General features: G+C 38.2%; 1 protein-coding gene and 1 long non-coding RNA gene across 2 annotated transcripts; one reads left to right on the forward strand and one right to left on the reverse strand.

The window, feature by feature from the left end:
- Positions 1–1,723: 1,723 nt before the first annotated feature.
- On the reverse strand, positions 1,724–26,079 carry TMEM64 (transmembrane protein 64). The gene is made up of 3 exons (XM_008001048.3): positions 25,174–26,079; positions 11,285–11,440; positions 1,724–5,640 (listed from the first exon to the last, which is right to left on the reverse strand). Exons 1-3 carry the CDS (start codon positions 25,963–25,965, stop codon positions 5,449–5,451), a joined length of 1,140 nt encoding a protein of 379 aa, XP_007999239.2. The 5' UTR covers positions 25,966–26,079; the 3' UTR covers positions 1,724–5,448.
- A 189-nt stretch (positions 26,080–26,268) lies between these two features.
- On the forward strand, positions 26,269–36,821 carry LOC140712224 (uncharacterized). Its single transcript, XR_012093723.1, has 3 exons — positions 26,269–26,544; positions 34,312–34,640; positions 35,335–36,821. It is a non-coding gene; the product is annotated as an uncharacterized lncRNA (long non-coding RNA).
- Positions 36,822–72,089: the final 35,268 nt, after the last annotated feature.

The following is a 72,089-nucleotide window of genomic DNA, read 5'->3' on the forward strand; positions in this document are numbered from 1 at the left end:
TTGGAGGAAGCTTCTCTGTCTCTGGTCTTCCTGAATTCTCTTCTCAGGCAGCAGGGAACACTCCCTCCTTCTCAGCCATTTGTTGGGGGTCAGGAAGGGAGAAGTGACATATTTTGGTGCGGACAATATCAAACTTCTTTTCAGAAGTTCAAATTTGAAAGTCAAAGAGATCTTCAAGATCTGCTCTCCAGTCTTTTCCCCTGGCACTTGCCAGCCCATGTATGAGAAAATCCTGTCCTGGTTTTCTCTGCCAAGACCCCCACCAAAGAGCAAGGCCTTATATGCACTCAGCACCAAGTGGAGGGAAGGAAAAACCCAGGTTCTATGTTCCCAGAACCTATTCCAAATCCATCTAATAATTTAATGCTCTGCTATGAAAACTACTTGAAATGCTCATTCCAAACGAAGCTGTTCTATTGTATAAAGTAGAAATGTGATGATACAAAACCAGCTAATTTACTTAAAATCAGAGTAATTACTGGAAAAAAAAAAAAAAAAAACTAGTGGAAAATAACTGAGTTCCTGCCTTGCCTGCCAAGGTCAACTTAGGACAGGACTATAAGAGCCAGAGCATGAAACAGGCCAAAATCACTTTACTGAAAATGGAAATGGCTTGACAATCAACAAAGACAGAACCAAAGAGTTCCCTCTTAGCTTCTCCTACTTTGTGGTGGTCATGAATTTTATGTCTCCTAGGATAAATGTACTTACATTGAAGCATACCACTCAAATTGCACTCTAAAATTTTTGTAATTTTGGAATTATTATTTTTTTGTTCAATACATACTCTATTCACTCTCTTACTGATCTTCACTGAATATTTTAAGATTTTCGAGTCTTTCATCTAGCAGGTGACCTTATAGAACACTAAGTCACATTTAAGACAGTGATATTAGTTAGTAATTTGGATAATCAACTTGGTTGAAACTTGGCAGAGTGCTTAAATGTAAATTTACTATATACATATGTCTTGTTTAATATCACCATGCATATAATGCTACCCCATAAATGTTAAATATTTAACTTATAGTACAGTATACCACTAATATATACTTTCCCCACACTCCTGATGCTAATAGGCACTGTCAACCAAGAAGAGCAAGCATGGCAGACAGTATCGTACAACCTTGGATAACAAGCACACCACAATGTCAAAATGCTTATCTGACGAATGCTCCTCTACATCACCTGGGTGAAAGTAGTCTGCAACATGTAGCTACACCTTGTGGCCCATTTTATAAACTAGCAAATAATTTTGGTCCAAAATGGCTAACAAAAGGTATACAACGGTATTGAAGCTTCTACAAATAGACAAGGACAAATATTGTTCTTGGTGCTAAGATGAAAATGTTATGGCAAATGGAATGCGGCTTTTAGGGAACAGTCATGGAAATAGGGTAGAGATCAACATAAAATTAGATTGGTAAAGTCCTTTGACATTATGAAAAGCATCGTAAATATTGCTACTAGCTGGGATGAACGAATAACAATTGTTTGGCAGGTGGCATTTCATGACTTAAAGATGTAGAAAAAAACTGGAGTGAGTGCCAATTTAAGATGTCAGAATCATTTCTCCTTAGAGCTTCTTCCAGAATCATAACCGTCAATTATCAACATTCTCATTTTTAGGAGCACATCCTCCCTATCCCCTGAAACACTCCTTCTCATGGGTCATGTCTCTACATCCATTAAAATATAAAGACAAAGAAAGAAAAGCGAGAAGTAAAATATTACCTTTTATTTTCTCAGGCACACAAGTGATTTGGATACCAATTATCAAGACATTTTACTGATTTCCCTTTAGAATGATCTATTTTAAATCTTCAGCCACCTTAGAAAACAGTTTGCAGCAATCACTTTGCAATTCATAAGTATCAGGTTAGAATTAAGTTGTGGAGTAAGTTAACAGTTTATGTTCAATATGTGAGGTTATTTGAACTCCTGAGTTTTAAATATCCTGTAGAACAGTGATTCCTCTCCCTTCTAATGGCTTTTCAGATTAAAGCAATGACTTTAAAAATTATATACTAAATACTTGATTACAACAGAAATTGGCCAACCTAAAAATCAGATGGTGTTATACTGAACATCATTCCAATATAGTGAGTAGCCTCTGGCTGAAACAAAATTCCACCACCAAGGCCATCAACTAGGTTAGTACTGTTTTTCCTGGGGTCTATGTAAAACTCTCCTTTTCTCTGCAAATGCTGCTTGGCTATGAACAGCATGGGTTTACCTGCACCAACCTGGCACACACCTAGTGACTTTCTCAAGCATTCTAAAGATATCTCTAGAGACAATAAATATTGACATATGTAAGTCACAGCACCTTTCTCAAGAACAGTCCAAATCAGCAGTGCACATTCACACACAGTGGGGATATGCTTGTACCTGCACCACTTAATTATAACAAGGGGAAATAAGAGTAACTAATGAACTTAATAGCTTCATAAGAAGAAAAATGTTTTATAGTAATACACCTGACCCTATCAGGCAAAAGCCACCTAAAAGGATTTGTAACTGGTTACAAAGTGCATCAAGGGAGAGAATGGCTGGCTCTGAATAAACCCACAGTCACTTCTGAACATAAAATACACATTCTAATGACAGAGAGTTGGTAATATTATTTTCACAAACCAAACAGTACAAATTTCAAGTTATTTCACAAATCAGATGATCAAATAAAAATGGACATGAATATACTTAGTAAATTAGTATATACACTTTTAAAAGGTGCTATTGTAAAATAACCTACATGACAAAATTTGGCAAAGAGTAAACAAAATCATTAACAGTAAACCAAAAACTATGTAAAACTTAAGAAAACGCCCAAAGAATTAAAAAAGAACACATCTTTCATAAGATTCAGAAATTATATACCATTTTTAAGTGTGCATTAAGCAACTTTATACTGCACTTTAACAGTCTGAGAAATTTGACATTTCTATAAATATACATGACTGGAGACATTTTATAAGTATATATGACTGACAGCAATATTTGGACAACATAAAAGTACCCTATAGATGTGTGTTGCTGCCATAAATCCGGGATACAGGATTAAAAATGGAGTAAATAAGGCATGGCAATGCTTTGCACGATTTATTGTGAATGCAACCTAAAAACCCAGCAACCAAATTCACCCATCAAGTAGCAGGACTGTAAGGGACTACTGTTTACTTGGATGCTGGAAATGCTGAAGAAAAGAAAAACCACAGCCATAGATTGGTATTTTAGAAACAGTCAATCCATACTATTTTAAGAAAAAAATGGATGATTTATTATATAAAATTAAGATTGGCAGAATACAGAAAAATTATTTCTTTTACCTTTACATATCTATTATAAGTACCAAGCAAAGTGTAACAATTAGAACTCATTACAAACTATCAAAAAGTATTCATTTGGTGAAATTATTCAAGTCACAAATGCTAAGTAAATAAATGCACTTCCAAATACGTGAAGTGTAAAACAAGTATGAAAATAGTGATCTTAAATAATGATTCTTTTCACAAAAACTAACCAACAAACCAGAAGCACACGAAAAAGACTGTCAGGTTAGACAGAAAAAAATAAATCAAATGTATTGTTGGTTGGGATTGTTAAACTAAAATCATTAAAAACCAGCAACTAGGATTCAAAAGAAAGAAAAAAGAAAAAGAAATGAGTAATTAGGACTCAAAAAAGAATAAGGGTATTACAATACTATATCTATTTTCCTACTATTAACAAGAAAGGAGGATTTGGAGGCCAATTATGTCCTGTAGACCCAGGTGCTCTCAAAGTATTTGCACTGAAGTCTTCTTGGTATGGACATATAAATGAACTTTACTGTTAGTCAAAGGTGAGAAAACTTACACATTATAAAGGAAAGGAAAGCAATTACACCTGATAGAGAAAAAAGATCACCCATTAAAATGAACAAATTCATTTCTAGCATAAGACTAAAATAATCTGCTTCCAAAGAATTCCTTTGTACTTTAGTAGATGAGGGCAAAGCTTTTACCATGATGAAAAGGCAAATGGGAGGTCTCTGATAAGTTGGAATCGTCATAGCAATAAAAGAGATACCTACCAGAAAATTTGCATTAATATCTATAATCTCATTTGTTAAAAAAAACTCATTAAGTTTATAATTAAACTATTTTAAAAATAAAATAAATGAATAATACATATGTACTATGAATCATATGCCAAATTATATTCTATAGTCATAAGTGCTATTAATAAATACATTTGATTCATGCTACAAGAGAAAGAATTGAGACAATTTCACATTTCAGAATTCCTGAGTCTTATCAGAGAAAAACAAGTACCAAAAAAACAAAGAAAATAAACTTACTTAAAGTAGGGCAAATAACACAAATTTGGGCATTAACTTAATATCATATTTATAGTTTTAAAGCTGAAGACTATGGGAACAATATATATGTACTTCATGAAATTATAAACATGTTTTTAAAGCTTGGTTTTTAAAAAAGGCGTTTTGATCAAACAAGGCCACCTGAGTGACATCTTCAATGATGGTAAGCCCACCATTTTAAACGAATAATATTTTTATTTAAAAGCCTAATTATTAATATAAAAAGGAAAAAAGTTTATTTTAACAAAATGTTTTAGTAAGATTGCAATGGGACAGCCCTTTGATGAAAAATCTAAGGAGGGTAAAGCCAATGTAAATGAATTAGAACAAGAGTTCTAATTTTGAGTCACTACCCACTAAATAATTTCCCTTTTGCTTTGCATATTACACAGTGAAAATAAACAGTTATTTTAAGAGCACTTCAGTCCCACAAGGTAGGATTTAAGCTTTGTGAATAGGTGTAAATGGCCCTGTAACAACATGATGCCTGCAAAAATACATTCCACTGAAAATTAATGTCTGTTCTCTAACTAGTAAGGAAATGGGAAGGTAAGTGGTCCCACTTAAACAATAAAACAAAACAAAACAATCCTTTCTGGAAAGGATTTTATCCTTTCTGGAAAGACTGTTTATCTGTTTATCCTTTCTGGAAAGACTACCAAAGCAAAGAACATCCAATAATATTACACATTTAAAACTGCATACTTTTACTCATCTTTACAAGTAGGAAATATGCATACAAACAACTCATGGGCTGTATAAATAAAGACACTAATCAGAAATAATATTTGGGTTATTTCTCTGTTCGTAAATACCCAGAAATAAAACAATTAAAAAACACTAAAGTGCAGACCTATAGGCCAATACAGGCATGATAAAGAGGTGCAGCCAAATTTGCATCTACATTTACACTTACATATCCAGAAAATGATTCTTGCTTTAAAAAAAAAAATTGTGCAATTTAAAAACGAGTCAGTTTTGTTTGTGCCGTAATACAATTAGTACTTGTCTCTGCCCACTAATGAAGTGACTGCTAGACCTTAGACAGCACACTAGGCTCTTGACAATCACATATCTCATTAGAATCATACAACATTGATTCCACCTCCAGAAAATGTTAGGGTCCTCTTGTTGTAGAATGAAGAGCCACTGGTATTTGGTTGATTGCCTTTAACCAGAGAGGACTTCAGTTCCATTTCACAAGCTACAATAGCTGCATTCAATTCCACTTGAGCTCGATGAACTACATAAAACATGAGGCCTATACTTATAATAATCTGTGAATAAAAATAAAACATTACAGTTATCAATATTTTATACAGAAAAAAAGAGATAAATAAATCCAATAAATATTTGGCTTAGAAATGCTTCAAACTGGGTGCTTCTCAAAGATGGTAGGTAAAAGGCTATACATTTTTAAATAATTTACATACAGTTATTGTTTATTCTTTCCTTTGCTGCTTCTCCTGGGAGTGGAGGACCGAAGTCTACAGATAACCATGACACGGTATTAGGAAAACACACATTCCTTTTGGTTCACTTGATACAAGCCAAACCTGTCTCTTTGTACCAAAAAGCTTTCTTCAAGGAATAAAAAATGTCTATAACAGAGGTAACAGCTGGCTAAACTTTGTTGGTATAATTAATGTATTATACCTTTGCATGACTATAAATGTCCATAGGTATTTCTAAGCCAACTTAGTGAGAAGCACTACCATTTACGATGAACTATCTGGTGCAGACAAAATTAAAAGTATTATGGACCACTTAAAAAAATGAAATGCCAATAAACTTCCAAAGAAATTAACAAGAGATTGTGAACAAGAAACTGCCTATACTTAGGAAAAAACAAAATCAGAGGAAAATACAATGATTATTTTAAAATGTTAGTCAAAGGGATACTAGAAAAAATAATCACACCGATCAAATTGAAAGTTAGGTTTCTAGTCTTAGCTTAGCTACTCACTAGTGATGTGATTTAGGGAAGCTTCAGTTTCTCATTGTCTAATAGGAAGCTATGGTCCCTCTGTACATTTTTCCTTTTTCCTCTTTTTTTTTTTTTTTTTTTTTGAGATGGAGTCTCACTCTGTCGCCCAGGCCGGAGTGCAGTGGCACAATCTCAACTCACTGCAACCTCCACCTCATGGGTTCAAGCAATTCTCCTGTCTCAGCCTCCTGAGTAGCTGGGATTACATGCATGCTTCCCATGCCCAGTTAATTTTTGTATTCTCAGTAGAGACGGGGTTTTACCATGTTGGCCAGGCTGGTCTCGAACGCCTGACCTCGTGATCTGCCCGCCTCGGCCTCCCAAAGTGCTGGGATTACAGGGGTAAGCCACAGCACCTAGCCCACTTTAACATTCTATGTACAATTCCTCAGAATGTCTAAGCAGTGTACATTTTCTAAATGAGTTTTATTCCAAAGTTCATTTATAAATCAGTTGTTTAGGACTTGGAGCAAATACAGCAGGTGTTATTTAATGTCCCAGCAAGTTTACAAAGGCTGCTGTAACCAAAAGTGATACTGAACTATAACACAATTTCAATGAAATCTACCCATAATTATAACATAAGCTTTATGGGGAAAGTATTTTAAATCCAAGTGCTGAGGGTGGTTGGGGAGGAGAAAATAGAAGCAGAGCATACTTGGGGTATGGTAAATGTGAGAGGGGAGGAACTTGGAACTTGCGCTAGGGGGTGCCATTAAATGAGTACCCATCACTCAGTAAAACTGTAAATAAGTTAGGCATCTTAAAGCTGGGTCTTTAAATTCTGTAATTGCTTTCTGTTAATTCTCTTAAAAGAAACAAGATATATTTACTGAAAACTCCTACGTTTGCTACATATCAATAAATGGAAACACCATTTAAAGAGATGAAGAAAATATTGGGGGGGAGTGCGTTGTGAATTAAATGCTACGTTCTGTTTTAGACATGCTGAATTCGAGGTGCCTGTTAGATATCCAAAAAAGTTCACAGATGTCAGGGAATGGGTCTGAAGCTATAGAAAGAGGACTGAGCTAAAGACAGTGCTGGGGAGTAGGATGAGGGTGGGGGGAGGATCTTTACCCAAATGCACATCTCAGCAACCATCAGAGTAATTGGATTTGCTGTTAAAGAAAAAAGTTTTCAGAGTAGGACTAGAAAACTTTTTGAAGCTAGAATCTTCAAAAACACATATAAGGGGTGAAAGGAAGAAGTTAAGCATAAGCCAGGCAAGTGGGAAAAAAAGTTAAGACACTGGTATCAAAGAAACTAAGGGAAGAGTGTTTTAATAATGAAGACACTGTCAAGAGTCTTAGACTGCTAACAGGTCAAGCTAGATGAGAACTGGAAAGTGCATCTCATTTAGAAAAGGTTACTGACAGCTTTAAAAAGAGCAGTTTGAGGGAAGGAAGTGGCAGGGCCACAGATAGCAAGGGTGAAATGGTTGTATCTTTAAGTGGGACTTTCCCAGCTGCACTTCTGATCCCAGGGCCTGATGATTTTGGACTGTCCCCCAACAAGCCCTCCCCATCTTCCTTAGCCAAGCGAAGTGTTAAAAGGATTTAGAAAATGGAAACAGAAAGTATGTTTCTTTTTAAACTTTTTAAAGTTTCCTTATTAAAATGAAATCAAAGAATCAAACACAGGCAGAAGGTCATGCGTCACACAGAAGACAGGCATCGCTTAATGCTAACTGGAAAGCAGGCTAAGCAGGAGCAGGAACATAAGAAGTTAACAGATTTCTTATATGAAAATTCAGGGTTTCTCAGTTGAAGGCTTCTGATTTTTCTGTTAAGCAAGAGAGGTAATCTGTTGACAATAAAGAAGGAAGCAGGTGAAGGAGTCAAAATTGTGAGAAGTGAAGATAGTTTAAAATAATTAACTATTTCAAGACAACAGCAGGGGAGTGAGAAGACAAAGGAGAGAGCTGGGATGTGGGGTAGTGTTGAGAAACTAGGTGAAGATTTGCAACCATGAGTTAAATATCAATCCGTTTGGTTACATGACTTCCCCAAAAGAATAGGGGCAAAGCAGATAAAACTTGGATTGTTTCAGTTGGTAGGTACATAGAAAAATAACAGGCATAGAAGAGTAACTAAATAGACCACAGAATCTAAGCTGGATTTCAGTACAGGTTGAGAATCCCTAATCCAGAAATTCCAAATCTCAAAGGCTCCAACCAAAAGTTTTTGAGCACTAACAAGATACTCAAAGAAAATGCTCATTCGAACACTTTAGATTCCAGACATTTGGATTAGGGATACTCAACAGGTAAGCATAATGTAAATATACTAAAATCTGAGGAATTTCAAAATCTAAAACATTTCTGGCCCCAAGCATTTCGGATAAGGGATAATCAAACTATACAAGAAATGGTTGTGGCTTCCTATGAACATTTATTTTGTACTGCTTTATTTTAGGCTGGCAGCCATAAAACTCAGAGGCAAATTTGTGGCTCATTTCTAGAAAATATGAGGAATCTCATGAATACACTTATTCTGCTAGCTTTAACCTAAGCTATCTTCTTATTCTTTTGTATATATTTTGTAAGCTGCATTAAATGCCCCCTGATACAAATTAAGCTGTAACTAATATCAATTAAATCAAGCAAGCGTAAACATGTCTTCACTTCTTTTCATAAATCCCTAGGCTAAGAAATATGTGATTTCCCCACTGTTTTGTACTCTAAGCTTAAATCTGCCAGCTGAATAAAAGAAGATTCTATAGTTTAAAAAGTACCATGAACTTCATTGACTATGGTTGAGTAATTTACTAAGACGCATAGAAAGTTTTAAATAGTAAAAGTTCTCTCCAAGCTATTAACAATGAGGGATTCTAATTACTCAAATGTAAAGTCACAGGGAAAAAATGTTTCAAATAGATTACTTATTTTCAGAAAACTAAAAAAAAAAATGCTTAATTTCATACTAAAAAAGTCTGAGAACGTGATACACATTAGATAATTTTACAGTACTGTAGGATGATCATAAATGTTAATTTATATACTGTGCTATAGATATAATGCATAGAAAGTTTAACTTTGTATGATTAGCGTGCTGTATTAATATAAATAAACCAACTGTAACATAAACATTTAACTTAGATTCAGATTATCTAAAGAAAATATAGCTCTGGGGAAAAAAGTAAAGAAAAAAACAGACTCTACATATCAAACATATTACAAAATTTTTCTTAAAGCAAGTACTCTTATTGATAAGTTTTATTTGGGCAATATTTCAATGTAAATATTCATGGTTTTACTTTATGTACTAAACTTGTACCTCGTAAGCACAAAGAAAATTAACTCTGGCTTTATTTTATCATAGTATTTTAAACACAATAGAGTCTCAAAAACTTGAGAATAATGCCACCAAAATTAAATCTGTAATATGATACCATATACTCAGTGACAGTTAAAACTAATAAGTTAAAAGACCAGTAAGTCTGGAGGACCATCTCATTAGTATTATTTGCTTAGAGGAGTATAGTGTTGTCCCATGTATCTGTGGGGTATCGGTTCCTGGATCCCCCCAGATTTCAAAATCTGCATATACTCAAATTCCTTACATAAAATGGCATGGTAGTTGCATATAACTTTTGCATATCCGTCCATATGCTTTAAATGATTTCTACATTACTTATAATACCTAATATGATGTAAATGCTATGTAGTTATTGCAATACATTGCTTTTTTGTGCTATTTTTTATTGTTATATTGTTATTTTTAATTTTTTTCCCAAATATTTTTAATCTGTAGTTGGCTGAATCCATGAATGTGGAACCAATGGATACAGAGGTCTGACTATATTCTACTGGTTTTGAGCATGAGCTCTAGAACCAACCACCTTGGTTCAAATCCTGGCTCTACCACTTATTAGTGGAGACTTTACAAGTTACTATCTAATGGTGTCTTTGTGAACCAGTTCTTGTGGATCAGAGACAGGAGGCTTGATTTACAGCACTTGCCATTTCCCATGGTGTAAATATTCCCATCATGGGCAATTTCAAGCTATCAATGTGATGTCACTGAATGCAGATTTGGGAAGAGATGCATAATAAATAACCAGCTCAAGATAATAAACATCTGTACCTCCTAGGGTTTTCGTAGGGACTAAATGGGCTTAAATATTTGGCATATAAAGCATGGAATAAAGGTTAACTATCATCATCATCTCACTAGTTCATGAAAAATTACGATTTTCTATTTTGTTAAATCTCAGGAATAAAATCAATTACAAATAAATTTTTAACTATTTCTGCATGCAAATTTAAAGGCTCTAAAGAAATTTGCCTACATGGCAGTATTTTCCTCTTTCATCAACCTCTTATGTAAAATTTTATGTGCCCCAAACTATATTACAATTTGCATGGTAATAATAATCCATTACACAAGTCTTATTTGGACTTGTAATAGAAAACCTTAGACATTTTTATGAGGTAATACTTTTTAAAACAAATCTTTTGTTTCACATCAAATTGTACTAGAAAGAAATTTACATTGTCAACATAATACTTTAAAAAATGCAAACAGGTGAGTTTCAATAATTTGAATATAAAGTAACAAGATAAACACTCAACTCTGCCCAATCTTACTAAAATTATTTTCTGGCACATTTCACACAAAGTCAAAATACAGTATTTGATTTGTGATGACTCTGAAAATAATCACTACAAAAATAATCTTACTTTTGTCATTCTTTTTTGCCTCTTTAAGAGGATTTTTCTGTATCAATTCAGTTCTGCACACTTGCATATATCCACACAATTAAAAAATTTTAATGTTGTCAAAATATGAGGTAGTACCAAAAGAACCAAGAAAAAAAAATCTAAAATGGAAAAACCCTCCTATTACTTTCAATGAAATCTCTCAAATCAGCAATGCCATACCAAAAGAAAAAGAGAGAAAAAAAGAGACAACCCTTGGCCTTAAACTCACCTGTAAACAAAAAACAAAATATCCACTAACACTCTGTTCTGCAATGACATCTTCCATTGTCCGCAGGGTGGTACCCAAGTAAGAATTCAGAAGCTGGGTAGGAAGCAGTCCAACCGAAGATGCCATCAGATAGTTGGGTAATGAGAGATCAGTAATCTAGAAGAGTAGATTAAAGGGAATGATTCATTACCAAGTAAAATCTCAATTCAACATAAAAAAATGTGTGTATAAGTCTAACTAGTGGTATTTCCTTGGGAAGGAGCTGACATCTTTACAACAGTATCCTGAATTTATAAAATGATTATAAAGAGAATACATGCAGAATATAGAATATTTAGAATGAAATAAAAGTAAATTTTAATATTCTATTATACTACCATCAAAAGATAATATTTGTGACTTTTTCTTTCATGTAAATAAAATCCACACGTAGATAACTTTGTAAAAACAGTTTTGTAAGTCTTCCTCATATCATTAAATATTCTTCAAAAGCATTCTTAAATAGCAGTGTGGTCGCTGGGCTTTGAAGCCAGACAACCCTAGAATGGCATTCTGGTGCTGAGAATTCAGTAAGCTACTCTGTTTCTAAATACTTGTTTTGTTTTGTTTGGAGACAGAATCTCGCTCTGTCGCCCGGGGTTGAGTGTAGTGGTGCGACCTGGGTTCGCTGGAACCTCCGCCACCTGGGTTCAAGAAATTTTTCTGCCTCAGCCTCCCAAGTAGCTGGGCCTACAGGCGCACGGCGCCACACCACTACTTCTTTTATTTTTTTTTGAGACACAGTCTTGCTCTGTCGCCCAGGCTGGAGTGCGGTGGCAGGATTTCAGCTCACTGCAAGCTCTGCCTCCCCAGTTCATGCCATTCTCCTGCCTCAGTCTCCTGAATAGCTGGGACTACAGGCGCCCGCCACCACGCCCGGCTAATTTTTTGTATTTTTAGTAGACATGCGGTTTCACCGTGTTAGCTGGCGTGGTCTCAATCTCCTGACATCGTGATCCCCCTGCCTCGGCCTCCTAAAGTACTGGGATTACAGGCGTTACGTCACCGCGCCCGGCCCTACTTTTTTGTATTTTCGTAGAGACAGGGTTTCACCGTGTTGCCCAGGCTGGTCTTGAATTCCTGAGCTCAGGCAATTCGCCCACCTCAGTTTCCCAAAGTGCTAACTATCAGTTTTTTCATTTGTAAAATGAAAATCATCACCAGCTTAGATGGCTGCTGTTAGGATCAGAAATATTTCTAAAGTATCTAGGAAATACCTGGCATATGACTGACACTCAAAAAAGGTGAAAATTATCATTATTATGCAATTATACTACCATTGTCTGAATGTAGCACGATTTAACCGCTCCTACTGTAGAATATTTACATTGCTTCATTTTTTGTATATATGTAATTACATTTATTTTTGGCTATTATTAAAAAATTCTAAAATTATGATGACATCTTTTGGATATTAACCTCTGTGTTAGGCAACATCTAAAATATTCCTAATGACCTGATCTCCTGGTATTCATGTCCTTGTGTGATCCCTTCGGGCTGGACCTCGTGCTTACTTCTAGCAAACAGGCAAGAGCAGAAGTGAGGAGATGTCACTTCCAAAATTAGGTTACAAAAAGAATAGGACTTCCACTTTTTCCTCAAGCAAGTAAGCTGCCATGCTCTAAGTAGTTCCCATGGAGAGACCCACGTGGCAAGGAACTGATGTGTTCAGTCAATAGCTAGCAAAAATAGCCTGGAAAAATAGCCAGTCAATAGTCCGGAAGTGAATCCTGCCCCAGTCAAGCCTTAAGATGACTGCAGCCCTGGCCAAAACCTTGACTGCAGCGTTGTGAGGGATCCTGAGTCATAGGCACCCAGTTAGTTGCAGAGGAATCCCTGACCCAGAGAAATTGTGAGACAATAAATGATTGTTTTAAGCTACTAAGTTTTGATCTGATATACAGCAATACATGACATATGTATCTTAACTCTGGTAGGATAGATCACTAGAATTATTGGTTCAAATAGTAAAAAACTTAATTTTCCAAAATGTTCACAATGATTCAACACACCTGTCAGTATGTGATACATGAACGCATCCATTGTCATACTGTTACCAACTGTAAATATTAAATTTTAATCTTTCTTATTTCGATAGGAGTAAAAATGATGTTTCATCATTATTTAATCTGTACTATTTTAAAATTTATAGTGGCACATTTTCTATATACATTTTTTATTCACATTTCCTTATGGTTTATTTGTTCACATTTGCTCTTTTTTATTGGGATGTTAAGTGTTTTTCTTATTTGTAAGAACTATTTATATAGTGAGGGCAACCTGTTGTCTATTATATGTGGCATATAGGTTTTGCTAAAGTGTCCTTTATCTCTTAATTTTATGTTTTGACATACAAATGTTTTTAAATTTTTACATAATAAAATATTATCTATTTTGTCCTCTTATTTTTCCATTGTATTTAGCTTTAGAAAGTGTTTTAAGAGTCTATTGTTGATTTCTACCTATATATTTCTTCTGATTATGTTTTTCTTTTTAGCATTCACCACTTATTCCTTCCAGAATTTATTCAAATTCAAGGTGAGGATATAACCTGATCCCTCCCCTTTCCCAATAGCCAATTTTCCCAGCATTAGATACTAAATAATCAATAACTTCTCCATTGACTTATTATGTTTACTTTAGTAGAAATAAAAGTTATTTTATATAAAAAGGGCTTATTTGGAGCTCTAAAACTGTCCATTTATATTTAAAATCTGGTATAGAACTAAAACATTGGTGTCTCAAATCTTGTACTGAAACTAAATTGTAATAAAGACTACCAGTTAATACCTGGCAAGGAATTTCCCATTCTATTCAAACTTCTTCATTGTGTTTCTTTTAAAAATGGCCATAACTGTTCTCAGCCATATTTATTCTTGCAGATCATTCTATCACTCAAAAAAAATGAGTTAATTTTATACTGGGATTAAGGCAAATCTACAAATTAATCTGGATAGACCTGAAATCTCTATAATATTAGGTTTTCTTATCCAGAAATTTTTCTATAATTACTCAAAATCTTCTTTTATACCTCTTACTAAAGTTTGGTCACTTTATTCACGTATCCCATGCATTTCTTATTAGTTTATTTCTAAGCATTTCATGTTGTTATTGTTACCACTACTATTGATTTTCAAAGTAACTTTTCCACACCCCCATCTGAGTATTACTGGTATGTAAGAAAGCTACTGGCCACTTTATTAAACCTTTTTACTAACTTTAAAATCTGATATTTTAAACAGCTATAGGTGACTCTACAACTATTAATACAACCTAATCTAAAAATCATTTCATATTTTCAATAAAACTACATTCAACTCTATTAATAGATAATGAACTGGAGATGCATTACTGCTGATTTGGAAAGAATATTACAGTGACTGGTTGTTAACAATCCACCTTATCGATCACTGACTCAATAACTGCTAATGCAAGATGCTCCAAGAGGTGCTTGGAAGAGATAAAAAGACACAGTGCCTACCACTGATGGATTTACACACTGACAAGTAAACATAAACTACCTGAGAAACAGGCAGAATGGGGAGCACTGAGAAGGACTACATGCTGAGCATTAAAGAATAAAGGATGAAAATTAATTGTAGAAGTGGAAGCCAAAGGGTAACTTTTTGGGAAAAGAGGGATTCAAGGCAGACACTGAAAGCCTAGTATGAGTTCGGCAAGCAAAGATAGATAGGATGAGGAAGGCAGGTGTTCCAAGAAGAGAACGAACAAAAGATGAACAGCTTCTTCCAAATTATTTTATTTATGTATTTATTTATTTATTTATTTTTGAGACGGAATCTCGCTCTGTCGCCCACGCTAGAGTGCAATGGCAGGGAAAGTACAGAATGTATTCATAAAGTTGGCAGCACAGCTAGGATTGTCTATAGGGCACACACAAAGAAATCGTGTAAAATAAAGACAGGAAAACTAGATGGGGTGATACATGTTGGGACCTTAGATAAAAGAGGAAGGAGCCTATACTCAGAGGAAAGGTACCAGGGAGTCTAGTCAAAGAATGATGTGAATGGAGCTAAGCTGAGCAAGGTTCCTTCTTCAATTTAGAGCACTTATAGGAGCAGAGAACTTTCTTTAGAATAAACATGTCAGATATAGAAAGTAAGAACATAAGACAAAAATGAATGTTATAAAAATTACATTGCAGTTAATAACAAAACATTACATATTATGGAAGTTATCTTTAAAATAAATATTTCAGTTCAGAAATTTCAGAATGCAACACTTCTGGCCACAACCTTTACTTTTAAATGTAATGAAGTTTCTCTAAATAGAACACATAATTGACATTCACAGATGACATCAATAATATTCAAATGGGTAATTTAAGAACAGATTTCATAAATCTGAAACAACTCTATCACTCAACAAGACCGTCACCCATGCATAAACTGCATAAATTGAAGTTTATCAAATCTTTCATAACCAAACCTTACCCTTGGGAAAAAGTGTTATTATACATACATATAATTTTAGTTAATAATCGTAAATATTTTTGCTGGAGTGTTCAATGCTTTAACCAATGGAGCAACACAGTAACATACATGTACACAGGTTTTAAACTATTAATAACTTTATTAAAGATGAACAGCTTCTTCCAAATTATTTTATTTTATTAATTTATTTTGAGGTAGAGTCTCGCTCTGTCACCCAGGCTGGAGTGCAATGGCACGATCTTGTTCTCACTGCAACCTCCGCCTCCCAGGTTCAAGCAATTCTCCTGCCTCAGCCTCCTGAGTAGCTGGATTACAAGCGTGCACCACCACACCTGGCTAATTTTTGTATTTTTAGTAGAGACAGGGTTTCACCATGTTGGTCAGGCTGGTCTTGAACTCCTGCCCTTGTGATCCGCCCACCTCAGCCTCCCAAAGTGCTGGGATTACAGGCGTGAGCCACTGCGCCTGGCCTATTTTAATACGGTATTTCCTATAAGCAAAAATTTTACTCAGAATTTCCATCTAGCTCAGTCTTTGACAAACATATTTGGAATACTTGTTTCCACAAGGAGATGCATCCAGCCTTCTCTCCGCAGTCTTCAAGTACCAAAGTTCTAAAATTTTGTCTCCTTGTTTTACTTTGTAGAAAGACATTAAACATGAGCCTAGATCAATACCACTGGAATTCTTGCCTGCAAGTACCCCGGCATTTTAGCTCAGGATTTGTATTCCAAATCAAAGAACCCCTAGATTTCTCTACCTAGGATATCAATGCTATCTTGCTAGTTAGTGTCCGTGATGAGATACCACAGCGAGAGTTTAAGGGATGGCAAACACCACCTGACTGCTATCTTCTCATGTTTTAAAAACTCTAGAAGCACTATAAAAGTATATATCCTTTATTCCCAGAGGTACATGATATACTTGAAGATGTGATTCACTTAACATGGGGTTAACATGTAGAACATCATTTCACCACTATACCAAATAGATCCTGAAAACAAAGAAGTATTCCATCTGGGAGGGAAAAAATAAATGAGAGAAAAAAAAAAAACCTGTAATTCTGAAGAGCAAGAGCTGATTCACCTCTGAACATGGCATTTTTGGAGCTGACAACAGAGAACCTCCGTCTTTAGATCTATCACTAGGACATTCACTGAAGCTGGGGCTGTGGTCGGTCCTCTTAGGCAAAGCACCAAGCACAGCTCTCAGGAAACCTGACCCAACTCTTTTGCTTTCTAAGATTATAGCTGTTTACACAATGTTTTTACCACTTTAATTTAACCCACCAAGAAACTTTGTTTTTACATAGACTATCCTGGCATGGATGTAATAAAGTATATAAAGGTGACCTGTATTGAGAAGACCTCAAATTTTATGTGCAGCTCTGTGAATCTAGCATTCATTTTGGCAAATTATACCTTCCTGTACAGACGTGTTGCTTGGTATTTGGGATGCTGCTTATTAACAAAATTACTGTTAAAATATTATAAATTCCAATTAAAATATATTAAATTACATTATATAGGAAAAAATCATGAATCACTATAGAAAAAAATCATGAATCCCTAAGACTGTTAAGAAAGGATTGGTCAAGAGAAATTAAAATGACCAGTTTGGTCTTTTCATCTAATTAATATTTACTGATAAAGTATTTTACTGTATATATCCCCAAAATACTTCCTACTAATATTTCAGAAAAATTGGGGAAGAGATGGCCGGGCACAGTAGCTCCGCCTGTAATCCAAGCACTTTGGGAGGCCAAGGCGGGCGGATCACGAGGTCAGGAGATCGAGCCCATCTTAGTTAACACAGTGAAACACCGTCTCTACTAAAAAATAAAAAAAATTAGCCAGGCGTGGTGGCGGGCGCCTGTAGTCCCACCTACTCGGGAGGCTGAGGCAGGAGAATGGCGTGAACGCGAGAGGCGGAGCTTGCAGTGAGCTGAGATCTCGCCACTGCACTCCAGCCTGGGCGACAGAGCCAGACTCCGTCTCAAAAAAAAAAAAAAAAAAAAAAAAAGAAAGAAAGAAAGAAAATGGGGAAGAGAGAAACAGAATTCATAAATGGCAACTATTTTTCACTCTCAGAAAATCAAAACTTTAAAAATCAGTTTAAAGAAAAACGTTAACTGCATATTCTCTTTCCTTTGCTCCTCAAAATACCTCTTCATCTTTTCTGTGTTCCCAAACTCAGCAGCCGTAGCTGGAAACCTTGTCAGTCAGGCACACAGCGAATTCCTCATTTCCCTCATCCAATATCTACTATCTCTTGTCAACCGCACCTTCTCTGGGGAAATCTATCCACCGTCTGGGCCTATTCCTAATTCAGTCTCCTCTCCGGTCCTGACACACAGACTACCCCACTCACTACCTATGCTAACTCCTGCAGAAATCTTTTTAAAAAGTGAGCCTAATCCTGCTTAAACTCCCTCCTACTGCCATGAGGTTCTTCACAGCACAAAGTGCTTCATGATCTGGCCTCTGAGCATTTCACACATCCTGTCACACTATGTCCCAGTCACATCAAAATTGTCTCAGTTCCTAGAACACTACTCGCTCCCCTTTCCCTCTGGGCCTTTCTACATTGTTCCTTCTGGGGAGTACAACAAGCACATCCTTCTTTCCACTCCATTTACTCCGAAAACTCCTACACTGTCTTTCACTACTCAGTCATCAATTACTCTAGGAAACCTTCCCAGATGCCACAAGCCTTTTAAGTGCTTTCAAGTGCTCTGACAGAAACTATACTTCCCTGTCCCCTTTGCACTGGAGAACAACTGAAGGTTTCGCCATTTGTTTGCCCCTCAGTCCTTTCCCAAACTATAAATTCTGTGAGGAAAGGGATCTGCCTGTCTTGGTCCTCATTGTGTCCCTAGATCTTAACAAATGCCTACTATATATTAGGTGCTAAATATATGTTTATTGGAGGTTGGATGTATCAACACCAACAATGTTTTATTTATAAATATGGAAACCTAGAGTAGTTGCCAGTTTATAAACAAGTTGGAATGCAAAGTCCATTTTTAATTGGATTTTCAGAAATTAAGAACACTCTACCAAGCACACAGAAAAAATGTTATAAATGAAAATTAACTTATTTTCAGCAAAACTTACACCATGATTTACCTAGAATGCTATTTCTCCATTGGAATGCTACCACCTCAAGGGAGAGACTTTATTTTATTCACGGCTACACCTCCAGCATTTAAAACAGCAGCAGGCACATACTAGGCACCTACCAATTATTTACTGAATGAATACTAAAAATATTTCCAGAAACCTCCAAGGTGAACCTAACGTCAAGGCTAAGACCCTCTCGTTAGGGTCTCTCAAGCAACCCTGAGAGTACTGAAAAAAGTCTTGCTACTGGAGGAAAAAAAAAAAAAGAACGAGGCCATAGCAGTGCTAAGACCCTACCCTAACAGCTAGAGAGGGCTTCAGAGTAAAGAGATTTCTACTGACAGAAATGGTTAGGTCAATGTCTGTCTATGACACAGAAGCATCTTCATATATGCAAGCTTTTTCAAGAGTTCACTGTCCCTAAATTAGGAACTGCTTTTAATGGCTCCCAAATATCTTAGGGAGGGGTCACCAATTTATCTGACAATTTGGTTTAACCACCCTTCCACCCTCCCACACGCATACACACAGAGGTCTTGAATCTTCCCCCAAGGGGGGAAAAATGTGTATCTTATTGTACACAATTTCTGGAACACAAGTTGAAAAGATTTTCTTCATACAATCTGACATACTATAGGTTTATTATTTGTACTAAAAAAATGTATCATATGCCTTCTATATATATCTAAGGCCCAGTTCTAAGCAGGAATAAAAAAGATACAAAGATAGAAAACTACAGCTGACTATGCAATCATTAAAAGTCATGTTGCAATACATGTAATGACAAGATGTTCATTACATCAAGTAAAAGAAGGTCACAAAAATCATTAACTCAATATTATATTAAAAATACATATCAATAAAATGCAAAAGAGAAAAATAAACACTAAAATGCTAAGGACTTTTTTCTTTGTACTTGCTATACTTTTCAAAGTTTTTACAATGAATACATATAGACAGAAAAAACAAATATTGTTAAAATACGTTTTAATAACCTCTTTGCTTTTAAACACATTTTTTTAAATCTAGAAAGGGTTAATAAAACATACTGTATATACATTAATATAACAGGCTAGAGATATAGAATAGTGAATTATAAGCCTACATATGACACAAAAAAACGCAGAAGCTGATGAGATAACTAAAGACACACAAAGAGGGGAAAACAGTTTCAAGGAAATAAAGGTCAGCTGCATTCAGTGGTATTCTGAGGTCTCAGGATGTGTACTGAGATGACATTACACAACTTGGTCATCCTATCTGACCCTTAAGGGCCAGACTCCAACTCTTTCAAAACACAGACTGCATCTGCCTTTCTATTTTGCCTGAACTGTACCACTGGCAGCAAATCATTACACTTTACTAGTAAGAAGAAATCATCATTACATACACTGATACAGTGACAAGTATTACAACTATCATATCTTTATCTGAATCTATGGCTATATCTACAGCACAGAATAAGAATTTAAGAAAATAAGAAAACATTACAGAATAAGAACTTAAGAAAATGAGAAAATGTGTATTTTTATAACACACACTATCACTAAACTGTTAAAAAATAAAATGTAATGTTACATTGTTGCTCAGAACACTTGTCTTTTTAAAAGCAAACTCTGACCTAATCTATACCCTCTCATTTTGCAAATAAGGAAAACTGGAGGCCAGAATCATTAAATGACTTCACCAGGGCTACAAAGGAGCTAAGACAGAACCAGAAGACCCCACAGCATAAGCTAAGATACTACACTGTATTTGTGGTCTCAGAGTCATTTGCCAAAAACTTTTCTTTAGTTGTAATAAATTTCAGTTCAAATACAAACTAAATTACTAAAAGTAATTTATCTTCTTGATAACTCAATGCAAACTCTAGGAAACCTTGAAAAACAGTTATATCTGCTTAAAGTTATAATGACATCCTTCACTATTATTATTTCAGTCAGTACCAGTTTCACAGCTCCCTGGCTCCCTCCAAAACAAAGAATCTATTTGTTGCTTCAAACCTATGGTGGGCTCACATAAATAACCAAGTAATTGGTGGTTTGGTAACAAACAATTCTATAAAGCAGTTCACTAAGAAGTGAGCCACAGTGATGGGTAAGGTCTTACACTTTTAAATTTACTAATTTCTATTTTGTTTGCATTTTACACACAATACCCATTGATTGCTTTTGTTTAAAAATTTTTTCTGTTAAATAAAAATATAAGATATATGTGAGAAATTAAGGGCCTCTTCCTACAGTTGCAGGGGCTCAGGCTTGGTAGCTGTTTTGTTGCTGTGACTCTAAGGCAGAAAAAGTTGGCAAACTTTTTCCATGAAGCACCAGGTAGTACACAGTTCAGGCTCTGTAGGTAGTAGGGTCTGTAGTAACTAGTCAATTTGCCATTTTGGATTAAAAGGAGACACACATAGCACACACATAAGTGAGCACAGCTGTATTCCAATAACACCATTTACAGATGCTGAAATTTGAATTTCATATAATTCTCATGTACATGAAATATTCTTGTGCTATTTTTTCCAACCATTTAAAAATGGAAGAATCATTCTTAGCTTGTATGCCATACAAAATTGGGCTGTGGTTTTCTGACCCCTGCTCTAACATCTGGGATGACACCTAAGTCAACTGTATAGAACCTTACCCAGTCCTCCATAATGTCCGATATTCAAGGTGCGCTAGGACAAGTATTCTACAACTGGAATCAGGATGTGTCTGGGAAATCCAGCTCTTCTTGGACCAACACTAGTACCCTGGGTAAGTTAATGACTCTAAACATTTACTAACTGTGTAATCTTAGGCAAGTTATTTCACCACTGTGCCTCAACTGCCTCAGCTATATGATGAGGATCATGGCTGAAATGAACAGTAAATAAGTTATGAGTGCATGATTAAAGAGTGCCTGGCAATTAGTTAAGTACAATATATGTATTTGTTAAATTTTTTAAAAAAGTAGCTCAGTTTCAGTATCCTCATTTTGGAATGCAGAGGATGGTGAGAAAGAAATAGCAAATAATGAGCAAATTATATATTTTATCACAGCTCTGCAGCATGTATTATTAAACACATCTCACAACAGAAAGTATGGCTCAAAAGAGTAACTATAACTACTTCAAGATGACACTGTAAATGTTGGAACCAATCTGATTTCAAGTTTCTAGTATGTATGGGAGAAGGGGAAAAAAAATGGTTCAGAGGAGATAAGTAAGGGAAAGCGCCTTTCCTTCTTCCATATGTTATCCTTTACAATCAGCTCCTGCTTCTAAAATGTGAATACAACTACCTCCACCACTACAAATAATAATAACACTTAACAATTACTGGGAAGTGACTATGAGCCAGACAAAATACTTAATGCCTTCACAGTATCAGCTTTTTTAAGCCTCATAACTCTACTTCATTTTACAGATGAGGAAATGGAGAAGGCCAGATGGCACGGACTAATTCAGGATCATCTATTTCCAAAGCCTGGGCCTCTCATGACCACTACACCTAGCTTCTTTGAGGTAAGCCCAGATGAATTTCTCTAATTATGGGCACAAAAAAAAAAAAAAAAATGAGTTTTAACTGGAATTTGTGTTTTTTTTTTAAAAAAAGGATGATTTCAAAGATAGGGAGGGATGTAGCAAACACAAGAAATATGCCTAGAAAGGGGGCAGCTATGGTCAGCAGGAGGGGTATGAGGTGGAGAGGGTATATGAGGAGGCAGAATGGAGTTCTAGAAGGCAGAAAGGAAAGTCAGACTAAAACTAACATCAGCCTTAAGTAAGCTTTCTTTTCTTTCACATATCCTGGGTGAATTCAGTAAACTGTTTTAGTTGAAAGGACTACTTCTGTAAGCAGGCAGTTCAGGACAATAGGTATAAACAGGACATAACAGACCATATCCAGTGGCTTCACAGCCCACCCTGCTATGGCTATAAGTAAAAACTTTACAGTGAGATGCACCATATCAGCTGATCCTGGGTTCAAACCCTAGCTCAGCCACTTGGTAGGTGGGTGACTGAAGAAGTTCCTGGATGGTTGAGCTTCTGTTTCTTTCTCAGTGAAATGGTGACAATAATACCTATTGCAAGAGGCCATTTTTTTTTCCCCCTTCTTTTTTATGGACCACAAAACGTTAAATTCAGAGTTGTCCTTTGTCAAGCTCGGTTTCAACTACATGATTACCTTAAATTATTACCAAGTACAAAATACAACTTCTTAGTCACATACTTAATATGTAACAGACATAATCAAAAGAAAAGCCTACCTTATTGTCAATCAGTAAATACATAATGAGCCCTTACTATTTACCCATGACTATACCCGGCATTAAATATATATTGAAGAAATGAAGAGGTGGTGGGTTGAGACCCTACCATCAGACCATGGTTCAAAATCTGACTCTACCATTAGTTTAGTACCTTGGTGACCTTGGGTCATAACAACAGAAACGGCAAAAGCTAACACATGTTTGTTAAGCCAGGCTCTGTTGCATGTATTCATCTCATGTAATCTTCTCAATAATCCTATGGAAGTAGGTATCATTACTTTCCTTATTTTACAAATAAGAAATTGAAGCACAGAGAGAATAAACAACTTGCCCAAAGTCACTAGACTCTAAGCAGACGGCAGGAATCCACAGCACCAGCCCTGTGCTCCTAACTAGTAGACACTGGTCTATAATATGTGCATAATCAACTTCTGCAGGGCTGGTTTAAGGATCAGAAATATGTGGAAAGAGCCTAGGATAGTAGTTGGCATGCAGTAGGTGGACAGGAAAAGGCCCAAGGATACATGCTATACTGAAACACAAACTAACAATCAATCTATTCAGGTTCCTTAGCCTAACCTTCTTTCAAAGTTCTGAGATAGTTTATTTATTATTACCCAAGACTGGATCAAAGTTCAAGTTTATATTTCATACTATAGGAGGGTATGAAAAAGAAATTTAAGACTATACCAAACTACTGCTAACACTAAACTTTATCTCTACAGAAAACCGCTTATCTGTTTCCACTGCCTCTACCAAATACCATTATAGTCATTGCTGCTGTTGCTTGGAATCAAGAGGTTTGCAGAAGGCATTTAAAACAAAAAAAAAAAAAAAAAAAGGAAAGATTTTAATTTCATCACAAAGAGGTAGATTGGTTAGAATTATTCCTAATTCAAAACAAAATGAGAACGTTTCCAGAGACTAACAATGATTTACTTTTTGAAACAATGCATCAGAATCACTTAAAATACATCAATTCCTATGGTTTTGAGTGCAATTATCTTTTTACTTCAGTACAGTTTTCTTTAAGTCTAGCTGAAGGGTTGAGTTCCTGGGAATCTACATAAACGCTTGGTAGTTTAGAATAATTGAATTTGGGGAACACGGTAATCTACTTTTTTAAGTCCTTCACTTTATAAAAGAGAAAAGTGAAGCCAGACAGGGTCAGTAATTTGATCCAAAGTCACAAAGTTTGTGAAGACCAGATTCCTTTCTTCCAGTAAAATGATCTCTTCACTAGCAGTGTTTCTATCCTAAATCAGTTGCATGGAGATGCACACTAGCTATAAAAACCTGGGCAAGCAAAACATATGAATACAAGCACAGAAAAGAGTCTATAATGGTGCATATATTGAAGAAAAATAAATGCTAATTGAGCAAAAGGTTATCTGTTCTATTTTATTCACCGCCCTGCGATTTCGAAATGAAGTTCCTCCAAAGAAAGATAAACAGTAGCATTTTCTCCTTTACATCGCATTAAAGCACAATTACTTGAAGAAGAAAAAGCCCATTACAAATTTAGGAAACTCCAAAATTCGGAGTCTGCAACTAGCTCCTCCACTGTTTACTGAAACACTTCCTTCGGTCTATGTTGCTAAAAACTTGAATCAGAACCCTGGATGTATTTATGCAAGCAAGAGAGAAAGCTAAAAACCTGAAGCTTTCCTCCCTAAATGTTGCCAAAGCTGCTACAAAAGATGACAAGTATTAAAGATGGGCATTTCCATTCATGTCCCTGCATGCCCACTGTTAAGAGGGCTTTTCATTTTTAATTACGTTCCCATCCCGAAAAGGAACATTAGTTTTTTTATCTAACAAACTGTCTTTCGAGACTCCGCGTTAGGTATGTTTTATGTGTATGACAGATTTCCCAGGGTGCGATGGAAAGTAATTGTAACTCCTGCCCTCAATGTCACTTCTCTGCTGGTGTTTATCTGATAGAGCGCCCTCCTAGGGCCGCCACAAGACCGCTCAAAAACAGACTTGGAGAGGGATAGGCCAGCGGGACCCTACTTACCGAAAACACTGCATTCTGAAGCCCAAAAGGTATGGGGGTCAGTCTGGCCAGCGCCACCACTTTCAGGCCGCTTCCTCCCTCCACGACGCGAATAACGGCGCTCAGCTTGTCGCTGCTCTGGATCCTGGCGGCCACCCAGGCAGTGAGCAACCGCTTGCAGACCACATGGGCGATGAAGGTGCCGATGAGGACGCCCACCACCATCAGACCCATGCCCAGCACGAAGCCGTACAGGTAGCCAGCGGCCACGTTGAGCACGATGTAGCCCCAGCCGCAGGGGAACGAGACCACGATGAAGCCCACGACGAAAAGCAGGACCCCTAGCAGCGAGTCAAGGCTCTCCACCCACAGCAGGAGGTGCTGAAGGTAGCGGCGGACCAGGGCCAGGGAAGCGAAGCACAGGGCGGCCAGCACGCAGACCAGCACGAGGCTCCGGCACCAACAGGTGCTGCTGAGGCAGCAGCAGCGCCAGTTTCTCACCTCGGCCACGCCGACCACCACGCCGCCGCCGCTCCCGGGGCAGCCCGCCAAGGCCCCGCCCGGCTCCGGCAGCTCCGAAGCCGCTGGCGGACCGTGGCGCTCCAGATAGGCGCCGAGCAGGGCGCCCGAGGCCGCCGCCGCTGCTGCCGCCGCGCTCGCCCCGCCCCCTCGGGGAAGGCGGTCCGCCAGGCCGTCCCCGCCCGCACCCCGCGGCAGGGCCCAGCGGGCAGGCAGCTCTGCAAGGCCCGGGAGGGCCGCGTGCTGCAGCAGCCGGGGCAGCGCCTGGAGCAGGATCCCGCCCGGGCTCCGCATCCCTCGGCCCGGCGCGGGCCCTCAGCCGACCAGCCCCTCCGCCGCGGCGCCTGTTAGGCAGCTGCCCTTCATGGCGCCCGGTTCGCCCGGCCTCGACTCCCTGCGTCCGCTCAGGGGGTGGGAGACAGCCCGGACAAGGGCGCCGAGTCAGCGGAGGAGCGACGGCCGGGCGGAGTGAGGAAACTCCCGCCCCAGCGCCCACGGAGCCCACTCCGGCGGTGCCCGCCCCTTGTCGGCCAGAGGGGCGGGGCCGCGGGCGCTCGGGGCGGAGCGGGCTGTGTTCTGGCCCCGCCCCCGTGACGCCTGCCCGCCAGGCTGCAGGGGTCGCGGGGCGTCTGCGTGGGCCAGCGGAGGCCCAGGGCTGCTGAGGGCAACTGCTGGGAGGGCAGGCGCTCTGGGGAGGGCGGGGCGACTGTCAGGGGCGCGCTCCCCGACTTCCCACAGGCACGCGCATGCCTGCGTGTCAGGGCGCGCGCTCCTCTTCTCGGACCGAGGCGACCCCAGTCCGTGAGCTGCTTGGATCCTCGCCCGTTCCCTCCTGGTCGTTTCCGCAGTAACCTCTTATCGGAGCGGGCAGCTGTGAGTGGCGCTCACATCCGCCGCTACCCTGTCGAATTGGGGAAAGCGTTCTTGTCCTGTTCTGAGGAGGGTTTGGCTATTGTCCTTGGCCCTATTCTCCCTGTCTCAGACTTACCTCCCAGGTAGCGAGGTCACCCTGTGGGTTTCATATCGCTTGGTCCTTTAGGAGCTGGAAAAATTAGGTATAAAGTCCCCCCACCGCCTTGACAGAACGCCCCTTTTGACTCCAGAGGTCCTTTATGGAGTGCCAGGCATTGGTCTAGGGGCTTTTGAAAAAGATTCACTGTAGGACATTTCTTAAGGGTTCGCTTTCTCAGAGGGCAGCTTCTCAAACTCATTCGCTGGTTTCTTTTCCTCTTTTTGCCTGTTTAAGGTTAGTGTTCCCCAGGTCCTCTTGCCTTCTTCCTTTTTAGAGTTCCCTGAGCCATCTCATCCAGGCCCACAGCTTTGATCCTGCCGTGCCCCCCATAAGCAGTGACCCCTAAGTCAATGTCTCTGCCCACACTTCCCAGCTTGTGGTCTGGCCTGTGGACACATCCAGACGGAATTCCTGCAGGCAGCTCAAACTCAGCAGAGCTTGGTAGATAGATGATCAACCTGGGCTCTGGTGCAAATCACGTTTAGCAACTGGTCAAACCGTCAGTCCCTGAATCTCATTGTTTCTTTTTAAATTGCAAAATGAAGATAATGGTACAATTTGCTTCGTAAGAGTGTTGTGAGGATTAAACAAAATAGTAAAGTAAGGTGATTAGCACTATGCCTGAAATTAGTCTTCAGTAAATGTTAACCATGTGATTGTATCCCTCATTAAAAGTGTGCTCCCCCATAGACCGACTCTTCCTTCTGGGTTTGATATCTCAGTGGATGACCTTCCACCCAGTTGCCTGCCAAATAATGGCTCAGGACACCTTAGGTCCTTGCTGATCAGGCTCCTTCTTGCTCCTCCATGCCATTCCCTTCTATCCACCCTGGTTGGACTGAGTCAGAGTCCCTACTAGATGCCAGGCAAGTGCTGCATCCTTCAACTCCTTTTTCCAAGCCTTGTGACTCACACGGAGGAGCAGCTCTTACTGCTCCCACAGCATTTACCTAAAGTTTTACTTTGGTAAAACAGTATCAAGGAGGGGTGGTGGTAAACCATTCATGGGAACTCCACCTCCATGATCCAATCACCTCCCACCAGGCCTCTCCTCCAACAATGGGGATTACATACAGTTTGACATGAGATTTGGGCAGGGACACAAATCCAAACCATGTCAGTCCTACACTACCTTACCATCACCATCACCATCACCCTCAATTTGGTCTTTCCTTTCCTTTCCCAGGCTACTTTCCATATGGCCATTATCACGTTTGTCCCATTGTATTGTAATTTTTTGTTTACATCACTGTCTCTCTCTTTAGGCTTTGAGTTTCTTCTGATGGGCCCTTTACTTATTAAATCTAAGGAGCAATGAGCCCTCTTTAAATGTTTATTGAATACACAAATGATTGCCGTTTGTAGGGGGAAAGTGAAGGCAGGAAAACCAGACAAAATTGCATAGGCAAGAAGCTGTCAGGATCCATGAAGTAGGATAATGGTCCTGGTGTTAGTTGAATGGGGATAAGTTTAGAGAGGAGCTGGGCAACTGATTTGTTTTCAGAAGAGAGGGAGGGGTCGAGGATAACACCTGGATTTCTTATTTGAAGTAATAGATAATGGGGCCATTGACCAAGAAAGCGACTACAAGTCTGTAGGAAAGATAGGGTTCACTCTTGATACATGAGACTTGAGGTGTCTCAAGTCTCATCCAAATGTGCTATTCCAGTAGGTGGTTGAAAATATAGATATGGAATTAAATGGGGCATCTCTCCTAGAAATTTTGACCTTGGTGTATAGGCAGCAATTAAGACCATGGTTATGAATCAGTGCATGGTGATAGGTGTGCCAAATATTTCCTGTCTGGTTTTCCTGCCTTCATTTCCCCCCTACAAATGGCAATCATTTGTGTATTCAACAAACTTTTAAAGAGGGCTCATTGCTCCTTAGATTAAATAAGTAATGGGCCCATCTTGAAGAAACGCAAATATTTCCTGTTCTCTTTCGGGAATATAGCAGGATTGCATGCTCTGGCCTCCCTGTGATGGGGTTGAACTACATGACATGTTCTCCCAATTAATTGTGAGCATAACATTTAATTGTTGATGCAAGACGTTCCAGAACTCTTTTTCTCTTTGCCATGGCAATCATCAATGTTCCAGAGAGCATATGCACTATCAGTCTTGGTACTGGAGGGAAGATGATTCAGAACAGAGTCCCAGTCACATCATGAAGGACCTGTAAACCTTGGTTGTTTTAAGCCACTGAGATTTGAGTTTTATTACCAGAGCAGATCTTTGTCATCCTGGCTAATGTGCATAAGAAGAGGTTTAAGGAGGAAAACTTGGAAACACCAATGTGCTTGTTAGACTCTTTTGCTTGTAAGAAAGAGAAACTCAGGAGACTACTTTAATTAAAAGAAGGAACGGCCGGGCACGGTGGCTCAAGCCTGTAATCCCAGCACTTTGGGAGGCCAAGACAGGCGGATCACGTGGTCAGGAGATCGAGACCATCCTGGCTAACACGGTGAAACCCCGTCTCTACTAAAAAATACAAAAAAAACTAGCCAGGCAAGGTGGCGGGCGCCTGTAGTCCCAGCTACTCGGGAGGCTGAGGCAGGAGAATGGGGTAAACCCGGGAGGCAGAGCTTGCAATGAGCCGAGATTCGGCCACTGCACTCCAGCCTGGGCGACAGAGCGAGACTTTGTCTCAAAAAAAGAGAAAAAAAAAAAAAAAAAAAGGAGCAAGTGTTTATATGGGTATATGAGTAGCTATTAGGAGCCCAGGCATAAGCTACTCTCTTATTTCTTTCTCATTGTGTCTCTGCTTTTTGCTACCTCTTTAATCTATTCTCATACTACCAACTGGCTGATTAATCCACTTCTTATCCTTAGTCTGTATTTCAGAAGAATGTAAGCCAGTTCAGAGTTCTTAGCTGTAAGTCACTTCATGGGCTGCTAGCCAATCTGGAAATGAGCTACTCTTGGATCAGGTGCCCATCCTTCTCTAAACAGTGTCACTCCTACCTGAAACATCATTCAGCTTTCCTGGGTATGGGACCTCTGGTAGGGCAGTGCAAGCTGTAGTGGGATATTTCTACTCTCATCCCACTACAATTTATTTTTCACAGAATTGTGAAAGTTACATTTTACAGTTGGACATCAGATGTGTCTTAATCCACATCTACCAGCCCACCACAACCAGCCTAAAACCCTTCTATTGCATTCAGGAAAGACCCAACTGCCTGCCTGGCCTATAAAGCCCTTTATGATCTAGCCTCTGCCTGACATTCCTGCCTCACCTCCTGCCACCCTCCCTCTCACATGTTCCAGCCACCCAGGCCTCCTGTGTCTCCCTTGGATGAGTCAAGCTGGTTTCCTCCTCGGGACATTTGCACTGTGCCCTTGCCAATCTTTCTTGTTTGAACACGCTGCCCTTGACTCTGAGAAAGCCTGGTCTCCTCCTTCTTGTTCATTTTAAGCTCTCCTGTCATCTCCTCAGAGATGACTTTCCTGATTACCCTCATCTAAAGGACTGCCCTCTCCACATCGGGTTACTGGTACCCCTTATTTTCTTCATAGCACTTATCATCACCTGAAATTGCCTTGTTTATTCCTTTCTGTCTGTATTCCTTAAGCAGAATGAAATACCATGAAAGTACATATCGTTCCTGTCTTGTGAACCCCTGTACTCTGATTCCCTAGAATAGTCCCTGTCACACTAAATATTTTTTAAGTGAAGGAAAGGGCAGTGGGCAGTGTGCTCAAGTGCTGGTTGTTCTCTGGTGTCCTCTACCCAGGTTCAGTGTCTACCCTTCCCTGGCTTGCTGTGTGTCTCAGGAGGTTGGCCTCTAGAGACGGTGTCACTCAGCCTCCACTGGGCTCTGGATTTCCAGTTAGGCTTGACCAGTGAGAGGCACCAGCAGAATACTGGAGGATAGTACAAGTGAGAAGTGGTCAGGGTATTTATCACTTCCCAATTGATTTTCACTATGGTTTTGACAGTGGTTCAATTTTGTGAACAAAGTTCTTATTTACCAAGTTTCCAACTCTTTCCCAGCTCTAGTTATGGTTTTCTGATGCTTTGTCATCCTTTTAATACTTCATTGATTAGACTCTATTTACAGTTGCTTTTGTTGCCTGCAGAGACTCTCACTGACACAGCAGGGGCAGGTCAGAGGCTGACAAGCGCAGTACAACCATCACTTGAGTTCATATAACTCACCCATAGCCACACAGAGAAAGTGGTAGACGCAGATTTCAAATGTAAATTCAGAGAGTATGAGGAGATCTGCAGAAACTGTTAGAAGTCCGAGGAAGGGAGAATGTTAAGACGTTAAGATGGAAAGATGGAATGTTAAGATGGCTTGTCAAGTGTGATTGGAGTCCGTTTTTCTTCTGGGTTTGGTGGCCTGCTGTTCTCTGATGCTCATTAAAATCTTTAATTAAGGGGTATTTTAGAGTCCCGGGCTCAAAATTAAAATTTGGTTTATTTTGTAATAGGGCTCCAGAAGCCTTTAATTCTCTATTTTATTTTATTTCTAAAAGAAAAAGATTGGGCACTACTAAGATTGGACACTACTGACCTAAGATAAAGACCCAAGATGAGAGAAGGACCAATGAGTGTCTTTTAGATATTTCTTTTAAAGTTAGCCACTAGGGCCTTAGGGAAAGTACTTTCAGGAACAGACAGATTGCACCAGTTTGAGAGTGAATGGAAGGTAACTATAAAAGAGTGAGTTTAGATAGCACTTTTAATGATTTTGGATGCAAAGGAAGAAAAGGGTGATAGCTAGAAGGTAATACAGGGTGAGGAAGATGGGGACATTCTAACTGAAGGATTCCAGTGTGTTTATAGATTGAAGTAAAGAAGGCTGGAGAGAAGAGAGCATTTAAGGAAGAGAAGGGAGGAAATGTTATGAAGCCAGGTTGTAAAGGAGATGAAAGAGGATGTGGTTAAGATATTAGGGGAAGGATTAGATACAGGGGAGAGACAGTGCTTCCTCTGAGATTCAAAGGAAAGATGTAGAGATTAATGCAAATTTTCCACTGCTTATTTCTAGTTGTAACAGATTCTGTCATTTCAGGATTTATTTTAATGTAGTTGGGGAGCGGCAGGTAGTTTTTCTCTCCCTTTTGATAGCCTTGGGCTTCATTTCTGTGATTTTTCCTGATCAAAAATAAGAACCAATCTATCTCCTCAGCTCTTCAGGTGTCAATTATACAATAAGCAAATTTTTCCAGGCTGCCTGTTATAGACTTGCCACTATACTTCTGACTTGGATGTGGTACTTTGTTAGCATCTGTGAGGACTGAAAATGAGATAGAAGAGAAAAATCCAATCAAGCATTAAGTAATCACATTTAAATGGAAAATGGGAAGATACTATAAAAAATGAATTCAATGGTACATCACTCTCCAAACTCTAAATTTGCTATTTTATAATTATGAATTTCCATGTACTGTACAACATTAGCTTCAGTTAAAGTGCACCCATAACATTAAATGTGTTTTGATATGTGGTTGTTGAAACTAACTGTTAAAATTAGTTTGCTCTGATTTATTGTTATTCATGCAAGTGGTTTATCAAATGCAATGGAGTCCCCTTTTCTTCTGGGTTTGGTGGCCTGCTGTGTTTTTGCTTTTCTCTGGCTCCCATTAAAATCTTTAATTAAGGGAGATTTTAGAGTTCTGGGCTCAAAATTATAATTTGGTTTATTTTGTAATAGGGCTCCAGAAGGCTTGACTCATTTATTTTATTTTGTTTTTTATTTTTGAGACAGGGTCTTGCTCTCTCACCCTGGCTGGAATGCAGTGGCATGTGCATGACTCACTGCAACCTCCGCCTCCTGGCTTAAGTGATCCTCCCACCTCAGCCTCCTGAGTGGCTGGGACTATAGATGTATGCCACCCCGCCTGGCTAATTTTTGTATTTTTTATACAGATGGTGTTATGCCATGTTGCCCAGGCTTCTTTAGAACTCCTGGGCTCAAGCAATACACCTGCCTCGACCTCCCAAAGTGCTGAGTTTACAGGTGTGAGCCACAGTGGCTAACCAGAAACTTTGAATTCTTCATGAAACTCTGAAGCACATAAACACATAAGCCAGGCATCCCTCAGTGAGTAACTCCTGCAGCAAAAGGAAGTGAAAGTATAAGTGCATTGCATCAAATGGTGGCTTCAGGAGGACAATGCTGTTCTTCAGTAGGCTCTTCAGCTAGCAAGGCAAATAGTTTGTAGACTCTTTTTGGTGCATTTTACAGAAGACAAGTGCCTTTTTTTCTGACTTGCTTAAGATCTGTAATTTAAATAAGTACATTTGGACCCTGTATGAAATTGCTCTTCACTGTTAGCAACTAATTCTTCCTGAATGAGGGGTATGCAGCTTATTTGTTCAAGAAGAGTATATTGAGGGTATATACTTTGCTAGACTCTTTTGAGAATATAAAGATGAATTAAAGGCATTTCCTGCCTTCAGGGAATACAATCCAATTGTGGAGAAAAGACCAATAACTCCATTACAAAGCCTGTGCGGTGCATGCATCAGAGTGGTGCTGAAAGGTTTAGGATGGCAAGGGAAAGCACAATGACTCCAGATGGGGTGGCCATTTCTAAATAGTGCTCCTAGTTCTGTTCCTCAGATGTGTTAACTAGACACTTGAAACTGAAGGTGTCCTTGATACTCTGAGCTAATGGTGAAAATAAGCAATCTTGGACAACTATCCTATGCAAGGTTACAGTTGTAGTGGGAAATGCAGCAATCTCATCCGTCTTGATCTGCTAGCCTCATGTTCACACACTTGCCCATGCTTCAGCAAGTATGCACTGCCCTGAGAAATCTCTCCAGTCTCCCTCTCACACTGCTCCTCACTACATATTTGACCCAAAGAAGTGAGTGTTGGTGGAGGCAACATATAAAGATTAGTAGAGAAAGGGGAAGCACCAACTTATATTAGCTAAGTAATTGTTTAGCTAATTACCACTCCCAGCCAGAGAATGAAAAATTATAGGTTAACTTTGCAGATGTGACTTCCAGTTCAGAAGAGTCAGAAGATTTGGTATTTCCAGTTTCCATTAGTCTCAATTTCATGGGAAATAGTATTTCAGAATTCCAAAAAGAAAACTGTTGTTCATTTATATCAGTGAATGAAAATGCCAAATCTTACTGTTATTATACTTATCTTACCATACAGGTTGATATACACACAAAGTACTTCTCAGTGTAGCCACTACACTAATTAACACCATATAGGATATTAAGGAGAAAAACTAGTATAAACTATCCACTTTAAATTTTTGTTTAAAAATGTAAGAAAAAGCAAAATTCAGAATATTCTGCTACCAATGAACCTTTGTTTACTAGTATAGAAAATATGATTATAAACTTATATTGATTACTTTCACAGAATAAATTCATTACTTTTTAGCCACACATACCCAGAATAATGTCTTTCAAGATTTATTAAATATGTATGGTTTTTTAACTCTTCTCATTAATCAAGACTTAAATAAAATCTATGATTGGAGAAAATTTTAAGAATTTGAACTTGAATCTGGATTTACATCAATATTATTTGTTTCATTTATAAGATATGAGTTAGGGAGGAAAGATCTACTCTGTGGAACTCTAGGCTTAATGTGACTGACCTAATCTTTTTACAACCTTCTCTCCCAAACCTGTGCTCTCAGTTGAAGAGGAAGAAGAGGGGAAACTTCATCTTCAGTTGAAAAAAAGGAGTGAAAAACAAAGCACAGAAAGAGAGGGGCTTGCCTGCTAAGCCAGCAAATAAGCTTTTACTCAAAGATGTCTTGTTGGGCATCTACTGTGATCCCAGCGTTTTAAAGGATACATTGGAGGTGTGCCCTCAAGAATCCATCTTTCAGTGTGAGAAGGCCTTAACAACTGCACCACAAAGTGTTAATTACAGTGACAGCACTGTCAGAAGGAATAACTAAATCTGCCTGGGAGTCAGAGAAGGTTTTGCAGCCATGATGATATTTGAGCTGCGTGTTGAAGGGTAAGTATACAGTTATTTATATCTTACTCATTTCAAAAGGATTTAAGCTGTCTCCGGGTTTTGAGCAGACAGTGGGAGAGTAGAATAGCCTTTCAGGCACAGAAAGTGCCAAAGCACAGAAGTGTGAAAAGGTGCAATGTGCTTGGGAAGTGGCAAGCTGTTCTGAGGACACATGCATAGAATGCACCTCTATGTACTCTGGGGGAAGCCAGGCAAATAATATCAACAAATATGCCATCCTCTAACAGTGGTTTGCAGACTTGAGCATGCATCAAAATTCCCAGGAGAGCTTTTCAAAGAACTGTTTACTGGGCCTCATTCCCAGAGTTTTTAATTCTGCTGGTGTGTGGCCTTGGAAAGCAAGAATTTGCATTTTTCACAAATTCCCAAGTGATACTGGTGCAGCTGGTCTTGGGACCATACTTTAAGAACCATTCAGGGAAGGAAACACTTGGTAGATTATGTCACATGTCCAAGAGACAGAGTAAATAGACTGCAACCCATTTATGGAAAGATGAAATAAACTTGAGAATGTCTAAAGCATAACAAGATTACTTGGAATGATGGCATATGGGGAATAAGAGAAAGGGAAGGAGTCCAGGATGTTAAAATTATGTTCCATAATATAAATGAAATACTATAGTGTTTACGAATTGAGATAATCTTATTCCACCAACAAACCATACTGTTGCAGGAAGTCAGGGACCCCGAATGGAGGGACTGGCTAAAGCCGTGGCAGAAGAACATAAATTGTGAAGATTTCATGGACGTTTATCATTTCCCCAAATTAATACTTTTATAATTTCTTACACCTGTCTTTACTGTAATCTCTGAACATAAATTGTGAAGATTTCATGGACACTTATCACTTACCCAGTGAATATCCTTGTGATTTCCTATGCCTGTCTTTAATCTCTTAATCCCATCATCTTCTTTGTAAGCTGAGGAGGATGAATGTCGCCTCAGGACCCTGTGATTGTATCAACTGCAGAAATTGTTTGTAGAGCATGTGTGTTTGAACAATGTGAAATCTGGGCATCTTAAAAAAGAACAGGATAACAGCGATGTTCAGGGAACAAGAGAGGTAACTTTGAACTGGCCGCCAGTGAGCCAGACAGAACGGAGCTATATTCCTCCTCTTTCATAAGCCAATTGGAGAAATATCGCTGAATTCTTTTTCTCAGCAAGGAACATCCTTGAGAAAGAGAATGCACCCTGAAGGTAGGCTTATAGACGGCCCCTTTTTAAGGCGTCCCGTCTTTTCTGGTCGAAGCCGAAGGGATGAAATAAGCTCCGGTCTCCTATAGTGCTCCCAGGCTTATCAGGTGGACAGAAATTCCCACCTAATAAATTTTGGTCAGACAAGTTATCTGCTCTCAAACCCTGTTTCCTGATAAGATGTTATCAATGGCAATGCGTGCCTGAAACTTCATTAGCAATTTTAATTTCACCTCATCCAGTGGTCCTGTGATCTCGCCCTGCCTCCATTTGCTTTGTGATATTTTATTACCTTGTGAAGTATGTGATCTCTGTGACCCACACCCTATTCGTGCACTCCCTCCCCTTTTGAAAATCACTAATAAAACCTACACCCAGCTTTAAATTTCTCTCTCGTGCTCTTTCCCTTTATTTCTCAACCCAGTCAAGACACTTGGGAAATAGAAAAGAACCCATGTTAAACATTGGGAGCGGGTTCTCCCGATACCATACAAAGTTTTAGATCATTTTCTTGCCAGTGTCATGTGTTAGGTCTTTACAGCTAGATAAAGAGATGGCCCAGTCATGGTCATTCAGCAGTCATACTTCAAAAATGTGTAACATGAAGTCCACTCAGATAGGAGCAAACATTCCTAAGGAATCTTCTGGGGTGCTGAACCCACTTCCAGTGGTTGCAGTACTCATTGCACCCACTCTTAGTATCAGAACCTTGGCTGTAAGTCACTTGTGGTGTTTCAGCAAAAGAAACTTAACAGAGTAGACAGACAACCTACAAAATAGGAGAAAATATTTGCAAACTATGCATCTGACAAATGTCTAATATCCAGGATCTGTATGGAACTTAAACAAATTTTCAAGCAAAAAGTAAACAACACCATTAAATAATAAGCAAAGGCCATGAACACTTCTCAAAAAAAGACATACATGTGGCCAAAAAGCATATGAAGAAATGTTCACTCTTATTAATCACTAGAGAAATGGTAATCAAAACCACAATGGGATACCCTCTCACATCAATTAGAATGGCCATTACTAAAAAGTCAAAAAGTAACGGATACTGGCAAGGTTGTGGAGAAAAGAGAGGGAGGAGTGTAAATTAGTTCAGCCATTGTAGAAATAAGTGTTGTGATTCCTCAAATAACTCAAAACAGAATTACCATTCAACCTAGCAATCTCATTATTGGGTATATATCCAAAGGAATATAAATTGTTCTGCCACGAAGACACATGCATGCATATATTCATTGCAGCACTATTCACAAATAGCAAAGACAGGAAATCAATCTGAATACCCATCAATGGTAGACTTGATAAATAAAATGTGGTATATGTACACCATGAAATACTATATAGCCATGAAAAAGAATGAGATAATGTTCTTTGCAACCACATGGATGGAGCTGGAGGCCATTATCCTGAGGGAACTAACACAGGAACAGAAAACCAAAATACCTCATGTTCTCACTTATGAGCGAGAGCTAAACAATAGGAACACATGGACGCAAAGAAGGGAAAGCAGACACCAGTACCTACTTAGGGTAGAGGGTTGCAGAAGGGAGAGGATCAGAAAAAATACCTATTGGGTACTATGCTTGTTATCTGGGTGACTAAATAATTTGTACACCAAAGTTCCATGACACACAGTTTACCCATATAACAAATCTGCACATGTACCCTTGAACCTAAAATAAAAGTTAAAATAAAATTGTGGTGTTTCTAGCCTCAGTGTACTTCAGTAAGTGTAGGATCCCTGTCCCCTGACCCCCAGTACATAAGAGACTTTGTAACAACTATAAAAAATTGATAAATTGAGACTAGTGGAAGCCATAAAATGGAAAGATAAATATATTTGAGTAAGTTGATACCAATTATATTAAACACTTACATGAAAGCTTTGAAATTAACTTCCAGTTTCTCTGTCTAGCAACTATGGAGCCCTTAGCCAAGAATACTTAAGGAATAGTCTCTGTTCTGATTTCTCCTCCTTTGAATGTTTTATTCTTCGGGTGCCTTGGTTCTGATGACACTCTTCTTGAGTTATATGATGTTCTTGACTCTTGCAGGGCTGTTGAAATAATCAAATCTTTATTAAGTACAAATGCTTATTTATCTTTTTGCAGATTTTGAATTTTCGCATCAATATAATTTCTGCCAATAGTATATCCAAAGGGGTTGCTTTCCTTAATCCTCATTGCTAAATATTTATAACTCATTAGCCTTTCTGTTTTTACAGCCCATGAACCCTCTGCATCTCTTGGATTGGACTACAGCCTTTGTGGTATGCCCTTGGTTAAGACTGCATAGGGGATGGAAGGAAAGTATGGAGTGGGTGGGAGTAAGATAGGTGTTACATTTTACTCCTTTCGACTGGAAAAATAACTTTCATATGGGGTTTAAACAGAAAAAAGACTGGTGCAGTGGGTCACGCCTGTAATCCCAGCACTTTGGGAGGCCGAGGTGGGTGGATCACTCGAGGTCAGGAGTTCGAGACCAGCCTGGCCAACATGGTGAAACCCAGTCTCTAGTAAAAATACAAAAAATAGCCAGGCGTAGTGGGGGGCCCCTGTAATCCAGCTACTCGGGAGGCTGAGGTAGGGAGAATAGATTGAACCCAGGAGGTGGAGTTTGCAGTGTGCCGAGACCATGCCTCTGTACTCCAGCCTGGGTGACAGAGTGAGACTCCATCTAAAAAAATAATAATAATAAATTGTAAAAAAATTCTTCCCTTGGACAGAAATTTTACCCTTTCTTTGTAGCAACATTTAACAGTCTTTGGCTGCAGCCTTTCAGGAATTTCTCTGATTCACCATTTTGTGCTCACAAATCATATGGGAAACAAAAACTTGCATAATACATTTCCACAGTATTGGGGTAAGAGGGGATTAATAAATTATACCTCCTCACCACTTAGGTTTTGAACTGTTGAGAGAGACATGGGTCAGTCAAATGAAGGTCAAAACTTTTAACAATATTCCTGATAGAGCTGATGGAGAATGGACCTTAGAATGAGAGCCAAATAATAACTCTCTGCTGCCAGTAGGAACTTTGGAATAGCCCAGTAGCTGGAAGATTTGAGTATAGAGCAGACAGACTAACCTAGGCCAATCACTGTGACCCACTTACCAGGTAATTAATTCAACCACCACAGAGAGCAAGAAGCCACGAGAAATACTTCCTCATGGAAAGCAAAGGATAAGTTATGTAAGATGTATATTTTATAAGGGAGTTTTAAAGACAGTAATTTAAAAAATGGCTAGGTACAGTGGCTCACACCTGTAATCCCAGAACTTTGGGCAGCCAAGGCAGGAGGATCACTTCAGACCAGGAGTTTGAGACCACCCTGGACAGCATAGTGAGACCCCATCTCTGCAAAATATGTTTTTTAAAAAGAAAATAACAATGATTAACACTAACTGTGTCTAACAATGACTTCTAAACTGTAGAAAAATAGTTTCTTCCCTCAAAGGTAATAAATGTCAAACACAATAAGGAATTTTAAAAATTCAAAGAAGTTAATATTTATTTTTCCATCTGTGAATGAAAATGATGATTAATTACATGCGTATCTTGTGTTGACTCCACTAAAAGCCTGTTTAATTTTTTAAAAGGTACCGTTAGGAGGGTTAAGGTTTTCTAACATTGTCACACACTATTTCTTCTTCCATCTGTCCTCTAGTTTGCATAGTGGTAGAGTTAAAGCTGGATGCATGGCCACCCAGCTAGAAATACAATTGTTTAGTTTTACTTGCAACTAGAAGTAGCCATATGAATAAGTTCTCTCCAGTGGAATGGTAACATAAGAGTGATGTGTGCAACTCTAACTTCATTTATTTGTTTTTTGGGGTTTTTTTTGAGACACAGTCTCACTCTGTTGCCCAGACTGGAGTGCAGTGGCACAATCACAGCTCATTGCCTCCTCATCCTTCCAGGCTCAAGCAATTCTCCCACTTCAGCCTCCCAAATAGCTAGGACTACAGGTTCATGCTACTACACCCAGTTATTTTTGTATGTTTTGTAGAGGCGGGTTTTTGCCATGTTTCCTAGGCTGGTCTTGAACACCCAGGCTCAAGTGATCCTCCCACTCAGCCTCCCAAAGTGCTGGGGTTATAGGCGTGAGCTGCTGTGCCCAGCCGAACCTTACTTGTTTAAAATGAAATGAGTTGTTGTTCCCCACTTTCATTCCCCCTCTGAGTTGAAATGCCAACATGGCAGAGACCCAAGGCACCAGGGACCCTTTGTGACCTAACAGAGCAGAGCCACTCTAACCACTTAGCCTGGCCAGACTGTGAGATGAGAAATAAACTCCTACCTTATTTAGGCCACTATATGTTTAGTGTCTTTTTTTCTGTTTGTTTTTGTATCAGCTTAACATATTATTTAACACAATATGTATGGCCCATTTAAAAGGTATTTTAAAAAATATTCAATAGAAAGATATCTGGACAATTAGCAACTGTGGTGGATTAGATAATGGACCCCAAATGATATGCCTACTCAGAACCTGTGAATGTGAATTTATTTGGAAGTATAGTCTTTGCAGATACAATGAAGGTAAGGATCGCCAGATGATATCATCTGGGATTAACCAGGTGAGCCCTAAATCCAATGGCACATGTCTTCATAAGAGACAAAAGAAAAACAGAAGAGAAGAAAACCACGTGAAGGCAGAGGCAGAGATGGAAGTGAGGCATCTGAAGCCTAGGGACACCTGGTGTCTGCAGGAGCTGGAAAAGGCAAGGAAGGATTCTCCCCTAGAGCTTTTATAGAGAGCATAGCCCAGCTGACAATTTGGTTTTAGACTTCTGGCCTCCAAAGTGTGAGAAAATAAGTTTCTGTTGTTTTTAAGCCACATACATAGTTTGTGGTGATGTCTTATGGCAGCTCCAGGAAACTAGAACAGCTACCTAATAAAATTTGATCGTGAAGATGGAGAAACTGGACATGGAGAAATAAAAAGAATAATTTCTTGTATTGTTGTGAAATGCTGAGAGAAGCACAGAGCACTATTTACATTAGTTTTATATACTGGCTCATTCATTCATGACTTTTTTTAAAATGATCTGAAATGCCTCAACTGCTGAAAGGTGCAGGGCATATAAAATGAACCACAGGTCATATATAAAATGAACCACGGGGAAGATCCACCTGCAGATCCTCCAATGGCAGGCACAAGTACCACTGCTGAGGGAGCATCCAGTGGGTGGCCACCAAGTGCCCAAAGGTGTGCCTAGGCGTGGAGCTGAGAAACCTCTTTAGCCCCAAGTTCTCTGCATGGGAATGAGGGTAGTGGGTACTCTAGGTTCCTGGAGATCTGCCTAGGTATGGGGTGGACAGGGCCCCTCTGCACCCAGATCTCTGCACAGGAAACGTGGATCAGCTCAGGTAGCTGAACCAGGTGAGCTGTTGTTCCAAATACTTGAAGATCTGCCTGGACGTGAAGCAGAGAGGGTCCCTGTGCACCCAGATCTTTGCACAGGAAGGGTGCGGTGGCTCAGGTTGTCAATCCAGGTGAGCAGATGCTTTGAATGCATGGAGATATGCTGTGCATGGAGTGGAGAGGGCCTGACTGCACCATAATCTATATATAGGCATAGTGGGGCAGCTCAGGCTGCTGATCCAGGTGAGGGGTGCTCTGAATACCTGGAGAGACCTGCCTGTGTATGGAGCAGAGAGGGACCTGCTACACCATGTTTATGTCCCATGCTACACCATGTCCATGTCCATGAAGGGTCAGGCAGCTTAGGCTGCTGGTCCAGGCAGGTGGGTGTTCTGAGTGCCTGGATTTCTGCCTAGGAGTGGAATATAGAAGACCTTGCTGCACCATGATCACTGGGGAGCAGGCTGGGGCACCCAGCAAGGACACACGCAGACTGATTCCAGGTCACCAAGCTGGCCCTAGCTGCAAGTCTTGCCACCCAGGAGAAACTCTAGCTGTAGCAGCTCTCTCCTGCCCCACCTTTGTGATAGGAGAGAGCACAATTCCAGTGCCTACTGCTGAGGCACTTCCCAAATTGTGGCTATGTAATTCCCTACCCCACTCCAGGGCAGGTGCTCCAATCTCTTGGCAGAGACTAAAATGCTTCCACAGCCAGGCTGCCAGGTTGACAAAGAATGGCTGACTTTGTACGCATCTGGATTAAAAATGGCATCCTGCTTTAGGTCCTGGGTCTGGGAAAATGCCTGCAGCTTTTCCTGGTGTCTTTCCCTCACAGTGTCTCCAAGCCTCTCCCCAAGTTAATTCAGAGCTTGGGATAAACAAAGTGCTCTCCATTGGCCTGGGTTTCTTGGATCCCCAGTGGAAAGGTAAGTCACAGAGGAAGGCTTTCTGCCTCTTTCACATACTGGGGCTTCACTCACTTTTAGTAGCCAGATGCTATCACAGGAGCTGTTTGCCCACATTCTCCTCCCTGGGATCTGGAGTGTCTTTCACAATTCCAGTGTATTCCCATTTTTCTTCCTGAATTAAAGTTCACAGAATTGATCTTTAGGCACTATCTTGTTATTTCTAAGTTGCTGAGGCATGCTAAATGCCTCTGATCTTGGAGGGCAAAAACTGCTTTCTAACTTTCTATAATAAAATCTAATAGATATTTATGTTCGTTTATTTGCAATTTAAAGTGTCAATATTATCCTACAAATGTAAATAGGTGGAAGGAGATAGCTGTGGGGTCTCTAATGCCTGTCCTCCAGGGAAGACAGCTGGGTTTACAGTTGTCTTCCCCAGGATCAGTTAGAGAATCTGGAGAATCCCATTAATCCCTTTTAAGGAATCCTTATCTAGGTGGGGATACCTGTGTAGGGCAAAGGTAGTGTTGAAGAGTCTTCTTGCATCTTACCAGTGCATGACGCACATAAGCACCAAGGAGCCAGCGTTGTACACATTTTACTTAATCCAAATTCATTGTAAATGAGAAATATTTAAAATGATATTTAGAAACTATTGTCCAATGGAAGAGAAAAATCAAATGGGATCACTGACATACTCAATTTTACCTTAAGTTAAAAAGAAAAGGTGATAAAATTATATTTTTGTTTAAGTACCTAGGTATCTACTATGATTTTAGAATGCCACATGGTGGTTATCAATTTATTAGAGGCTTGAAATGTATTTGTATACATTTGTAGATGCATATAATTTTAATGAATTATCTTTTTGTCATGAAATTCTATGTGTAGCTTATCTCAGCAGTATTGCTTTTTGGTAATATATTATTTGATAAATCTTTGGAAAAGTTAACATGAAATCCATTGTTGTTCTAGTCAAGCATCCAGAAAGCACTGTATTTTAAGCATGATTCAGGTGGTAGAAAGAATAAAATCAGTTTTGTGTTGGTGTTGCTGCTTTTTCACTCTGAAAAAGATTTTTGTTGCGTTAAAGCCATTTTGCTTCTCGAAGTGAATCTTCTTTTGTGTATTTTCAGTAAGGTTTCTTATGGGCATTTTCAAATAAAATACATAAGTGGAGACATATTAAACCAGTAATTCTGCTTTCCAGGTGTTCAGTTTCAACTTCTAAACACAAAGAAAAATGTCAAATAGGACTTAGAATAAAGTTGCACTAGGTTTTTAAGACTTACAACATTCACTTATGGAACTACTCATATTTTAAGACAAATAGAAAAATGTTCCCCCTGGTGAAATGTTTGCTATTATATGATACATAGTTAAATCAATGAGAAATAAGGGCAAAAATAGACAAATACTAAACAAAAGCTTCATTGTGCAAATATACTCAGAAAACCCTTGAAAAACATACCTCCTAGTTGTAAATATTACAGCTGAGTTTACACAAAATGTCTATTAAAGCCAGTGGGAGTCATGCATTCATACATTTCTGGCTAGTATAGGAGTGTTTAATAATCACTAAAGCCTTATATAAAGGTCTATATGATTCCTTGTCTTAATTATTTTAAGTAGCAGTTCCTGTTTCAATGTCCAACTTTTCTGCTGATTTAATGTTTTGAAACACCAATTTCTAAAAATAAGGGGATAATCACTATTTCAGTTGTAAATTAGTAGGTATCACATTTGCTTTTGTAAACTTGATTTACAATTGTTGTTTAAGCATTTACATATTAGCATAACAACACATAACCTCATATTATGTTTTGCTAATGACTATATAGACATTTTATCTGTGATAGGGCTAATGCCTGTCATGGATCAACCCACTAGTAACTTGTGCTTATTTAAATCTGGTTTTAGCCTAATGGTTTGCTTCTCTCACTTTGAGGGGCTGTTAAAGAGCAAAAATAATTTAGAAGTTAAAAATTTTGTATTACTTTTCAGAAATAGAAAAAAACATGTTATAAAGAATAAACTAAAGCAGTTTGAGCACAACAGATTTGATGAAGGCCATCTGCATTTGCTGCCTCCATAATCTGCCTTCCTTATCCTATTTATCTGCAGATGCTGTAGAAGAACCTCTTCTTGCAAGATCATTCATTCATGCCTTGAGATAGTATGACTCAAGCTGCCTTTTTTTTTTTCCCAAGGAGATTTTAAGTAAGTAAATGAATATACCAGTCAGGAGATGGAAGAGAAGTCCAGCCTGGAGATGCAAATATAGAAGGTACCAGTATTTTAGTAGTTGGTAAAACCAAGGCAGTGTATGAGATTATCTAGGAAAAAGATTATCTATCAGTTTTCTAAAGCCCATGCCTTTTTTGAATAAACAGAACACTTTTTCCCCACCCCATCGTCACCGAGAATCTTAGCCTTAACATCCACCTAGTTCCAGCTTTGTTTTTATGTTCTACATTATAAAACCAACATTTTTGGCTTCATTTTCAAATTACTGTAACATTTAATATGCCTTTTCAGACTATATATATGATACCCCTGATGAATAAGAAGAGCAGCCAGCTGAGCATGGGAACTCTACAAAGGGAACAGCTGTGACTGACCTAGTCACCTCACAGGGTGGCTAAGAGCAGCAAACCATATAGCTACCATATAGGTCTTTGGGACTCAGCATATAAAAGCCAGAATTTACACAATACTCTTACTAAAAACAGATCATATCCATTTTTAAGAATGTGTGCAAAAGGAAATTTTCATGTTAGCACTTGCTTTTGGAAAGTCTAGCATGGTATATTACAGCAATTAGTTCTATTCATTGCAAAATTTCAACCACATAGCTGCAAAGTAACTCAGGGTAGATATATTTTGTTACCAGCATTCAAACCATTTCTCTTCTCTCTTAATATTTAATAGTTCTCTAATTCTAAATTTAGCAAGTCAAATGGAACAGCTCATGAACAGTGTAGGTAGTAGTATGGGTATCCTTTGTTCATTGTGGGCAGTGTTGGGTTCACTGTCAAGATTTTGTTGAAATCCATGGACTGGTTTATAAATATGTAATTGCTCTGTATATTATGCTGTTTACAGTGAATGTCAAGTCCTTTACTGACACCAATATCAGTAAAATATATTCTGCAAACAAAAACAGTATTTTTTACTTTTAAATCAATAGTTCATGTGTACATTGTTTAGAAATTTCAGGGAGATTGGGTTACTATTTAATATGTTTTATCAGAGTACTAAGAGTATCTCGAAACTCCTCTTAACTAAGTCTCCTCCCCAATACCTCTGAGAGGTGTATTCTCACAAAGCAAATGATTCAAAGGAGAAAATAACCAAGCAACAACAGTAATAAATAAATAAATAAAAATAAAAACTTTATTAGTTAGGAATTTAGCTTCAAGCCACTCTACAAAGCTCTAGTAAGCTTGGCTGAGTACATGAAAGGCTTCTTTTTCCTGGCTCATTAGGCCTGAACAGCCTCAAGCAAAGGCAGGCTCTTAGGATGCTCTCTCTTCACTTTTTTTTTCTTTTCTTAGATTCCAGTGGGCACTAATGGAAACGGAGAGAAAGACAGACAAGAGGACCCTGTTAGCTCCCTGTGTACTGCAGAAGTGGTGTAGGCTGTGCTCCGAACTTAGAGAGAAGGAAAAGAGGACAACCCCTCTATCCCCAGATTCCCTCCCAGCCCTGTTCTGCCAGCCAGCTGATTGGAAACAAGAGAGAAGGGAGGCCTGTGGTGACCTCTCTCTTGACACCAGGGGAAAACCTGACCCTAGAAAAATCAGCTCAATCAATATCATGTGATCTTACCAAGGCAAGCGACCCTACTCCCTAAACTGGTGGAAAGGGTGTGAATGTCAACTAGAGTTCTATACTTTAAAAACAACCAAAATATTGCAAATTTTGAGTATCTTTCCTAAAGAAAGCAACATATTGTAATCTTGTTTTCTGTTAGACAAATCTCTGTTAAAAAGAAGCTTTGTTGAGACTGTCAAGTCTTTAAAAAATAACTTAGCCATCTTTTGATTCCTTGGGGACCCATGAAAAAGTCTGAGCACACACGCATTCTTTACAATGAGTCTCTGGCACGAAACCAGAGCCCTAGTGAGTGAGGCTGAGTCATGGCATTCCGCAAAGCCTCCTTTTGTGCCGCTGGCCTAAAGCCTAGATGAAAAGAAAGCAAAGAGGCTCCTTTGACTCCACTGCCCTAGGCCTACGCCCTAATTGTTGCTTTCAGAGTCTTGTAACTTCAGCAATAAGAAGGGGGAAAGTCACCTTTAAGAAAAAAAGTGCCAAGGGTAAAAGATCAGTTCTCCTTCATAACGTAGAACTGATCTTACGTGTGTTACCCAGTTGTGAGCCATTGGTGTGCATGTGTGAGTGAGTGTGTGTGTTGGGGGGAAAGGGAGCATTTGAATATGAAAACTATGTGAAAAGGCACACTCTATAAGAGACAAAGAACAGCAAATCCCACAGAATGCTAAAGGTGCCAAAGGTAGAGCTGTTTACTTGTCTGCAAATCTCTTGGAAACCTTCAGTCAACAGCTGACTGGGTCAGCTTCTAAATTGTATCTTCCCTTGGCTCTCTGGCTTTCTCCCACTGAGATACTCATCATGTTGTATTATTCTTCAACAGCCATCGTTTTCCTAGACTGGAAGCTCCCCGAGAGCCAAGATATGTCTGTCTTGTTCTCCAGCACTTACTAGGCGCTCAATAGATTTTGTTTTTCCTGTTGAATGGCATTTAAGCTACACTTGACTATAACCTTTATTCAAAACACTATTGGGGAAGGTATTTAGGGGAGGGCTTCTTCATGTCTCCTAAAGCATACAGTCTTTAACCAAGATTAACTCTGGAAGTATTATCATTTAAATAACTGATTAAGTTAGGAAAATTAAACTCACGCACACACACAGACACAATTTTAATTTGTTAGCCACTCAGACTAGGTTTTGTGTGTCCATAGCCCCATGAACCATCCTCTTTTTGTATGCTCACTTGTAATTTCATTATGAAAATTTTTGTTTCAGCTAGGCTGTAAACCACAGGAGTACAGTAGACTGTGTCTTTTTTGTTTACTGCTGGATTCCTTGGGCCTAACACCTGGCCTAGCATATATTAGATATTCAATAGGTATTCACCGAATAAATGAATGAAATACTCAGCAATCCCTTTTTACAGACAAATCAGTAATCTCTTTTTGTCAGTTGCTCATTTGATCACCTCCAAGTTTTCATTCAAAGACCATTAGAGGTCTAATGTGTATGCTGACTATTGTAGTTACGGCAGCTATTCATGATCAGTTATGTCTATGCTTCAGTAACTCTTATATTTCATTAGAAAGACAAGGAAAAAGAAATTGTTACATTACTATGTCAGAAATTAATTTTACAAGATATCTGAAACTCAACTCTGAAATACATCTAATTTTTTGACATTATAAAATGGTGCATACATCTCTATATACAATATATGATACATCTATATAAATCTGGACAGTATAATACAGTTTTTACTGCATCAAAACTTTTCAATAAAGTTACATATAAGTAAAAGTTTAAACTATAGGCCAAATTTATTTTTGTATTTACACATGGTCACAAATAACTCTTGGTGCACAATGGTATTTCTATTCTAGACAGTCCCCACAGTTCCACTTATGTAAGGTACCTTACGAAAAAGATCTTTTCAGTATTTAATCTAAATACAGATATCAAAACTGATTCTTCGTTTTTTGAATTACTGAATTTTCAACAGATGATACCTTATGTTTAATCAAAAGAGATAAATAGGACTGGAAAAGTCAATTATAAAAGTAACTGCTGCTTGCTAGTCTTACACAAATTTTTATATTCCTTTAAAGTGGAAACTTGAGACAGCAGAAGATAGTGATAAATTCTTACTTACAATGTGTGTGCTTTTATTTAAAAAAAAAAAAACAAATTTATGTATCATTTTTATGGTAGATGCCTTTTAATTAACATTGTCAAATTTTAAGGCACTCAGTATTAAAAGGAATCCAGAAAGATGTTCATTCTGAGAAAAAAAAATGGTAATTTAAATACAGTATTTCTATTTAATCCCAGAAAGTTCAACTTTGCTCAATTCATAAACATTTAAACATGATTTATTTCCATAATAGGAACAGCTATGCGGAGGAGGAATGACAAGTAGAAGAGGGGAAAAGGGAAAATATAAACAAAAACAAATAGTACATTTCACACAGAAGCAGAGGAACAGAAAGTGAAATCTGAGATGTGAGTAAAGTACTCTTGTTACACCATGTTAACCACTTAGGCTGTAACATTCAGCATGTGACACAATTTCCTGAGACTTTTGAAGTGGTAATACTAATTATATGATTAAGTATAGTATTCTTAACCTTGACCCCGGAAGCTCCAGGAGCTTTCATTCATTATTTATTCATGGAGCTCAGACTATACTACTCTGGAGGTACAGAGATGACTATTTGCCTTCGAGGGATATACAACCAATTAGAGAAGACAGACAAATAATCAGAGGATGCTAATATAGTTTCATATGTACTATAATACTGGAAATGCTATTTTTTGTGGCAAAACATGCTAAGAAAAGAGTCCAAAAACTCTTTCTCAGGATTTCATGTGTCGGATGTTAAAATGGCATTTTACAGCTGTATTTTTTAAACTGGCATTAGTTGCACTTAAAATAAGCATTTCATAGCAATAATATTCAACATTATTTTATAGTTCCCTATACAATAAGTGAATACTATTTTAATCATATATTATTTCGAGTCAGTGTGCAACTTTTTCCCACAGTTAATATGGGAACAGCTAATTTCATAATTGATATATCAGAGCAAATTCAGCAGAGTGGGAAGGAATGAATTTGACATTTAATTCCTTGCTTCAGAATACAGTAAAATGGTAACTCCTTTGAAGTTGCCCCCAACTTTTTCTGAGTTTGGGGTTCTGTGAATATATTTGGTTCTGTGAGAGTTGCAACAGTGTTGCTGGAGGGAACTATAGCACTAAATACCATTTTGACACCTTTGTTTATATGGGTGATCATAGTGACAGCTTTTGATATAAAATCAGGAAAAGCTCTGGATACTTCAAAGGAATCACTCCACCATTTAAATTAGTATTTCCACTGAGCAAGGATTCTATGCAAAGGCTACTCCAAGTAGTGTCATGAGGAGGATGCAATAAAGAGAAGTCCTATTGCCTAATTTGTTTCATTAAGTATACATTAGGATTAACCACTCAAAAACACTAATTACAGTTTGGGCAAACATCCTCTGCCTCCTCTGAAGAAGTTTAAGACTGAACTGAAAGGTAATTCTACCAGAACTCTGAAGACAGTGTTGGGTAAAATATTCCCAGTGAAAATAAATTAGTGGAGAAAAAAATCTTAAAGAGAGGGCAAAACGTACGCAGCAGAAATTACCGAGAGCAGAGATACATTAGAAGGAACAGGGATACAGCAGGAAGGGTTGGTGAAGGGACTAGCTTGAGACCAAAAGAAACTGAAAGGTGAAGAACTGGGGATTTTAGAAATGCATTGATAACCAGTTTGGCTTGATTTCAGTCACATATTTGATTTCTTCATTCTTACTCTTAGGAGTATGCCTAAGAACATGCTGCACTGTCTCTGCTTCTTCACCCAAGCCATCTCAAGAGAGGTGGAACCAATGATATATGTAGTAAATTTGATTAGAATAAGAGTATCCTTGGCTGAGCTTCAGCCATCGTTCCTTTTAGGAGCATTATTTCCTGCAGAGAGCAAATATTCTATTGCTCCTCCAAGGACAAGCTCTTTCTCCCATATAAGAAGACTTGTTTGGGTCCAATGCTGCCCTGAACTTGGTTAAATCTTCTGTATTCTGAGATTTGGCATTATCAAATTCCTGTGGCTAACAGACATAAAGCTATATTCTCCAACCTGGTCTCTATTATTAATAAAAATGTTATGCTAGTTTCTGTCTTTTATTCTTTTGTTTCTCAATGAGATCAGTATTGGATGGGAGAAAGGACTGTTATCTCACGTGCCAATTAATTACTCATCAAGTATAGCATTCATTACATGAGTGTGGCAGACTGCTAGTGGGCCCCCAAATCTGCCTTTCCATTCTTAATAATACAAGGATATCCAGCTAGAGACCGTATTTCCAGTTCCCCTTGCACAAAATGTGACCATAGAGCTTAGTATCACCATGGAAAATGATCAGAAGCAATGAGTGCAACTTCTACCTCACTTGCTTCAAAGTTACTTTCTCTTGTCTTCCTGTGAACTAGACCTTAGGAATGGCTTCAAGTTAATTTGACTATTCAAAGGAGGACTGAGTCCCAGGGGTTAGTAGAGCAGCATTGTGGAGGGAATCTGAGTTGCTGAATGTCCTTGGAGAGTAGACTTGGCCCACTATGCTTCCCTGCACTGTTACATATAAGTGAAATAAACATTTGTCTCATTTCCATTGTGTAGTTGGGGCTCTTTCTTAAAGAAGCTTAGTGTTTACCCTAAAACCCAGGATCAAGTTGATTTGGCCTTAAATAATCACTATTATAAGATGTAGAGAGGTAGATTGAATTTATCATATGAATATCGTTAGCTACAAATTAGCCCTATGGGGTATAGCTACTATTACTTCTTAGAGAAATGAGTGGCATAATTTTAATATAAATAATATAACAACCATTAGTACATTATTAATACATCCCAAGAATGGGACAAGAAGCTCCTTGGTTATGCTTGTATCTGTAAGAAAGGTAGCTTAAGTAAACATAGGTTTGCTCTAATTCTTTTGAACCAGTTAATTTTCAGTTACATCAAGAAAGTTTAATTGATAAAATCCTTCAGGGCTTTCAGGTAGAGAGGACAGCAAGCATAAAGGTTCTAAGCCAGGAATGAACTTGGCATGTGTGAGAGTCAAAAAGAGCAGTGTACCTGGTACATGATGGATAAAGAAGAGTTGTAAGGAATGAATTTAGGCAGGTTGGCAGGGGCCAGATCAGACAAGTCCTTGAAACCAGGATAAGAAATTTGGATTTTATTCTAGGCATGATGGGAAGCCATTGGAAAACTTTAAGCAACTAGATGGCATTAGTAGGTCTTTTCTTCTTCTTCTTCTTTTTTTTTTTTTTAAAAAAAGCACCCTATCAAAAATGGACACACACACACAAAAAAAGCGGGAAAACTGGTTAGTGTAGTAACTTAGGCAACAGAGGATGGTGACTTGGGTAATGGTTCAGCCCTTTGGGAACACTAAACAATAATATATCAAAGATTTTATTTCATCTGGCACTCATTAGGCAGAACATTCCTTCACTCCCAAGCTCCAGTACTGCTCCTGGCTGCTTCTTCCAACATGCCTTTGTTGTCAAAGAGTGAATGTCTTGGCTCAGCTCAGCAACCCCAAACAGAGGCCTGGAGTGCAGCTGCTTGCTTATGGGAATATGGTCCACAAAATGGATGTCTAGATTGCAGTTAATCAAATCAAACACCAGCTAGCACTTTTTGTTTGGTGCTTCCAAAGCAAGTTGCTGCCAAGTCCAGTCATCATTCTAAACCATTTTTAAAAGAGGCTTCTGCAGCTGCCTGGCTCTGGTGAGGCTTCTAATGGTAAGGCTATAGACAGATCACAGATGGGAAAGCTTCTGATATTATTTCATCCAATGTGCTGAAAAAAAAGAAAATAACAAAATTGGCAAGTGATAGGTGTCGAAATGAGGTACCAGGAAATTGAAGCAAATCATGACCCAAAGAGTATACTTAGAATGGACAGTAGATGCTTGTGTTTTCCTTGAAAATGTAGTCTGTCTGGAAAGGTGAGACATATCAAAGTTGGGACTTTCAGGTAATAGGTGGATTCAAATATTTTCTGATTAACAATTGATTGAGTTTATCTAAGACTTGGAATCATTAGAAGAGAGTGTCTGGGTTAAATAAGGGGTTATGGAGACCGAGGTTTTTGTTATGCAGATGAAGCCTCCAGGTAGAAGGCTTCAGAGAGAATAAATTGTAAATATTTCTTATCAGACTTAATAAGGTACTAGATTTTTAGTTAATTCTCTCCTGGACAGGAAAAAGACCTGGAGAGAGAATGGGATTCTCTAGAGAATGTAGATTTTTTCCACAACAGACAGCTTTGCAAGACCATTTCAAAATATGTCAAAGAAATATATTTTGTGGTAAAATACTTTGATTTCTTTCAGGGCCTGCTATCTGTCATACTGGTGTTTTATTGTTACAAATAGCCTGTTTTGTCAGTCTTAATGTCGCTGTTGCAATGTTAATGCTGGTCAGCTGTGCCTGAATTCCAACGAAAGGAAGATATAATGAGGCATGTCCAACCATCTATACCCATTGTGGCCTGAAATAGAGTTTCAGGTTTACTTTCGATTATCCTTGACTGAGAGGAGAGATCCATTCAATTTGTTGCAGGGCTTAGAATTTTATTTTTGCTTTACAAAGGTACAGAGATTTCCCATATAGCCCCATCCTTAAATGTGCATAGCCTGTTCATTATCAATATCCCACACCAGACTGGTACATTTGTTACCATCAATGAACATACATTGACACATCATCATAACCCAAATTTCACAGTCTAGGTTAGGGTTCATTCTTGGGTTTGCACAAATATATAATATCATGTATCTATCACTATAATATGATTTTCACTGCCCTAAAAAGCCTCTGTGCTCTGCTTGTTCCTCTATCCCTTCCCCCAGCATCTGGCAACCACTGATCTTTTTTCTGTCTTCATAGTTTTGTTGGAATCATACCATAGCCTTTTCAGATTGGCTTATTTCACTTAGTGACATGCATCTAAGTTTCCTCCATGTCTTTTCATGAGTTGATAACTCATTTCTTTTTAGTGCTGAATAATATTCCATTGTCTGGATGTACCACAGTTTATTTATTCATTACCTTACTGAAGAACATATTGCTAGGTTATATGGTAAGAGTAATTGACATGTAATTTTGTTGGATGGCTAGTACATAGGCTGCTGCAGTATACTACAACAAATTATCAAAAAATGAATAGTTATGTGTATCTACTAAGGGTACAACAAGGAGGTATATTCATGCATAACAAGAGGAGAAAGTTAGGATAGATATAAAGCTTGGAAGGATATGGAATCTCCTCCATGAAAAACAAAGGGAAGAGAGAAGAACAGGCAGTTACCTCCTGGGTTTTATTCTTAAGTTTTGAATCATCTACATGAGATTGATTCTAAATGTCTTCCTCACCTGTACAGTTTGAGTGATGGGCCAGGTTTTCTTTTATCTGAATAACCACTGTGAGATGGCAGTAGGGGCTCCATGTGGCAAGGTGGCCCAATAGAGAGAAGGCAAAGTGCAGGGGAAGGAAAGTAGCTTTATATTGAAGGAAAGGCAAGAATGAAAAATGTCTTGGCCAACCTCAAAACTGACCCTCAATTAAAGTGTATTTCAGCATTTGTCTTTTATAAATAATATGTTTAAATAAGCACAGCACTTTGGAGAAGGTATCAGCTAAAGCGTACTTACTTTACCTAGGCAGAGCTGGCTCCAAGAACAGCTTATTTCCTTTATCGGAGTTTGTTGTTATTAACACAGTTGAGGAGTTGGGCAATTATTGCTTATTTTATTTATTTTATGCAAAAGTGCTTCTTTTGCTTGACTCATCTCATTAACTTAATTATCTACTAGTTAAGTATCTTTCAAATGGAAACATGTTTATGCTGAGTATTTTTAAATGGATAATGTAGTGTGTCAGGAGATGGGTTTGGTAAAAGTAGAAAAAAAAAGTTGAGGCTCAGCCTTTCATGAGAATGCAAGGAATCGTTTTTTTCCCTCCAGTTTCTGATTTTGTTAAAAAGAAGGAAAGAAGTTTCAGTCAAATTTGAATCAAACTTAGAAGAACTCTGTTTAGACCCAGTATATTAGTCCATTCTCACACTGCTATAAAGTGTAGCAGTACGAGCCGCAGACAGGAACCCCTCAGACACCGAGTTGTGGGAGAAAAGGGCTTTGTTCAGCTGAGGGCATTGGCAGAGTCACGTCTCCAAAAACCAAGCTCCCTGAGTGAGCAATTCCTATCCCTTTTAAGGGCTTACAATTCTAAGGGGGTCTGCGTGAGAGGGTTGTGATCGATTGAGCAAGCAGTGGGTACATGACTGGAGGCTGCATGCACCAGTAATCAGAATGGAACAGAACAGGACAGGAATTTTCACAGTGCTTTTCCATACAATGTCTGGAATCTACAGATAACATAACCGGTTAGGTCAGGGGTCGATCTTTAACTACAAGGCCTGGAATGCAGCACTGGGCTGTTTGACTGCTGATTTCATTTCTATCTTTTCTTTAACTCCTACTTTTTCTTTGGGGCAGAAATTGGGCATAAGACAATATGAGGGGTGGTCTCCTCCCTTAAAAGAACTACCCAAGTTCTTTATATGACTCACAGTTCTTCAGGCTATACAGGAAGCATGGCTGGGAGGCCTCAGGAAACTTACAATCATGGTGAGGCAGGAATATAGGGTCTAGAGGCAAGGAACATAAGGCTGATTGACACTTCAGCGATGACAGGAAATATCCTCTCTACAGGGTGTAGGCTAAGTAAATGACTTTGTAACTTTACTTTATCCTCCTCATTTACATAGGGTGTACCCCAAGTAACCAATAGAATCAACTGGAGGGTATTTAAACTCCCACAAAATCAGTAATGGATCCCTTAAGCCCCTATGCTTGGGCCTGCTCCCACACTGTGGAGTGTACTTTCATTTTCAATAAATCCCTTCCTTCCTTGCTTGCTTTGTTTGTGCGTTTTGTCCAATTTTTTCCTTTCTGCCCCATAGTTTACTGTCTAATGGCAAAGTGGAATAGTGTTGCATGTATCCAGGTTTTTACTGTTGTTCTAGCAGGGAGCCTGGTTAATGTGTGATGCTCTCCTTTGGTACTGTTTGGTCCCAGTGCTCTTTGGAGGCTGGGGAGGCTTGACCTTTAAATATCAAACTGCCATGGCGACTGCTTTACCCGAAATTTTGGTTCACAACCTTCATTGGATTATCTATTGGGGCAAAGTAAAACCAGCAAGCCTGTATTGCTATCTCTTGGTTAATGTTCCAAGCTATTGGATCTTTGTTTATGTGTGTGTATGCATGTCTAGATGTGTTTATTTGTATGTACCTTATTGTTACATGTTGTGTCTACCAAAATTGGCTTATAAGTAAAAGAGTGCTCATAAATAAATAATTCTAAGCAATTTTCAAGTTCATGTGACTTAAAGTATAACTTTACTAAATAAGCCAGCTTTACAATTATTGGTGGAATAAAAATAGAAATATCTTCAGAATTGCCAGCATACATTTTGTCTAAATCTTATGTTTGTCTTTGCTAGATATTTTAAAATGTCAGTGTTAATTCAAGCTGGGAGCTGCTTGGGGTAAGCCTGCCTCCCATTCTATTGAAAGTCTCACTGAGATAAATGCATATCTGATTGCTTCCTTTGGAAAGGCTAATCAGAAACTCAGAAGAATGCCACCATTTGTCTCCCACCTACCTGTGATCTGAAAGCTCCCAAATCCCCTCCCTGCTTCGAGTTTTCCCACCTTTCGGGATCAAACCAATGTCCATTTTACATATGTTGATTGACGTCTCATGTCTCCCTTGTTAAAAGTAAAAAATTGGGTACAGTGAATGGGATAAATGTTTTACGTAAACTTTTTGTGTAAATTAAAATCTTTAAGTTATTTTTGATGCTCGTTTAATATCTAGATCATTTCCAACTAAAAAGGGTTATGATATGGGGAAATATGTTTCTAAAATTGTGGAGTTGTTCTTATCCATAAATGCCCATATCTGATAGTTCAGGATTTCTTGCTTTTTAGGGTTACACTAAAGTTTTAGGTTGCTAAGGATAAAATTCTACTTAACACATAATTCTGTATACAAAATGTTCCAGAAAGGATTGTTATTAGTGGGAAAAAAAATTTTGTCTAATTCAGAAGTTATCTAAAAGTTAGTTCAAATTACATATTTCAAAAAGTTATTTATGAAACAGTGTAGTAAGGAATCATTAAGTAAGGGAGAAAAATGTGGAAAAGTTTAAATAATAAAATATTCTTTAAAACCTGATAGAGAATTGGAGACACTTGGCTAATTAACATTTTCATAAAGCTCTTAGTCTTGATTAAAGTAAAGTAAGAAGCTTTGTAAATAAATGCATTGGCAGTTTGGCAATTCTTTTTTTTTTTTTTTTTTAATATAGTTAAGCATGAAGCAGGATTTAGTGTGGAGCCAAGTTTCACATACATGCTTGCATTGCTTCACACTATGTTTACTGTTTTGCATGGATAGTGCCGGCACTGGAGTACTCACTGGTCATGTACCTAAAGTGGACTTCTTGATTGCACAGAACATATAATAATATTGTTGAACTTAAAGATATTAAATTGTGTATCAGGAATAAAATATTCATTATGTTGGTTTTCTGGTGCCCTAGGTAACACTGTAGCCTCCAGGTAAAATTAAGTAGGAAAATTTAGGGTTGGTTTCCTGTTTGTTTTTACTTCTAGTTTTCACTCATTTGTTCTTCATTCTCCTCTGGCTTTGCTTGTATATGCATTTACATATAACCATGATGTTTTTTAGATCCTAGTGGAAGACTTTTATTTGGTTCTGTGAATACTTATTTTGTTTCCTATGCCTTTCTAGCAAGTCATCATTCATTCCATTTATCTGGAATTCCTAGGCTACCTTTGTCAGGCCTGCAGAAATTGATAGAGCACACCAGCCTTTTTTTTTTTTTTTTTTGAGACAGAATCTCACTCTGTCACCCAGACTGGAGTGCAGTGATGTGATCTTGGCTCACTGCAAACTCCATCTCCGGGTTCAAGCAATTCTCCTGCCTCAGCCTCCTGAGAAGCTGGGATTACAGGTGCCCACCATCAAACACAGTTAATTTTTTTGTATTTTTAGTAGAGATGGGGTTTCACCATGTTGGTCAGGCTAGCCTGAAACTCCTGACCTCAAGTGATCCACCCACCTTGGCCTCCCAAAGTGCTGGGATTACAGGCGTGACGCACTGCACCTGGCCCATACCAGCCTTTTAACCTTAAACTAACTTTTTGGGTTTTAGGTTTCTTGATACTTTAAGCCTGTTGAGTATACTCTTATAAATAGAATTTGAGTCATATTTCTCTCTCTGCCTAATTTCTCCAAAATGTGTAAACCCTTTGTAAATATTCTTAATTCATGGCAATGTGTTTGTTTGCATACAGTCAAGCAGGGTCACTAGGGCCGCTTGGAGAGAGAGAACCCAGAAACCTGGCATGCTGGCAAAAGGGTAGAGTTTCTTACCAGTCAGTCTCTGGCCTCTTTCTGTGCAAACTGGTTAAATATAAAGTAAAAGTCACTGTTTATTACCTCTGTAAAGTTTTAAGTTAATTTGTTTAATAATAAAATTCAAATATTTTGTCAGAAAAGTGAAAAACATAATGACTTTCATTTAGTTCATGTGACTTGAGTAATCTTTGGGAAATTAAGATAGTTTTAAAGATTACTGGTAAAATACAAATGTCTTCGAAATGTAAACATGTGGTCTAAATTATGTTCAAATACTAGGTTTGCTAAATGCTTTAAGGACATAAGCTGCTTCTTTGGCTTTTGAAAATTGCTTAACTTGCCTGCTTTCCAGCTAGTTAAGACCTGGGGACACATGGAGCTGGCAACACCCGCGACTATGCTGGAAATAGTCAAACCTTATCAGAACATAACTTACCAGGTTTTGTTAGAATTTGCCATTAAAACATGCAAATTAGACTACTAGAAACAGTTTTACATGCAAGGTGTATAAGAACAGAACATAGGTTTTTTGTAAGAGGTTATAAAAGTTTTTTACTTCTTTAAAATTTCTTAGTCATCATTTTGGCAAAATAAATAATTTATGGCAATCTGGAATTCCAAAATCAAACTTCAGTTTTAAAATTGTCTTTCCTGGCCAGGCACGGTGGCTCACACCTGTAATCCCAGCACTTTGGGAGACTGAGACAGGTGGGTCACCTGAAAATCACCTGAGGTTAGCAGTTCATGACCAGCCTGGCCAACATGGTGAAACCCCGTCTCTACTAAAAAGTCAAAAAATTAGCCGGGAGTGGTGGCAGGCAACTGCAATCCCAGCTACTTGGGAGGCTGAGGCAGGAGAATTGCTTGAACCCAGGAGGCGGAAGCTGCTGTAAGCCAAGATCATTGCACTCCAGCCTGGGCAACAAGAGCAAAACTCCGTCAAAAAAAGAAAAAATTGTCTTTTCTAATGCCTGGCTTTGTGGATGGATCAGAGGGCCCCTGAAAACATCCAGAAAGGAAGTAAACAGGGTTATTTGACATTTTTCGGTACATAGGATTGCCAAAATGATGTTCAATCTTCTTTAGGTTATGTTTTTGTGAATAATACTAATATATGTTCCAAAATTATATGGGATTTCTAAAATTCTAATGTCTAAGTATATGCTATGTATTATAATTATGGTTATTATGTTAAGTTATTGTAAACCACAGAAATAACCAAATTTCCTTGTTAGTGCTATGCACCTAATTTGGAAAAACAACTGGTATCCAAGAGGATATAAGTCTAATGTTAATTAAGCATGGACTCATGGAGAACCAGGATGACTACCTTGTCCTTCCTGAGTCCTTAAAGCTTTAATTATCAAAAGTTCTGCATTCCATGACTCATCATCGAAAAGATAAAATAATCCAAATTGAATACATTAGTGTAGTGACTTACAAATTACTAAAATAGTTTATAACAGTGTTTGATCCCATATTCTTGGAAAAACAATTAAAGCTTCAGGTACATTTGGTCACCTGGTTGGCCAATTAAAAATTTTATAAAGGGATTTCATTCCATTGTTATTTTCAATGCATATTTTCTGGTTGTATAAAAGCTTTGCTGTGCAAGAGGGCTGATATTATAACAGTAGATTATTATGCTACAGTGTATTTTCACCAGGTAAAGAAAACTTTTTATGGTTTGGATCTTCTGGAAACATCAAAGAAAAACTGTCCTTGCCATCCGCATGACAACAAAATTTCAGGACCATGAGCTTTGAGTTCATAATCTCATAACTGAGAAAGGTACCTCCATGCTCTTGAAACCGTACCCCCATTGGAACCCTTAAGGTAAAACTAACCAGGGAAATTTTTCCCAAGAAGAAGATGGCATCCTCGATGTGAACAGCTTTTCCCAAGTTCACAAATTAATACTTCTACCATCATGAAACTCTTATCTTTGAATGTTTTCTCTTGCTTATGCCTCTATGAACAATAGAAGTGAAAAGGGGGTCTTTTATGTGCACTTATGGGGTGTACTTTGATTTGTGAAGGAGTTTGCAACCAGCCTTATATATGGATAAACTTATACTTTGATAAATAAAAGATGAAGGCCCAATGTAGGTAGGAAACTTTAAAGGTACATATGTTGCATCATAATCAGTCAAAAATAAAACATTAGTTAACTCCTCTTGACCCACATCATGGGTTAAGAAGAGCATTGCCAGGAGGCCTTTGCTCTTCTAGAAGGGCGTCATTTGTTAGGGCCTTTTTCCATGTTTTAAAGTAAAAGAAGTAATGATTCCCTCATGATAGGCTCTATAGCAAATTCTACTGTAAAGGCTATCGTTACATAACAGAATTTAAATTCTCTCGTGAAAGTTATGTTAGGATTGGCTGAACAAAGAAGTATCTGTGCAGTTGCTGGCACTTGTGGCCTATGGAGAAATAAATCAAATGAAGATTATAGAAATTCGATTGTAGCGGATTAATGAAGAAACTGCTTAGTTAAGTCATTTTTTGATCTATTTGATTTTAGGAGGTTTGGTTTATGAAGACCTTGGGTAAGGAGCATATTCCAAACTCTTGGTATTATCCTCCCAATAGTCATAATAATAGTCTCGCTGGTGCACTGTATTCTCTCAAAGGTTTTAAATGCTTGCATGCAGCCATCTCTAGAATGTCATATGGTCTCTCTTCAACTGGAATGACAGGACCTGAAAGAAATGTGCAAACATGAGGACACTGTAACCTATGAATGGTGTGCTGAGATGGGAAACCAAAAATGGTGGTAACTGAGAGTGGCACTAAGGCCCTAAGTTTTGGTCACAATCTCATCTAAGTGAGAACCTAACCAAAAGGGGAAATTTTTTAAACAAAATTATGGGAGGCCATTATTTTGGACTGAGCTCATGCACTAGGCCACAACAGAACAAACCAAACTAAAATGGAGTCGTTTGTGCTAAGACTTTAAGGAAACACATAGATCCCAGAACACACCACAAATCAGGTTTCATTTTTCTCCTGTAAATCTCTATAATAAATATTCCTGACAGCATACGTATCCACCCCCTGAAGTTCCCATTAAATCTTTTAACCAAGTTCATTTTTTTTTTTTTTTTTGTCTAGAGACCATCAAGCTTCAGATCATCATGCAACAAGGGCTCCAGCCAGTTCCAGATGAAGACACCACTCCGGGCCATCAAGGAGCTTCCCTGCCTCCACTAGACAGAGCAGAGTGAGAGTTCCGTGATCCCCAATAGGTAGGGGCTACGCTCTAAGCCAGCATGAAGCAATTACAGAAAAAAAGACCATCGGTTCCTCTGCCTCCCATGGGGATCACATCTTTCAGTGGGGAGATGAGGCAGAAAAATAAGGTCTGGAGGCAGGGAATTCAAGCCCGATTCACACGTCAGCTATGACAGAAAATATCCTCTCCGTAGGGTGTAGGCCAAGTAAATGACTTTGTAACTTTACTCCTCATTTTCTTAGGGTGCACCCCAAGAAACCAATGGAATCCTCTAGAGGGTATTTAAATTCCCCAAAATTCTGTAATGGGGCCCTTGAGCCCTTATGCTCAGGCCCACTCCCACACTGTGGAGTGTACTTTCATTTTCAATAAATCCCTCATTTCTTCCTTGCTTTGTTTGTGCATTTTGTCCAATTCTTTGTTCAAGACGCCAAGAACCTGGACACCCTCCACCATGGCAGACCAGGAGAGAGAAAAGAGAGTGAGGGGAGAAGTGCCACACACTTTCAAACAACCAGATCTCCTGAGAACTCACCCACTATTAGGAAAACAGCAAAGGGGAAGTCCGACCCCATGATTCAGTGACCTCCTACCAGACCTCTCCTCCAATACATGACGATTATGATTCGAGATGAGATGTGGGTGGGAACACAGAGCCAAACTATATCACACAGTAATCTCAACAAAAGCTTCCAAAAGTTACTTTTGAACATCAGAGATGTAGGATATAGGATTCTCTCTCTGTCTTGGCAAGTTTAATAAAAGTAGATTGACTATAAGATATTGTTAATCAAAGTAATTGACTGTAAGATTCACTGTAAGCTTACAACTGCGCAGAAAGAGCTTTTGAATAAAGATCAGTTATAGATTAAAAAGTTGAAAACAACTTACTCTGCACAGCAATGCAAGTGCCTAAATTTTGACCTGCAAAATAATAAATAACAGCAGGAAGCTCTACTTGAGGCCAGCTTTAGCTTAATGGAGGACAGTGGCCCTAAAACAAACACACAGCAAAGTAAATAGGGTGAAAAGCAAAGGTGGTTCTGGAACAAAATAGCAGAGGATATTGAGGCATAGGCAATTCCCTCCCTCTCTCCTACCCTCCTTCCCAGTCATCCCACTAGAACAGGAACCTTAAAAAATGGAAGAGAGGGGCCTAGTGCAGTGGCTCACACCTGTAATCCTAGCACTTTGGGAGGCCAAGGCAGGTGGATCCCCTGAGGTCAGGAGTTCAAGACTAGCCTGGCCAACAGGGCAAAACCCTGTCTCTACTAAAAATAAAAAATTAGCTGGATGTGGTGGCATATGCCTGTAATCCCAGCTTCTCTGTAGGCTGAGGCAGGAGATTCACTTGAACCTGGGAGGTGGAGGCTGCAGTGAGCCGAGATTGCGCTACTGCACTCCAGCATGGGCGACAAAGCGAGGCTCCCTCTAAATAAATAAATAAATAAATAAAAAAGGAAGAGAGACTGAGATCCTACTATTACAGGAATTAGGGCTTCTAAATCAACTCATTTGGATTTAGAAGGTATAGAAAAGGTTGACATGCTTATTGTTTATTTTTAAACTTAAATTCACTTAGAGTCTTACTACAAGAAATGTAACTACTTCATAATAATATCATTTGATGTTTTGATGAACAAATAAACAATACATCTTATTCTTGTAAGATACTTACAATATGTAAACACTTTTTATTTTTGCATTTATTGAATATAAACTCTCATATTTTACTATTTTCACCTGTTACTACGTACTAAGGAATTCTCAATATTCCTACAGTTATCCTTTTATTTTAAAAGAGCACATAATATTCTATATTCTACTTAAGTGGTATAATTTATTAAAACCATTACCTAATGACAGACATTCATATTTGTTTTCATTTGGGGGATAGGGGAGAGAGATTAGTGTAGAGCTAGTGTATATAAGCTTTTGTTTCTATTTAATTATTTGCCTTAAGTTTGTTTTACTTTGAAGTCGAACTGACTGGGGTTGCAGATGGTTGGCTTACTTCCATTCCCCACATTCAGTTGCTTATAAAGGAACAGTTGACTTTTTAAAATGAAAACAAAACTTTGAGTCTCGATTTGAACAATAACAAAATTGTCTTTAATCAAAAGTTAAACAAAAAAGTGGAGAATTTGAGAAAAGGGCTGCACCAAGATTTTTTATTGTATTTTTAAGCAAACCTTTAATATTTTAAGATTGCATATTAATTTTAATATTGTATTTTTAAGCAAACTTTTGTAATATTTTTAGATTTCATAAAAAACTTGTGAAGATAGTATAGAGAGTTCCCATATATTCCCTATTGTTAACATATTATGTTAGCATGGCATACTAATGAACCAATAATAATACATTACTATTTACTAAAGTCTATAGTTTATTCAGATTTCCTTCCTTATAGAGTATTTGTTTTAACCATTGTGACAGCTGTCTTTGTACAATAGGTATTTGTATATAAAATATTGATTTCATTTTTTTTTTTTTTTTAGATGGAGTCTCGCTCTGTTGCCCAGGCTGGAGTGCTGTGGTACAATCTTGGCTCACTGCAACCTTTGCTTCCTGGGTTCAAGCGATTCTCCTGCCTCAGCCTCCCAAGTAGCTGGGACTACAGATGCCTGCCAACACAGCAGGCTAATTTTTGTATTTTTAGTAGAGATGGCGTTTTACCATGTTGGCCAGTCTGGTCTCAAAGTCCTGACCTCAAGTGATCCACCCACCTTAGCCTCCCAAAGTGCTGGGATTATAAGCGTGAGCCACCATGCCTGGCTGAAATACTGATTTCTAAAAATCAATTTATACTGGTACAAATGGACTCTGTGAATTAGCCTAGAAGACTTAAGGGGAAAAGAGCTTATAGAAAATCCTTTCTAACCCACCACACAGGTATGTCTAGGCAGGGTCTTCCAGATAGAAAAGAGGAAAGCCAACATCTTTTCTTTCCAATTCTTTGTTCTCACCCTTCTTCCACTGGTCCCCAAGACAGGGAATTGCAATGGATGGGCATTCTCTGTTAGGACACAGTGAGAAACAATGGTAATCTAGTTTTGGTGGTATGATAAAATCAATACATATTTCTTAAATGAGTGAGTGAATGAATAATGAATGAATGAAAGCGTGTTCTAGGTGGTGAATCCTTGAGTAGGGTATATCTTGCATGAGTCAAGTTTAGGAACTATATAATTTACCCTCATCTTTACCTTAACAAGATTATTCAGGGTAAACTTCTGGAAGAAATACATTTTGTGCAATTTCGAGTTTTGACTAGGAATAGAGAGACTAACTTAAATGACAAAAAAGAGGAAATGATTCGACATGAACAACACGAAAAAAAGTCATAGTGAAGGAGATAGAGAAAGGAAAAGAGGCCTGAACATTCCTTTGACTTGATTAAATTAAGTGCCACTTTTTTAAAAATTTAATCAAATGGAAATGGAAGGAGATTGATTACCTATTGTTTGGGTAGGTTATTTGAGTGAGGTGCTAAAAGCAATAAAGACTCATCTAAATTCAGTGGGAGAAGATGATGCAGTCCTTGTTGAATCTTTTTTTCATTTGGCTGCAGCTTTTTGCGCTGATCAGGATGTAGAGAGCAACCCAAGTCAGGAAGTAAGGAACAGAAGAGGCTTCATTAATCCACAGCCAGGACAAATGATTGACCATAGTTACAATGTGGAAGGAAACATTTGTGAAGCTATTCCAGGGAAAGAGGCAGCCTCATCATTTGAAAGCCATTTTGAATAAAAAACAAATAACAACGTAACTATTTCTCTTTCTGACTTCTCAGATTCTTTTTATTTTCTTTTTCTTTCTTTTCATTATTTGTCAGAATTAGATACTAATTCTTGCTGAATATTTATGAGGCCTATGAAATTTTAAATGTGAATGTTGGTAAGTTTCATTTATTTCATCCAGGGGTCAGTAACACAGAAAGTCTAAACTTACACTTCTTTAACTTCAAATTGCATTAATGTATTGGAGTACACAAAGGCAGACAATTCTTTTTAGTTTCATTTTGCTTAAGTTAACAGTGAGGTTTATATTCTCACAAAACACAATACAGTCAATCAAGAGGAAGTCTGAGTAGGAGCTTCAGAATTTAGGATTTTAGGGGAAAACCTTGAAAATTTGAAACTTTTCATGAAAAAATAGAGCTAAGAATTGAGAGCCTAACAAAAATATGAATACAAAATAGTTTTAAAATTAGAATCTTATCCCATTAATAGTTACTTTCCAAATATAAATCCTACTGGGTAACTTTAACTCCAAAAAGTAAATAGGTTCAATAGATGTAAAGTAACAAAGGTTAAAATAGTACAGGACCGGGTTATAATTGTTAAGTCATTGTAATAACTATGGAGGTACTTATGATTAAGGAGATTAATAGTCAATACTTATAAAAAAGTCTAGGTGACCTGACACTGAATTTCTAATTTAGATTACCAGTTACCCTTGGGGGACTTTCAACTGTGTACCAGTTTTTTAACTTTTGCAATTTTGATAAATGAACATGGATTATTTAGAAAAAGATTAAAACCAATAAAATGATAAACACTGAGCTGTTTGCTTGCTAATATGTCTTTAAATTAAGGTGGTTTATCTGAGCTATATAAATCTTGAATGACCCTATTTTGGAAATTGGTTTGAGACCGTAACATAGTCCAAGATTTTTTATTAGAGATTCAAGTGTTCTTTATACTAAAGGAAAATTAAATTGAAAATTTAAACGGAAGAATGGCATGATCCCCCTTTGAGCAATACAATTCTAAGTTGCTTATAATGCTGTTTCTCACTCAGCACTCATTCCGTAGGCTGCCTGCCCTTCTCACACACAGATACAACTCTGAAGTTGTTAGTGGGGATCACCAACAGAGGGGAGAGTTCGATCCCATAGCACATAGCAACACTTCCTAAGAATTCTCTATTAATGCCTCTCTCTTTCTCCATGATTCCACTTTCTATGGAAGTTATTGTATATCTTTCTTCTCTCTTCCAGAAAAATCCTTTAGCTGTGCCAGTAAAATTCCTCCCACTGTCTTTCCCCACTTTACTGTACAAAGCTTCAAATGTGCTTGCATACCACAATTAGCTACACAAAACCGAAACAAAACATCACCAAATCAAACCTATAGCAACTTATTCATCCCTCTAAGCATATCATTAAGGAGGTTTAATTTATGCTGTTTATATCTAAATCAAATAATATCTAAAAAATAAACTAGCTGAAAGTAACTTTTTTAAATGTAAGAGGCAAGGTGAAGCATTCCATTTCCTGATCCTAGTCCCATGCTGTAACTGCTATTTCTTTCCTCATGATATTCATTTCACTCTCAAGGTTTATCCTTCATGGGTGTACACAAGGTCACATACCAGTCTCTCTGTGACATTTTTTTAATATGGGAAAATATTAAGCCACCAGCTGACTCATTTATCCAAGAAGCATTTTTAACAGGTGCTGTGGAAAAATGACCTAAATTTATAGGTCAGAGTTTCAAGAGCTAGTTTAACTGAGTCAGTCTGTGCACATGCCAGCCTTTTTCTTGTTATTATTATTTTAAATGTTTATTCAGCTGACGTTAAGAAGATACTTCAGTAACAGCTGTTAATGGAATCAGAGCCTGCTTTGGAGAAAGCTGTGGTATATAGGGTTTTTGGAAATGAGTGAAAAAGAAGTCATCTAGTTTCATGGTGGGGCCAGTTGATCTGATACCCGAGGAACCATTACAAATATAGTGTACAGTCTTTAAGTCCAGGAGTGAGTGTGTGTGTGTGTGTGTGTGTGTGTGTGTGTGTAGGGGATTCAGATGCTTCACTATCTTCCTCTCTGCCATTACTGCAGAGCATTTGCATACTTAGGTGATGAACAATGGAGGCATAGTAAAGCGACATCAAATCATATCAAATGCAAAATAGAGTTCAACTGTGATTAATGAGTATGTTAAGATGTGAAGTTGTTTGTCTTTTGTTTTAACTTCTCTGAAGACAAATGAATTGATGAAATAATATATTGTACTTAAAAGTTATTGTAGGTGCATCATTGTTCACAACAGAAAACTATGGCTTTTAATTAACACCATTATGCCTGGAAAAATTGTTCTAGCCCTGATGGTTTAAGATTCGCATCTATAATGAAACCTAACTCCTGCTAGACTGTAGGCACAGTGAGGCCAAGAACTAAATCGCCATGTTTACCATATAGCATAGTGCCTGGGATGCAACAGGCCCCACAGTAAATATTTGCTGAATAAGTAGTAATTTGGGGTTACATTGTAGATCTGATCTTTCCTGATCTGAAGAACCTTATAATGGCATAATGATGATGATGATCATAAGTAATCGCTATGATTTACCAAGTCCTTCTTTGTGCCTGGGACTGGAACTGTAAGTTTTACACATATTCTTTCACATTTCATATTCTCCTAGGGAATATTATTACCAACATTTTACAGATGAACAGACTGAGTTATACTGTTCCCACTAAACCCACCCAGAGCAGTCTGACATTAAAACCTGATCTTTTTACTGCACTTCTTTGGGCAAACACATTCTATATATACACCATGAACACAGAACTAAGTTAAGGACAGGGGTCTGAATGTAATGTACACTCTTAGCTGTTAAGGAAATCATTAAAGGCAAATTAAAATACTGGATATATTGCAAGGCCAATTTGCCAGATGATTGGTAGAGAAAAGCAGTGCTACAATTTTAAATAAGAAGAGATTGCTGTGTCCCAAGGAGCTCACAAAATGCTTCATGAGGGAAACAAAGTTGTACTGGACATTGAAACATGAATAGAATTTGAATAGGAAGATGAGGGGAAGGATGTGAACTAAGCTTAGAAGCAGGAACACACAATGGATGTTTAGAGAACAACGGGGAGACTAATGTGGCTGAGGCTGGCTTAGGGAACAGCTCTCATTTAGGAAAGTGTTCCAAAATACATTGTTGGGACACCAGTAGTGGGTAGCTCACATGTCCAGATAAGAAGTTTGGAATGTGTCCCATGACAACCAAGAAATTTTGAGATAATATTTTATTGAAAGCAGTTATTGTGCTTTCCATTTAAAAATATTTGATCTCTGTTAACTTTTTGGTTATCTTCATCCAAGTCTTATTTCCGTGAATATGTTATATAAATTGGGATTATTTTCGATAAACAGTTTGAAATGGAATACATCAAAGTTCAAATTGAGTCTATATCCCAGCAGCAGAAGTGTTTCTTGTTGCAGCAAGGTGTGCAGGCCAGATGACAGTGCTGGAGGCACACAAGTACACAAATCAACTAGGCTCGTGGCTTACCGTTGTGTGTGTCTGTGAATGCTCTCCAGTAGTGGCTTCTGAGATTGCATTCTCAGAATCCCTGGGACCTTGAGTCATTTCTCAAGGTCTGCTGCAGGGAAGAGGTGGAGCTGGTCAGGGAGTTGAGAGCCTCCGTCCTTCTTCAAACACTGCAACTCCTCTTCTCAACATTCAGTAAGTTGGGGGTTACACATACATTTTTATTTGAAGAATAAATTCTGCTAATGAAATTCACTTGAAAATGTCTGCTCCTTGACAAACATAGACACTCATCGCATGGTCTGGAGCAGGAATATCATGTTTTGGATCAGTGAGCTTGCACTCTTTACAGATGAAAATACCATGTTTGTGCTTAATGCTTTCAGTTGTCCTTTGCCATCCTTATCACTTTATGCTTTTTTTTTTACATATTGCATTTAAAAAATATTACATTTTCCTTTGTGATTTGTTTCATAATCTTTCTGTTCCAATTTATATTTTTTTTTCAAAGGAATTTAACAATCATTTTTAGGTTTCCCAATCCTTATCCTCACTTGTCAACACATACATCTCCAAAATTGTGTTTTACAATGACGATGAATGGTTTTGGCACTTTCATACAGATTGGACCCTTGAGGAAAGTCCAGAGCAGTGGGTTTTCCTTGGGCCACTTTATCAGATTTACTAAATCAGCCCTTCTGGTGGTGGGACCCAGGAATATGTATTTCAAGCAAGTTTTCTATGTTTGAAAGACATGGGTGTGGGGGCACAGGTACACATTAAGAAGACCCTACACAGTCTAGGCATGAAGTGATAGGGTCTGAATAAAAGTGGTGATCGTGGTATAAAAATGGACAGATGTAATCTGTTTCAAGGCAAGAGTTTGACCGTATTTGTTTTGAGTATTTGTTTCTATTGAGTTTGAGTTTAGGGGGTTGGTAAAAAGCTATGCCACTAATAAAAATATCGACTTGAGGAAGATTATTTTCCCTTCTGGGGAAAACAATTACTTTATTTGTAACATGTCAAAATTAACAAAATGCCAAAATTTCCAATAATAATTATCTATGAAGTAGACAGATACATGTAATTGGGCTCAGGTGAGAGAAGGCTGTGAGCAAAAGATGTTCAGGGGTTAAAGCATGAGCCGTGGGAGTGACAATACATCCATCTTTGTCACTTACAGGCTACAGCTTTTTGAGTGACCTCAAGCAGATAACCTAATTTCTCTAAGCCTTAGTTTTGTTGCAGGCTTGGAAATGGGAGGTGGATACAATGATTGTCCACCAAGAGAGGACGGTGAAGCTGTCAGATTGGATTACGTCTCCTATGGGGAGTTGATAAGAATAAAAAGCAGAGGATAATGGGCTGAGTCTTGAGGAGCTACTATATTCAGAGGATGCTAGGAAGAAGAGGAAGTAGCATGGGAGTTGGAGAAAGTGCAGTTAGAAAAACAAATCTAGCTCTTTAGGTTCCTTATATCTCTCAGTCCATCAGCTGTGGTTGGACACTGATTCCCATTCAGTTTTTATTAGCAGCAGGACTCTTTCTTTAAATGCATTCCATGGAAAAAGTCTGGAGATGCCCTGGCTGAAGTAAGAATGAGGGCCTTCCAAGGTGAACCTCTAGATATCTCCCTGAGCTTGAACCTCAGGTTGTAGGATATTTGCAGCTGGGAGGCCAATACTCCTTCTCTCTATGAAGTTGCAAACTGAACCTAGTATACCTAAAAGTCCAGAAGAAACCTTATCTTAGTTATGTGAAGATATCAGCTGAGTACTGACCAGGGGGCTTGAAGAAGGCAGGTTTTGAAGTCACATGTTTGTCTCTGCATGAAAGTGTTATTGTCACCGATACCTACTTTACTGTAACCTTCCAGCAGTCAAGAAGTGAATTCTACTTAAGTACATTACTATCTTTCTCATTCTAAACTATTGTGGATATTTGTGTTATTTAATTTAAAGTAGTTATTATTCTTAGTTCACTAGACAGCTGATAATAAAGGCTGGGAAGAGAAATGCAAGGAGAGCAGGTGATTATAGAGACGAATGCAGGAAGTTCATGAGAATTTATGTTTTATGATCCATTATCTCTTTTCCCTCTTATCTGCTGCCTTGCAGATGAATTCGGAATTTGTCTAATGTATGTTTTAAGTATCTGTCAACATGATTTCTATAGCTATTGTAGCATTAACCTTGATTATTCCTTTGCCTCAGTACAGATACTAGTGTTCCAAATTCTACTTAATAAACACTGTCCTCTGTTGAGAAAAATAACAATGTAACCAATTAATTTCCCTTTTAAGACGGATTCTGGCTTTTATATTCTGGTCTTTGGGGGACTGAAATTAGACCACAAATTACTTTAATGAAGAACAAAAAGTTCTGCCAGGCAATAGCAACATCCTGTAACTTTTTGAGATTTAGGGATCATGTTGCAGAGCTAATACAGAAGTTCAAAGCTTTTCCTGGAAAAGTGGATCCATCTATAACTTGTGGTACTTGCAGAGTAATTTGCTTAAATCATCAAGTTGTGGTTCTCAAATTTTTGTGTGAACAGCAACCACTCACACTACTAACTAAAACGGAAATTCCCAGATTCAGCCTCTGATATGTTGAGTTCAGTAGGTATGGGATAGGGGCCAAAACTCTGCTTCTCAAAGAACTACTCCTCCAAGTGACTCTGATACAGATTGTCCATGGGTCACACTTTGAGAAATGCTGGTGTGTAGAGTAGGTTCACATCAAGGAAATCTTTTGAGAGAAGCACTTTGATAGGGATCACTGGAGTGGATAAATCATGGAGAATTTCCACTTCACCCAGCACCCTGTGTTTACATAGGTGCAGAGCTGCATGATGCCTGGTAGTGAGCTGGTGTGAGTAAGGTAATTTTACTTAAACCTGGGGATGAGGAAGTAAATAATCAGCAATATCATGGTCCTACCATAGTTATTCAGGCAATCCTATCATTGATGTTTTGGTCATTCCATAGGCTTCTCAGATGGTATCCTAACTAACTTTCAGAAGACACACTTGCTTGTCATTGAGTTCTGTAAGCCTTTAAACAAATGAGTAATAAGCGCTGCAAATCCACCTGTTTAGAAATTACCTTGATAACCATGTTTCATACTTTAATTATAGAAGATTCTTTTCATTATCTGTTCTTTCCTCAATGTATTATCACATATTTTGACTCTCCCTTCTAACAATTCTGAAAAAAAACCATAATCAAGTTACTTAAATTTGTATCAGTTTTTTGAATTGCAAAAGAGTTGCTCTTGTAATATACACACAAATATAAACTTATTCATGAAAACGTTTCTTTTAAAGGGAATTGTGTAAAGAGAATATTATTATCCCACTGGTGCCAGCAATAACTAAGTAAGAGGGAAAGTTTACCTTCTTTTCTGTTGATCTTTGCTAGTAGCTCTAACTACTAGTTGTTAAGACATGCAGTGAAGTATTTCTGGAAGTGCACCAGGGGTCTGGCTTCAGCATTTCCCAACCATAGGACCTTAGTAATTTTTTTACTCAGTAAATTGTTTACTACTTTCTACTGTTTCCTCATATATATATATATATATATATTCAATACATTTTATTTTATACCCACTATGTGTGCCATCTGAGTGTGCTGAGGACACACTGATAGCCCTTTGAAAGGGCAGTGATGGTGGTGAAGATGGAGAGAAGTAGATAGAGGCATTGTGTCATCTAAACTTCAAATAAGACTAATGCATGCAAATATTATTTCAAGATATAAGGGGCTATACAAATGTAAATTATTAATATTTTATTTCTCACTCCCTATCCTTGTCTTCCCATGTAATTCAAGTGTCCTGAGGTATTTATTCACAGGGCCTTATAGATATATATCTACACTGACCACTTCGTTAAACACTGTATATATAAAGATTAGAAATAACCTAAATAACTATCTAGAGAGAACTGATGAAATAAATTATGGTACTTCTATATACAGGAATACCTAATGGTAACAATGACAAGAAGTAACCTCACTGAGCACTTACTGGATCCCAGAGGTGACGCCAAACTTCATTTACACATTAAGTTGCCTAAGTAT

This window comes from Chlorocebus sabaeus, chromosome 8 (genome assembly GCF_047675955.1).
Source record: "Chlorocebus sabaeus isolate Y175 chromosome 8, mChlSab1.0.hap1, whole genome shotgun sequence".
Classification (NCBI taxonomy): Eukaryota; Metazoa; Chordata; class Mammalia; order Primates; family Cercopithecidae; genus Chlorocebus; species Chlorocebus sabaeus.

Coding starts and splice junctions, on each gene's coding strand:
- TMEM64 (XM_008001048.3), bottom strand. CDS start 25,965: ATGCGGAGCCCGGGCGGGATCCTGCTCCAGGCGCTGCCCCGGCTGCTG. Junction 11,441..25,173: donor TTCAGAATGCAGTGTTTTCG/GTAAGTAGGGTC, acceptor CTACTCTTCTAG/ATTACTGATCTCTCATTACC. Junction 5,641..11,284: donor ATTTTGTTTTTTGTTTACAG/GTGAGTTTAAGG, acceptor TTTTATTCACAG/ATTATTATAAGTATAGGCCT.